The sequence below is a fragment of the Lactuca serriola genome, chromosome 6 (assembly GCF_051521515.1).
Source record: "Lactuca serriola cultivar US96UC23 chromosome 6, Lser_US96UC23_V15, whole genome shotgun sequence".
Classification (NCBI taxonomy): Eukaryota; Viridiplantae; Streptophyta; class Magnoliopsida; order Asterales; family Asteraceae; genus Lactuca; species Lactuca serriola.
Genome location: NC_136413.1, coordinates 65,029,675 through 65,101,763, shown reverse-complemented (window position 1 = coordinate 65,101,763; position 72,089 = coordinate 65,029,675). Strand labels below are relative to the sequence as shown.

Genomic DNA, 72,089 nt, shown 5'->3' with positions numbered 1-72,089 from the left:
CTGCCTTTTATAGTGGGTGTAAGGAGAGAGAAAAATTTGTTCAAATCTTCTATGGAAATCCGAAAAGGTTTTCCGGAATGACAGATGCGTGACAGTTAAGGCATGCGATGATCACGTGGGAGAGAGAGTGTCAGATTCCTAGGAACACGCCGCCCAACAAGCGCCGTTTCAGAAGAAACCGTTTCAATTCCACACACGCCTTTAAGTGCCAGAGAGGAGTCGCTTGAAATTCGCACACGCGTCCAGGATGTCAGTAAAAGAATGGGCGTTTCAAATTCACACACGTCCCCGTTTTAACCGTCGTTTGAAATTTAATCCTTTGATCTCCTGCCTGAGTCAGCAACCCTTCATCTTATCTTTGAAATGACATCTTTTGAATTAATTGCCCACGTGGATGATTTTTGACCACAACTTGATAATTAACCACCAAAGCAATAATACAGCCTATAATTATTAGTAACGGAATTTTGGAAAATCAAAGATTTTCGTGCTAAGAGTGTAAAAAAGAAAAGAAATAAAGCAACTCTTTTTAGGAATAAATGTGATGTCAATAATGACACGAAACAAATGATCCCGGGCACGAATCTCTTCCTTCAAGATCAAGAGAGACCTTAAAGTGTTTATGTGGATTCCCGTTGAATGACGATCAAACACTTATTAATAAATGTTGAAAGGCTTCTTTTAATTAGGCTAAGTAAGGGTGGGTTTCGCTTTGATTCAACAATTCTAATCTTGAAATAAGAAAGAAAGTGAACAAAGTACTTGTGAGACCAGTGTAGTCTGTTGAACAAGTAGGTAGGAATTAATTTTAAATAGCTTGGAAAATATAAAATCTCAAAAAAAAATAAAAACTGGATCCCAAGGGAAGAAATGTTATGGTGTTTAACAATTTCATAGGAATCACACAAAAATAAAAATATGAGATTTCAGTAAGATACATCCGTCAATTGGGTTTCACTCAGCTCGTAGTGGCACGAAACTAAGATCATAAACACAGTTGTTATGTAACCATAAACCTCAGTGGTAATTTCTGAGAGTCTCAAGGGTTACGTTGATGAAACGAATGTAATGGAGATGGTGTAAGAAATTGAAGTACCTCTGCTGCGAAAATAAGGACCAAGCAGAAAACTCTTATCTCATGTGAGAAGAGAGTGAGGTAGCTCACGATTAGAATAAATGTGATAGCCTACTTGGGAAGACAAGGTTTGTTTATACCAAGTCATTAAGGCTATTATTCAGAATCTTATGAGGCTTGGGACACATACAGCAGCATGCTTCTAGGGACACTTAAGAAATCCAACAATTATATCCACATAAACGAACGACCATAAAAAAATAAGAAAATATTTTTGGAGTTTTTGATATATGTAAAAAAATAAAAGAGAAGAAAATAATAATAATAATAAAATAAGCAAGAAAAAAAATAAGACTTGGAAAGAATAAAAAAAACTTTGGAAAAAAAATTTAGAAAACCGAACCCGAACGTTCGGTTGGTCTCGGTTGAGAAAAGTTTGAAAAACCGAACCCGAGCGTTCGGTTGGTTTCGGTTGCAGAAAATTTTGAAAAACCGAACCCGAGCGTTCGGTTGGTTTCGGTTTAAGAAAATTTTGAAAAACCGAACCCGAGCGTTTGGTTGGTTTCGGTTTAAGAAAATTTTGAAAAACCGAACCCGAGCGTTCGGTTGGTTTCGGTTAAAGAAAATTTTGAAAAACCGAACCCGAACCTTCGGTAGGTTTCGGTTTTGGAAAATTTGGAGAAACCGAACCCGAACCTTCGGTAGGTTTCGGTTTTGGGAAATTTGGAGAAACCGAACCCGAACCTTCGGTTTCGGTTTTGGAAAATTTTAGAAAACCAAGGAATTGAGGCATGCAATAAGAAAATAGTTTAGACAATAAGAAAAACAACTTTGTACAAGAAATATACAACCAAGAAAACTACCTTTGTGGTGATGAGCGAGTCAAATTATTTAACCGAACCTAAACGTTCGGTCAATTTCGCTTCTTACGTTTGAGGTTGAGAGGTAGTTTGAGGTACTGACTCTGATTCCATCATACCTAGCCCTTGTAAAATTCTGTTGAATGATGCTTCAGGAAGAGCTTTGGTAAAGACGTCAGCCAGTTGATCAGCGGTTCTTACAAAGTGTACTTCGACGTTTCCATCTTCCACATGATCTTTGATGAAGTGATACCTCAGTGCTATGTGTTTGGTTTTAGAGTGTTGCACTGGGTTATGACAGATCCTAATTGCACTTTCAGAGTCACAATATAGTGGGATCTTCTTCATATTGAGTCCATAGTCGCGAAGTTGACTCTGGATCCAAATCACTTGAGAGGTGCAGGATGCAGCAGCTATGCATTCAGCTTCGGCAGTAGACAACGACACACACGTTTGTTTCTTTGATTGCCAGCTAACCAACTTCCCGTCAAGGAATTGACAGCCGCCAGTGGTGCTTTTTCTGTCGAGTCCACATCCTCCAAGGTCTGCATCTGAGTAGGCTTGAACGAAGAAGCCTGAGTTGGAAGGATACCATAGACCTAAGGAGGCAGTTCGCTTAAGATATCGTAGAATGTTCTTCACTGCAAGCATGTGAGGTTCGCGTGGGTTGGCCTGAAATCTAGCACAGTAACACACAGAAAACATGATGTCAGGCCTGCTAGCAGTAAGATACATTAGTGAGCCTATCATTTGGCGATAGAGCGTGATATCGACAGCCGGTTTGTCTAGGGATGGAGTTAGTTTGGTGTCGAATGCCATTGGGACTTTGACTTTGGAGTCTCCCATCATACCAAACTTTGCTAGAAGAGTCTTCGTGTAAGCTTCCTGATTGATAAAGATGCCTTCGGGTCCCTGTCTAATATTTAAACCAAGGAAAAAGTTAATAGGACCCATTGAGCTCATTTCAAATTTAGTCTCCATCAGCTTTCTGAATTCAGCTGTTAGGTTGGGATTCATTGAGCCAAAGATGATATCATCGACGTAAATTTGAACGATCATAAGGTGGTTACCTTCCTTTTTGCGAAAGAAGGTTGGGTCAACCGAACCTTGTTTGAATTTGGACATCTTTAAGAATTTAGTTAGCGTTTCATACCAGGCTCTCGGAGCTTGTTTGAGTCCATACACAGCTTTATCCAGAATGTAGCAATGATTTGGATATTTTTCATTCACGAACCCAGGAGGTTGCTCCACATACACTGTTTCTTTGAGTTCTCCATTAAGAAAGGCACACTTGACATCCATTTGGAAAACTTCAAAGTTTTTGTGGGCAGCCTAAGCAAGAAATATTCTTACAGATTCCAGCCTAGCTACAGGAGCGAAAGTCTCTTCATAATCAATCCCTTCCTCCTGACAATATCCTTTTACAACCAGACGAGCTTTGTTCCTTATTATGTTCCCTTCCTTGTCCATTTTATTCCTAAAGACCCATTTGAGACCAACAACCGAGGCATCCGGAGGAGTTGGAATGAGGCGCCAGACTTTGTTCCTTTCAAATTCGTTCAGTTCGTCTTGCATCGCTTGAAACCAATCGGAGTGATCAAGAGCAGTGTTAACTGTCTTCGGTTCAACTTTTGATACGAATGAGTTAAACATACAAAACTCAACTTTGGAAAATAAGGATGTATGTTTTGCCTTGAGTTGTGATCGGGTCAGAACCTTTTCAGAGACATCACCAACAACTTGAGAGATAGGATGATCTCTGGTCCATTTGGTAAGGGGAGGGTAGTTTGGATCAAAGGTGGGGTCCAGTTCAGCATTGATCATTTCTTCTGGTTCGGATTGGCTTTCGTAGTCGAGAGACATATCAGCTTGCTCCCCCTCGATAGATGAGCTTTCTGGAATGCTTTGAGAAACTTGAGGTTCAAAGGTTTCTTGTGGTGCTTGGTATTCAGGCGTTGATGCACCTTCAGTTGGTGAAGCACTTTCGGTTGGAGAAGTACTTTCGGTTGGAGTTGGACTTTCGGGAGCAGTTGGAGAGCTTGGCTCCCCCTCCACATGTGAGCTTGGCTCCCCCTCGACTGAAGCGTCGTTGGATGGAGGTTCATCAGTATTCAATCCTCCTTCGTTCATTCTCCTGGCAGCTTCTTCGACAATTTGCTTCATATGGTCTACCTTGTTGTCTGCTGCGCCTGCTTCTGAGAGAGTAGCTTTCTCTGGTTCGTCAAATAGCTCCATAAACTTCTCGAATAGATTAGCGATTGAGACTGTGACTTGGCCAGTTTGAGGAAAGATTTCCCCAGCTGTGTCTTCTTTGGCCTGGAGCTTTTTGACATAGCTATCGTCGAAAGTTACGTAGTAAGTCTCTTCGATTTTTCTCGAACGCTTGTTTAGAACTCTGTATGCTTTGGAAGTGAGAGAGTAGCCCAGAAAGATTCCCTCGTCGGCTTTGACATCAAACTTGTTGCGGTGTTCTTTAGAGTTAAAGATGAAACACCGTGAGCCGAACACGTGGAAAAATTTCACATTGGGCTTCCTGTTGTTGAGAATCTCATAAGGTGTGAGCGTGAATCGCTTGTTGAGATATGACTTGTTCTGTGTAAAACAAGCAGCAGAAATAGCATCAGCCCAAAAATAAAGAGGTAAGGAAGCGAAACTTAGCATTGTTCGGGCAGCTTCACACAAAGATCGGTTTCGTCTTTCGACAATTCCGTTCTGTTGAGGTGTGTAGGGAGCTGAGAAGTTGTGACTTATTCCCTTTTCTGCTAGAAATTCTTCAAATTCTCGGTTTTTGAATTCCAGACCATTGTCGCTCCTGATGTTGCGAACGACCTTCTTGAGCTGTACTTCAATTTGCTTGATGAACACTTTCAGCTTATGAGTCGCTTCAGATTTGAGCTTTAGAAAGAACACCCATGTAAATCGCGAGAAGTCATCAACAATAACAAGAATATACTTGCTACCACCGATGCTTTCGATAGATGATGGACCACACAAATCAATATGAAGTAATTCGAGTGGTTCAACAACTTTCGTGTTGATTATAGATGGATGACTTTGACGACTCTGCTTCCCCATTTCGCATGCAGCACACAAATGATCTCTGTCGAACTTGAGCAGTGGAAGACCTCGAACATGACCTCCAGTGACAAGTTTGTTGATATCTTTAAAGTTGAGATGAGAGAGTCTTCGGTGCCACAACCAGCTTTCGTCAGATTGTGCTTTTGATAACAGACATATAGCTGGGTTTCCTTTGATGGGTTTAAGGTTTAGAGGAAACATTTCACCCTTACGCTCTGATTTGAGAATTACTTTCTTCGTCTTCTTCTCAATAATTTCAAAACCTTCATCGTCGAATGAGACTTTGAGACCTGTACCTCCAACAAGCTGAGATACACTGATGAGGTTGTGTTGTAGTCCTTCCACATATGCCACCTTCCTTATAGTGAAATCACCATTGGTAATCATTCTGTATCCCTTTATGGTGCCGAAAGAGTTGTTTCCAAACTTGACGTTGCCACCATTTGTAAGAGACGTGTATTCCCTGAGCTCTTCTTTCCTCCCTGTCATGTGACGCGAGCAGCCACTATCGATGTACCATTCTTCGTCAAACTGCTCGTCACTTATAACCTGCAAAAATCAAGCAGATTTAGGAACCCAAAGTTTCTTGGGTCCACGTGAGCCTTTCACAGGTACAGGAATAGTAAGAGAGATGTCAATAAGATATGTTCGTTTTATTAGTGTTGTTTCATCTTTCTTTTTGATGGTAAAAACTTTGATTTTGTTAGGATTAGGTGCGTTCGGTTTAAACTCTGGTTTGGATGCATTAACCTTCTGTTTGCCTTTTTGTTCAGCTGACGAATGAGATTTTTGAGAATCAAGTGAGTGAACTTTAGAGCAAGATGGAGATGAATTGGAAGAATTAGAAGAATTAGATGAATTGGATGAGTGAGAAGGAGTGGGCTTAGATTGAGATGACTTCTTGGCTGGAGACTCTAGGTGACCCTTTTGCTTTTGATCATTGGTGGGACTGACCTTAGAGTTTTGATCTCTTTTGATTTCAGAACTGAACCTTTGCTTTCGGTTGGAGTCGTTCTTTGAACCGAACCTTTGCTTTCGGTTGGAGTCATCCTCAGAACCGAACCTTTGCTTTCGGTTGGAGTCATCCTCAAAACCGAACCTTTGCTTTCGGTTGGTATTGTTTTCCGAACCGAACCTTGGCTTTCGGTTGTTGTGGTTCTCGTGCTTTTTGACAGGATTATTCTCAAACTTTAGATTCTTGTCTTGATGTGAGAAATATGCATTCTGGGATTGCCAGAATTGTTTCCTTTCAGAGAGATTCTTCCTGTATCTCTGGTTCCTTTGACGTTTCTGATTCCTCATCTGCTTCAGTTGATGATGGATATTGGCTTTCATTTTCGGCTTCTCTTTGGCTGTTTCACTTTGAACTGTGGAAGTTTCACTTTGAACTGAGGAACTAGAAGGAACGTCTTCTTTTGTCGAACTTCCATTTTCTTGAGGAATGTCTTTCGTACCACTGGTACTTGGCATATCAAAATTATCTGGCTTGTTCAAGGGTTCTGGTATGTATCTCCCTTTACTTATCCATGAGGTCCTTTCGGATAAGCCTACCGTTTCATCTGCATTATCGATTGGCTGACCAGAAGAACTCATCACAACCATCAGCATTGTCTTCGTTTACAATTGCTGTGAGTTCAGCAGTCTGATGTTCGGTTACTCCTGTGACCTTGTACACTTGATTTGGAGTGGTCCTGACCTTTTGATATACAACCGCTTTCTCTGCTAAGATCGGGGACTTTTGTTGGGACAATTGAGCGAACTCCACTGAATTTTCTGAAATTAGATTCTTGTGGTTTTCGGGTTCGCTTTTCACAAATTCTGAGCAGTCAACCGTGTCCTCTACAGATATTTCACTCATATTGTCATCCTCATTAAGCTCAGATGCATTTTCAACATCAATTTTGTTTTCTGAGCTCAAGTTGGCGTTTAAAGAGTCAAATTTTTGTATGGTTTCGGTTCTCAGTTTAAGTCTATCATTTTCATCCAAAAGGTTTTTAAGCATGTCCTTATGGTCCTTGGATTTAATGAAAGATTCTATTTTGTCCAGTCCATACATATAGGTCGGATTGACGTCATCAGATGATATTACACTCTCACAATTATAAGCTTCAGCATCAATTTCATCCTCCTTAAACTCAAGGAAGGGCAAAATCATGCGATGAATCTTTTGTCCTATTTCACAATCCAAGTGAAGCTGAGTAATATTAGTGTAAAGACGTTTTGCAATCAAACAAAAAACATTTCGTTGTTTTAACAGCTTTAAATTGTCTCTTTGTAAATAAATGTTTTCATCTTTTATTTTAACTAATTCTGAATCCTTCAACTCGATCCACATGCGCCGCTCCTCACTCTTCGAAGACACCCTGCTTAATTGATCAGTTAGGTTAGAATTGGTGACTCGAGTTTGAGTTAAACTACTATCTAGATGAGAGATTCGTGAATTAACACTTTTTAGTTCTTTTTCATATGAGCTTTGTGGTACTTTGAATGAAATAAAAACCGATTGTACCTTCTTGATCAGTTCATCGAGTTCGTTGAATTGCACGCTGAGCGATTTGGCTGTAAAGCACATATCCAGCTGCTCCTTCGGTTCATAGCTTCCACCATCAGTGTTGTATCCCCTCATCTGAGATACTTCGGACACCATAAAGCACCTTCCTCCACTTCTCTCCTCTTTTGCCACACAAGCCTTTCCATGAGAAGGCTTCATCACTTCATCATCTTCAGAGTCGGTTGACCAAACTTCCACGCCACCGAATTCGTCATCAGCAACCGAACCCTGCACAATTAGAGCATTCATGGAAGGGTTAGCGGTAGATTTCTTCTTCCTCATCTCATCAAGCTTTTTCTGCAGCAAAGCTTCCTCATCCTTTTCCTCATCCTTTTCAGCCATCTTTTTGAGAACACAATCCTTAGCATAGTGGTTTTTCCCTCCACAGTAGTAACAGCTTACTCCTGAATCACCCTCTGCCTTCGGTTCCTTCTTAGACTCATCAACCTTCGGTTCATCTTTAACCTTTTCTGAACTATAACTCCCCTGCCAGTTTCGGTTTTTGTTGCTGGGGAATCTCTTCTTAATGAACCTCTTGGGGTTAGACACCATCATAGCATAATCCTCAGTCGTGAGGTCATACTCCTCCAAGTTGAGATCTTCGTCCTCCATTACAGCTTTACTTTTTGACAGGAGGGCCAGCGAACCTAGGCTTGAGACAACATTCTTTTCCTGCAGCACAGTTTTCTCTTGAGACTTGAGAATACCCACCAGTTTCGCCAAGGAATATGATTTAAACTGCTCATGGGCTTTAACTGTAGACACCACGGCTCTCCACTCTGATCTTAGACCATTTAAAAACGTAACCTTCTGCTCGATAAGCTTCCTTTCGATGTCATGTTTGATCATCCTGCTGAGAAGATGATTGAAGCGATCGAACGTTTGGGTCACAGTTTCTTCGGCTCCTTGCCTGAATTCTCCAAACTCAGATAAGAGCAATGTTTGGATAGAGTGTTCAAGATCCTCGTCTGTAGAGTACAATTCACGTAGCCTATCCCAAGCTTCCTTTGCCGTCGTGCAAGAACTTACCAACCTGAAAGTGTCAGACTGAAGGGTGAATCTGATCAATCTTAACGCCTTGATATTGCACTGGAATTTATCTTTTTCATCTTGCGCAATATCTTTTACATCCTTCAGTAGATCATTATACTCCTTTTGAGTTTTAATAATCCTTGACGTTGCAGAGTGAGAAAACGGTCCATTAATAATTGCTTCCCAGATGAGGTATCCATTATCCTCAGATCCTATAACATAGTCTTCAAAGTGATGCGCCCAGACTTCATAATCATGGGTGTATAGGATGGGAATCTTGGTGGTTGATCCAATGTTGTTGGAAATATTGATGGGATTCGATTGCGACTCGTCCATAATGATTGAATACCCTGTTTAAAGATCAGACTTGTAATAAATCAGATTAGGGCAAAACAATAAATATCAAGATACGTCAATAATGAGATGACGGCTCAATAAATATCAGTAATTGCGGAAAACCCTAATTGAAACCTTTTCACAGAAAAGAAGTGTATTGATTACACAGCCTCCTACTCTGATACCAATTGATGAGATTAAAACTTAATCTTGAAGATCGATTAGATCTTAAACAGGTAAATAAAGAATAAACAGCAAGAACGTAAAAGTAATGAACAACTCAAGAATGAATCAAACGAGTCGAATGATTATAAAATAACCCTCAGAAGAGCTCGACAAAGAACATCAACTGTAGAGGGTTGGAGGTTTACAAGAACGATAAAGAAATCTGCAAAGCTATCGTAATTATCGTTATCTTCTTAATCGTTAACCTAATATGCATGCAAGCATATACTTATATAGTAAACCTAGCAAGATCACGGTTGGACAGGCCCAAAACCGGAGCACAAAACAAATGGACTAACAGCCGAGCCCAATGACGCAATCCTTAAACGAATTTTCAACCCAACACGTTGTTAAAGAAGTTGGTAGCTAGAAATGCCAAATGTTAAAGTGTGATTACATCACATTAGAATATGAAGGAAGGCATAGTCTGTTTTAGAATTTAACTCTAAGAGACCTAAGTCTAAGTGTTGCAACATACGATGATAGGTCATTAGAATATGACACATCGATCCATAGTAGTAATAAAAGAAATCATCTCAAGTTCGTATCCAGTAAGGATCGATATTGTGACTTGAAGGTCATAATTTGGATTCTAGACTGAGGTAGAGAGCAAGTGCACGATCGAGTACTCTTACAGCCAATGAGTTTAAGAGATAGACTTGAAGGAATGTAGAAGTGATAATTATTACCTAGGATGAAGAGATGACGTATAGAGTCATGATACGACCCTGTTTCCTTGATGATTCCAGGACGTAATCATCCTCAGGGGGAGATAATTGTAACGCCCGCAAATCCGAGCTAGTCAATTAGAGGCAATAGGGGTCGAAAATGACTTTTCGACAAAAGATTATTTAGAACAAATAATCTTAACCAAGTTGTAGAATATGTCGCAAGGTTTCCGTACATATAAAGAACGCCGAAATCCGAGTTATAACGAAGAAGTTATGACCCGACGAAGTTTCGCGACGGAACCGGCACGGCACCGAGAAGCGTAAATAGTGAATTTATGATAGAGCGAGATTTAGCCTTAGCGATTTAAACGAAAGTCGTAGAATATGTTAAACTAAGAACATCGACAAAAAGAACGCCCAAATCTGACTTCGTATGAAGAAGTTATGATTTTTCAAAGTTTCGGATTAGCAGTATACAGCCTGAAATTCGAATGTTAGATCGAGCGGTTTTTGGCCGACACGAGCTAAACGAGAATTGAAGATCTCGTTAAAAGTAGCGTAACGAGAAAAAGATGGGCGAAAACGGATGTCGGATGAAGAAGTTATGAGGATTTAACAGACCAATCCTATCCCGGCCCGTTAATAATATAAAATTTAAAATCGAGCCAAAATTAGCCGACGGAGTCTAAACGAAAGTTGTAGAGTACGTTCCCACCTTCGTGTGGATATAAAGAACGTCGAAAACGGAGTTCATACGCGAAAGTTACGAATTTTTAAATATTGTACTCGATTTTGCGAGATCTAATACAAATTCGCTGACGTGGCGCTTTCCCAGCCTTTCGATGATGATCGCTGAAGTCGCCTCGGATGAGTGACGCGTCGCCCCTCGCTACGCCGAGCGTTCGGTCTCGTACACGCCGCGTTCGCTTAGCCATTCTCGGTCCAGAAGAAGCCACATCGCACCACTGAGCCTTCGCCACCTGGAGGTCTGATCCGAAGCTACGCCCCGCGTAAGGTCCTCGGTACGCCCAGCGTACTCCGAGGCTGCGGTCTATAAAAGGGAGGTGAAGCCTCTCGGATTTCTCACACCTTCCACCATAAGTTTCTCTCTCTACTTTCTCTCACTAACCCCCAAACCCCCCCTAAACCCTAGGAAAACCCCCTAGCTCCCGAGGGAAGCCCCGAGGCTCCCGGAGTCCCGAGAAAAAAGAGTTTTTCGGTTTCGAAACGCTGTTCCAATTAAGTCCCGGTTTTCGATAAAATTCGCTGTAAGTGTGCTACGCTTACGCAATTTTTAATATAGCTTTCAAATAATTATAGGAATGTTATTAGGTCCTTAAAATAATTATTTGGGCTATTATTATGAGTTATATTGAGCGTTATTAACGCTTAATAATAGTCAGACTAATTAATTTGTCGCGGTTATCGTTAGACTAAACCCTAGTGGTACTGGTACTAGGTTTTATCGAAGGAATATCGTTTTGAGAGTATCGAAGCGCTGTCCGAGTACTGAGTCACCACCTAATCAGGTGAGTGCATAGTTACTTTCAGCTTACACATAGATATGAAGTATTTTATATAAATTATGTGTTGTGTGTGTATATTGTTTGTATACTTGCTATCTATGTTGGATGAACGTTTTATACATGTTTTCAAAGATTTAAACTGTATATGTATTTTATATCTACAAAATGTGTTTGGTAAAACATGGGTAGATGTAATAGTTGTTGTGTGACAAAATAAAATAATGAGAGGCCTCGTTATAGCTGTTCTTGATGATCTAGTCATCTAGCGGAGTATAGATGACGACCACGGACTATTCTAGACAGTCCAGTGGAACACTAGCAGGCTTGCAACCTGTAGGTGTTTATTCGAACTGTGTGTTTATTTGAACTGTGTGTTTATTCGAACTGTGTGTTCATTCGAACTGTGTGAACTGTGTGCTCACCGGGTACACTCCATCCCAATGATAGTCCTTTGACTAAGTCCCTTGTGTTAGATGTTTTAGGGACGTAATGTGAGGATAACGGGAATGGGTAATTGGGTTGATTGCTTGATGTTTAAAAATAATAACTATATTATTGTGGGTTGAAAACTCTATGTGCTCACCAGGTTTCCCAACCTGACCCACTCAGTTTATTTATATCACAGGTGTTGATATGAAGTGACATTACACTGAGAGATTTAAAGAGATGTAGATCACTAGTGTAAATAATTGTAAGTTCTGTTTATGCTTATGTTTCTGTATTAATGATGACATCCCAAACGTTTTAAAATGAAATAAATACGTTTCTTCGAAAATGTTTTAATAACGTATTTACCATGTTATTCTGGGAACAAATTCCGCAACATTTTTATAAAATGAAGTACTCTGATTTTTATAAAGCATAAACAAAATCGGTCTTTTCTGGCCGTGAAAATGGGGATGTCACAGTCCAGACGTGTCGAAGGCTCAGAAAACAGTCCATATAGAATGAAGGCCTGTGAGGCGGTCCAGTTAGGCTGACGACTTATTATGCATGTTGTTCTGTATTGGTTATATGATATGGTTATGTTTGTATGGTGTTGGTATTTTGGGGAAACCCACTAAGCTTCGGGCTTACAGTTGTTGATTTTGTATCAGGCACTTCGTATGATTGCGGGAATGCGAAGGCGTGATCGTGCACCTCCTCATTCGAACTGTGTGAACTGTGTGCTCACCGGGTACACTCCATCCCAATGATAGTCCTTTGACTAAGTCCCTTGTGTTAGATGTTTTAGGGACGTAATGTGAGGATAACGGGAATGGGTAATTGGGTTGATTGCTTGATGTTTAAAAATAATAACTATATTATTGTGGGTTGAAAACTCTATGTGCTCACCAGGTTTCCCAACCTGACCCACTCAGTTTATTTATATCACAGGTGTTGATATGAAGTGACATTACACTGAGAGATTTAAAGAGATGTAGATCACTAGTGTAAATAATTGTAAGTTCTGTTTATGCTTATGTTTCTGTATTAATGATGACATCCCAAACGTTTTAAAATGAAATAAATACGTTTCTTCGAAAATGTTTTAATAACGTATTTACCATGTTATTCTGGGAACAAATTCCGCAACATTTTTATAAAATGAAGTACTCTGATTTTTATAAAGCATAAACAAAATCGGTCTTTTCTGGCCGTGAAAATGGGGATGTCACAGTCCAGACGTGTCGAAGGCTCAGAAAACAGTCCATATAGAATGAAGGCCTGTGAGGCGGTCCAGTTAGGCTGACGACTTATTATGCATGTTGTTCTGTATTGGTTATATGATATGGTTATGTTTGTATGGTGTTGGTATTTTGGGGAAACCCACTAAGCTTCGGGCTTACAGTTGTTGATTTTGTATCAGGCACTTCGTATGATTGCGGGAATGCGAAGGCGTGATCGTGCACCTCCTCATATTTTTCATGACTGATTTTGGGAATACTCTGATGTCTAAACTATTTTGAAAACGACCTGTAATAACTTAACTGTTTTAAAATGTGTTAAAAAGTTTAAATTTGGCTTGAATTTTATGGGTGTTACAATAAAAGGTATATTCTTTGTTCTTTGGAAATGTTTGATGTGAACCTGCCCTAAGCCTACAACCAAATAAGGGACAAGAAGTAAGGTGGAAGTCACACATTCCACCGTCTATTGGATATTATTTATATATAACTTTGAGGTATAAAGTAAGGAATTAGAGAATTAACCACTAAAAGTCCTTTATGTTATACTATTTTGTTAACAAGTGTTGAACCTTGGTAGAAAGATCCTTAATTCCATGTAAAACGTGGTTTCCGGAATTATTGATATTGTTTTCGAAAAGTTCTAATGAAAGCTGGTTACCTTTGAAATAACGATGTTTACCATAGAAAATCCTAGATTTTCTATAAAACTAATTTTTAGTATTACTCGTTCCAATATCGAAAAGCACAAGCATAATTACTATACTCACTTTAATGAGATCTAGTTTTGTTGATAAGTTAAACTGGCTGAAGACGTGGTTGTTCTAGAAAAAGTATATTACTACGTAAATATATCGTTTGTCATCTACTTGTGAGTTTTATGGCCATACTAATAGATACGACGTGTAACGGACGCCGATATCATTTATGACGTTGTCACCCGCAGACATGCGGGTCCAACTATAGCTAACAGTAGAGGTGTGATATTTTTGGTTCCATATAGATCTATACACAAACTCACGCTCTCCCTCAAGGAGACTCTGGACCATAAGGGTAGTCTTTCACTTGTATATATGTAAGTACCCAAAGACGGGTCTTACAAACTAGATTAACGACTTTACAAGTAATAATGCAAAAAACCCTTTTTTTTTATAAATAACAGGTAAGTTTATAAAAAGATCCTTTTGTTCCATAGACTATACTGATTGTAGTTTATAAGCTGATTTCCATGTTCTATTAAGTGTCATGTTTTAAATACATATTATTGGTAAGAAAGACATATAATAAGCAAATTATATTTTAGATCACAACATTTCTTGTGTTTTACTTGTATTCCCCCCTACCCCCCCCCCCACCCCCTAAAACATCAAAAAACTTTAAAAATATGAGGGTATGAACTCACCTTATGTTGGAGATTCAATTGAAGATACGATATAGGATGATAAGTTTCATGAGTGAAGTCCCGAAGCACAAAAGAGTCCTAAATAACTTATAATGATACATATAGGCATGAAATTAGTGAATCTAACCACAAAGGTGTTTAGCAAACAACCTAGGATGAAGGAATAACTCACCAAAGGAGTGTTAGAAGTAAGTTAGGAGGCTGAAAGGGAGTTCACGGCTGGGCTAGATGTGTTAGCGATCGTGAAGGCTTCACGGCCCTTGGATGTTTGAAGGGTTCACGGCCAAAATGATGTGAAGAACAGTTGGAGATCTTGATGATTGGTTAGTGTTTGAAGGCCTTTCATGGTATACCAAAGAGATGCAAAAGAAAAGGAGTGTTTAAGGGAAGAAAAGGGTGTTCTTGAGTATGATACTTGAGAGAGAATGGGGGTGGTTCAGGGCCAAGAAAGAAGAAATGAAGGATAAATGACTCAAACACATACACACACACACACACACACACACACATATATATATATATATATATATATATATATATATATATATATATATATACACCCTATAGTTCACGATCTAAGGAGGATTCATGGCCGTGAACATGGTTTGTGCCCGTGAACCTCACTTGATGAGGTTTATGATCCGAATGCAATACTCCTAACTCGTTTCCTTAGTGGTTCGCTTCCTAACATACAACCCTGACTTATACTAGGCTGAGAAACCCATAAATTTGACCTTCGGTTGCTATGTTAGACTTTACAGGACATAAATTTCGGGTTGTGACATCATCCCCCCGTTAGATGGAATTTCGTCCCAAAATTAGCTTTCTAAGCACGACTTCATGGGTTGAGGAAAGATGTTTATACTTCTGTTCCATTTGGTCTCCTCGATCTCCAGTGAATTCTAATCCTCGTTTAGCATTCTTGCGAATATTCACTATTGTATCTGATGTGCTAATCCACAGGGAGCGTATGGGTTTAGTTTACTTGTCTAAGTTCTCCCGAATGGTAGAATGTCAAATTGTAGTCTTGGGCAGCTTTATCTCGAAGTTCATGCTAAGATTCATACCCGGTTCATCTATCATTACCTCGTGTATACAACTCGTACATAATTATGATTGGTAAGATAGTCGGATGTGCAATTCAGCCCCAGGTCCACAACCAAACAAGGAACAGGAGATAGGGTAGAAACACACTTACAAAATCCGCATAATCATAATTATATACAATCCTCGCGTATACACTTAATAGTGATAGGTGAGCCATATTCATCCCTAGCCTCTGTGCTAAAACTTGACTTACGGCGCGAGCGGTATTTTTGAATGGTCTAATGAGGATGCTTCGGGAGGTTTCGGAGGGTAAAGTGCTCTTTGCCTGGTTACTTCGGAGTTTAGAATACGAGAGACGATTCTGAGGTCAATGTCGGGTTTTTCGTTATGAATGACGAGGGTTACGTTAGTCGGTCGGTTACGACGAAAGATTTTCAGAGCACATGAAATTGGTATGGTGAGGACCACACTAGTCCACGATGAATGACAATGTCGGAACTCTTTAGAGAAACAAATGTTAGGCCGATTTGAAAGAAACAGTTGTTAGAGCGACAGTGCATTCTACGGGTATTCGATAGTGCGTTCTACGTGTGCTTTCTAGTGCCTTCTGTTTTAACCCTTGCTATTACTACTGCGAAAAATACGTACAGCACTAGGCGAGTACTAGCAGTAAGAGTGTTTCGATAATTTATATTATGATCCTTCTCGGTACTTCTATGATCTCTTGGTATATACAAGTTATGTATAATTAAAAGGAATAAGACGGTCGACTGAGTGAGTCTGCCCTAAATCCATAACCAAACAAGGAACAGGAAATGAGGCGGAATCACTCACTCTAATCCTGCAAAATCTTATTTATACATTACTCTTATGTACATACTAAGCCATCATAGCTCACCTGTACGGATCTTTAGTTCTCTTATGAATAATGTGACCTTTTCGGACGAGTGTGTTATTTATAACTACTTTTTAATTTCCCCAAATTTTAAATTTTTAATGAAAATTAAATATTTAAAGTAAATTAATTTAGAAGACGTACCAAAATCTCAAAAGGGGGTTCCTTGTTGCTCCTTTATGTCATGTCTTTAAATTCCTCCTTGTCCTCCATCGTTTCTCTCTGTCGGACAGTCTCTCTTGAAATGTCCCATTTCACCACATGCATGGCATACTGGAATTATACTAGCATCGGTGGTTGAAGTGATGTTTGATTCGGGGTCCTACAAAAGCGAGCTTCTTCATCATTTCTCATCTTCGGACAATTTCTTTTGAAATGTCCAGATTCGCCTCACCTACAGCAGACCTGGCTTATTCTAATGTCGAGGACTTGGGTGGTTGGTCGTGTCGGTATCCTGCAGAAATGAGTGGTGTGTCCTTCTCTATTGTTGTTCTTACAATGTATTTTGCGACACCTTCCTGTTGCATTTCTTGCAATCTGGTAGGTTTCCAACATATTGACTAGTTGGAATTTGAGTGACAGATGTTGTGGCTATAGGGGTTGCCACAGGTTGTCGTCTCTTGGCAAGTCTTTGAGATAACTTTCGCTCCTTTTTGCTCTAAAACTTTCGTTTGTGGTTCTTAGGTTTATGAGCTGGAGTATCATTATGTCTAAACCCATGTTTGTTTCCTTGTGTGTTACTACGGTTTGAATTGTTGAAATTGTTTCCATTCTTGTTTGGGTTGTTAGTATTGAATTGCGCCATGACAGCTATCATGGCGGCTGTGACCGCGGCCTGAAATGTAGCGGAGTCTAGCTGCATAATTTGTGTCTCGCCCATTGGTTGGTTACCTCCTTGTGAAGACATGGTTATGTGGCATGACGAGAAACGATCTTGTGAGTAACGATGATCTTTGGTAGTTGTATTTCACCAATTTATATATACTTATAAATTCTACCCCTTGATGGACTATCCTGAATGTCTCTGGCAACATTCCTAAAGTGTATTCTATGGAAATGGGTATTGCACGAGTGTTATTTAAGCTAAGTTATACTGGTTTCCGAGAGTATCATGACCCGACTCCTATAGTGTTATCATAACCATCCATAAAGGAAGTCTATATAAATTAGACTTTTGAATTTGTAGCGACTACTCTTGAATGAATTTATGTGACATGGTTTACTGATACTAGTTGCAATAAAAGAGGCAATAAGCCTAACACATAGAGCGAGTAGTGCAATCACTAACTCACTAAGTTAAACTATTTTATTAGGTATTAGTGTGACGTATAAGGTGTTCTGTTTCTTCACTTGAATCGGGAGTGGTTTTCTTTGTGCTCTGCCCTTCCTACGTTCGCTCTAGTTCATTCTTGTGAAGATATGTTGCCTCTGGACACCCCTATGGTGTTCCGGTTCTCCGTAGGTGTATTGAGTCTTCGCTTCTTCTTGGTCCGGGATTTGTCACTGGTCTCAGTCACTTCATGATGGAGAGTCTGACTCTGAATGTCTAAGCGGACCCCACACACCTTCTCATGAGAGGGTAAGGTTCATCTATGATCACTCCGGTGCCTTCTTCTTCGGCTGATCTCTTCTCGGAATCCTTCTCATGAACCTCTTCTTGTTCCAGCTTGACTCCTTTGTCGACTGCTAACAATGAGTGGTTCCCTCTATCTATGTGGGTTGCGTGAAAATAGGAGTGTCTAAAGAATCTATGAGATTAATATAACATTTTTATCTTACGGGGTGATCCTTGCTGGTTCCTTCTATGATCCCGCAGTATATACAAATGTTATATAATTTAAGATTAAATAGACCTTCGAATAGGTGATCCTACTCTAAAACCACAACCAGACAAGGGATAGTAAGTAGAGCATAGATCAGAAATTCTAAGTCTATAAAGTCTCAATTATATAAAACCTTGGGAGTATACACTCCGAAATTATAGACCTACCAGTAGGGGTCTTTTAATTTTCACATAAGTTATTTATAGTGCCTAAAATACTCATATAGTATTTTAAATTTACATTCTATTCTAGAAATCATTTGTATATAGAGTTAGGCAAGTTTTAAGTCTGTTCCAACACCATACCACTCCCAAACACAATTTGGCCGTATCTTAAATAAATATAGTTGATCAGACTATAATGATCCCATATATGATTACATAACTGTCCAGCTTTGACCGTAGCGTCTAACATTTAAATATTATTGTTTCGTTCTTCTTGTGATACTTGTCCTAATATGTGTGTGTGTGGGTGTATATATATATATATATATATGTACATATATATATATATATATATATATATACAGGTATGTATGCTTTTATAAAAATATTGTTATATTTTAAAAATATACTTTTACTCAGAGCACTTCGGCCCTATTGTATTTATAGTTGTATATCTTTTATAGGTTGATATACTTAGTTCACTATAAACAATGCTCTAGTACCAATCTGTCACACTCCCAAACCGGACCGGCGGAAACGTTCGGGGGCGGGGGACGTCATGTTCAGTATTACACCACATGCATCATAGTCATCAAAGTAACAACAACCATTGCATTAATATATAAAATGTTTATATTGTATTCGATTCACAAAAGATTGACTCCAAAAGTAAATAACAAAACAAAGACATGAAGCTACTATGCTCTATCTTCTGAATCTCTGAGCGTGTACCTGACTACTAGTTTCCTGAGAATACAAGTGATTTTGAAAGTGTATCAACATTTAAGTTGGTGAGTTCATAATTATTTTGTTATAAAAGTTATATTCTTTGTTCTTTGGAAAAGTTCGCCTGTTCCTCCAGAAAATCTGATATTCTCCTATGTAAAAATAGAAACCACAATAGTTCATTCTACACTTATTTAGTTTATACTACCTATATATAATCTAATGTCGAACGGATGGTTAAATGTGTGAATCTGCCCTAAGCCCACAACCAAATAAGGGACAGGAAGTAAGGCGAAAGTCGCACATTCCACCGTCTATCAGATATTATTTATATATAACTTTGAGGTATAAAGTAAGGAATTAGAGAATTAACCACTAAAGGTCCTTTATGTTATACTAGTTTGTTAACAAGTGTTGAACCTTGTGTAAAAAGATTATTAATTCCATGTAAAACGTTGTTTCCGGAATAATTGATATTGTTTTCGGAAAGTTCTAACGAAAGCTGGTTACCTTTAAAATAACGATGTTTACCATAGAAAATCCTAGTTTTTCTATAAAATTGATTTGTAGCATTACTCGTTCCAATATCTAAAAGAAAAAGCATAATTACTATACTCACATTAATGATATCTAGTTCTGTTGATAAGTTAAATTGGCTGAAGATGTGGTTGTTCTGGAAAAAGTATATTACTACGTAAATATATCATTTGTTATCGACTTGTGAGTTTTATGGTTATACTAATAGATACGACGTGTAACGGACGCCAATATCATTTATGACTTTGTCACCCGCAGACCTGCCGGTCCAACTGTAGCTAACAGTAAGGTGTGGGATTTTTGGTCCCATATAGATCTATACACAAACTCACTCTCTCCCTCAAGGAGACTCCGGACCATAAGGGTAGTCTTCGACTAATACATATGTAAGTACCCAAAGACGTGTCTCACAAACTAGATTAACGACTTTACAAGTAATAATGCAAAAAAACCCTTTTTATAAATAACAGGTAAGTTTATAAAAAGATCCTTTTGTTCCATAGACTATACTTATTGTAGTTTATAAGTTAATTTCCATGTTCTATTAAGTTTCATGTTTTAAATACATATTAATGGTAAGAAAGATATATAATAAGCAACTTATTTTAAATCACAACATTTCTTATGTTTTACTTGTATTCCCCCTAAAACATCAAAAATCTTGGAAAATTTGGGGTTATGAACTCACCTTATGTTAGAGATTCGATTGAAGATCTGATATAGGATGATAAGTTTCACGAGTGAAGTCCCAAAGCACAAACGAGTCCTAAATAACATATAATGATACATATAGGTATGAAATTAGTGAATCTAACCACAAAGGTGTTTAACAAACAACCTAGGATGAAGGAATAACTCACCAAAGGAGTGTTATAAGCAAGTTAGGAGGCTGAAAGGGAGTTCACAACTGGGCTAGATGTGTTCGCAAGCGTGAAGGGTTCACGACCCTTGAATGTTTGAAGGGTTCACAGCCAAAAAGATGTGAAGAACACTTGGAGATCTTGATGATTAGTGAGTGTTTAAAGGCCTTTCGTGGTATACCAGAGAGATGCAAAAGAAAAGGAGTTTTAAGGGAAGAAAAGGGTGTTCTTGAGTATGATACTTGAGAGAGAATGGGGGTGGTTCACGGCTAAGAAAGAAGAAATGAAGGATAAATGACTCAAACATATATATATATATATATATATATATATATACACACACACACACACACATAGGGTGAGTTAACGGCCTAAGGAGGGTTCACGGCCGTGAAGCTCACTTGATGAGGTTTATGGCCCAAATGCAATACTCCTAACTCGTTTCCTTAGTGGTTCACTTCCTAACACACAACCCGGACTTATACTAGGCTTAGAAACCCATAAATTTGACCTTCGGTTGTTGTGTTTGACTTTACAGGACAGAAATTTCAGGTTTTGACATAAAGAGATCGCCCTAAATCCCAGAATACACTAGCGAGTTTCATTTTTCGTAAAATTCTCCAAGATATGGTAGTGCATCTCAACATGACGAGTCGGCAGAAAGCGTTTTTCCGTTGCTTACATGCACCACATGCCAAAGATTTTCCCATAGCTATCTCTATAGATGGGTTTGGCCAACATATGTCTCCTGTGGAGTATCGTATTATCCTCAAATATCGTCTCATGATTCCAATATTCCCAATTCACGAGATATGTCATGTGTGTCGCAAGGCATGTTTGGACTCTTTTGGAGAGCTTGCAGTTCACTGTAAAGAACTCTCGGGGTTTAAATGCAGGCACGATATGGTTAAGGATGTTTTGTTTGGCATATTTAAGCATGACGGGGTGTCTGTTAAGAAATAGGCACCTGTTAATTTTTTGACCAACCCGACAGAAGGAAGGTTAACCCTCAGACCGGCTGACATTTTGATTTTTGGATGGGTCAGAGGGAAACACGCATGTGTGGACCTTACTGTGGTATCCCCAGCGAGAACCCGAAATCTTTTCTGTAATCAAATTCATCCAATAAAAGTCAGACTCGTTTGCGTTATCACTTCATTGTATTCAAGGTCGGTTTGAGAGTCTTTAAGCCTACTACACTCAAGGGTTGAATGTTGGGAAGCGTTATCTTGGAATCTGTAGTTTGGAATCGATCCTGGACCACCTTCAAAGGGAGTTCACGGGTGCAAACTAGGTTCACGGCCGTGAACCCATGCTTGGGCCGTGAAATACCCCCTATATATATGTGGTTCACACATTTTTCTCCTCGTTTCTTCAAGCTCTAGCTGTGAACATCCCCATTCTCTCTCAACTATCTTCAACTGTGAACACTCTTTAAGGCCTCAAAACGTAAGTATTCCATCCCTTACTTGTTCATACTTAGAAACCCCCCTGATTCTAGCCTTAATTCATCACTTTTCATCACCTTCAAGAGTTCACGGCCATGAATCCTTCTTCATGGGCCGTGAACCCTTCATAATGGGCCGAAAACCCTTCAAGTATTCATGTGTTCTTGGGCCGTGAACACATCTTGGGCCATGAACCCTTCATGTGTTCATGGGCCGTGAACAACTCTTGGGTCGTGAACCCATGGAGGTTTGGCCGTGAACACTTCCTTGTCCCTCATTCTTGATCCTAACACTTCATTGTGGGTGTTTCCTACATCCTAAGGGTGTTTCCTATGATTGTTAGTGGTTTTAGACACTAATTGTAGGCCTATACATGTTAATATATGCTTAAAAGGACCGTATTGTGCCCGGGATTTCTCTTACCATACCAAGCATCTCGTTGTTGTTATTCATCCAATCCACTCCTAATCAAGTGAGTTCATACCCCTATTTCTTTACAGTTTTAACGTTTTCAGGGGGGATACAAGCCAAACATCATTTATTTCGTGAAATTATACAAAACAGATTTCAAAACAATTAGAACTGATACAATTGACACATCCATAAAGTTTTCATACTTTTATCAAATATTCAGATTTTTTCATCCCTTTTGTATATTGCTGAGCATAAGGGAGGGTTTCAACACAAAACATAGAGGATTTCAATGTTTAACATGAATATATTATCAAACATATAAGCTATAATAGGTATAGTTTATGGAACAATGGACGTATCAACGTACAAACATAGATTCAATGTGATCAAACATATAACCTATATAAAGTATAGTTTATGAGACATATATTCAGCTAGTTATATTCAAGACTTCATTTTATTCTACATGTAATCATTAGTATAGCATTTTATGACTGAGCATTCTTCGCGTACTTACTAAGTACTAACAAAAGTACTGAGATTATAACCACAGTCTCCTCGCGGGAGAACGTGAGTTTGTGTATAGATCTATACGGGATTGATAATCCTGCACCATAATTGTTAGCTACAGTTAGGCCGGCAAGCCTGGGTGACAAAGTCATTTCGATTCCGACCCATGAAGAACGTCGTTCAGGCAATTCAATGGTCAAGTATAGTTATAACAACTCATAAATTTGGTACTAAAAATATACGATTAATGTATGAATGGTAATAACTTCACTTAATTTTATTATAAAGTAATAGAACTACCATACATATTAGAATTTTCATAGTTTTTCCGAACTCACTATACATACTGGTAATAGCCAGGGTTTTTCATGAAAAAGGAGATTTCACATTCAAAACAATAATGCACAACACATTTAATGGTAACTAGACATATGAATTAATACATTATGAGATTCAGTAACAAAATACACATGTTAGAAAATAATGGGTTTTCTTGGAAACATACAGATACATTCATTGATTCATTAACCAATTTTCCTATAAAAACATGCTTATGAACTCACCAGCTTTATGCTAATACTCTTTCAAAATTGATTGTATTCTCAGGAAATCAGTAGGCAGGTACCTCATACAGATTTTTGAGAAGACGGAGTGTATAGAGTCACGTCTTTTACTATTGTTATACTTTTGATGTATATAAATATGAAACAAACAGATGTAAATGTTTTTACTTAATCAATGTAATGGTTGTGTTTACTTTGATTATTATGATGCAATTATTGTGATACTACATATGACGTCCTCCACCCCCGAACGTTTCTGCCATTTCGGTTTGGGGGTGTAACATCCCCTCTTGTGGGCGTGAGGGCTGGGAGTTTCATGGTGGGACATGCTGCTTTAAAAGTTGCTACAGGAAAAATCACCAAACATGAGAAATCGTGTATGGAAAATCAACATGTGTTCATACCATTTGCATTTGATACGTTTGTTTTCCTCGCGTCGGATGCAGTAGAGCTCCTTAACAGAGTACAACGGATCATGCATAACAATGTTATATCCCCTAGATCTATGGATGTAGTCTCTAAAAGAATTAGCTTGTTACAAAAAGGCTTAACGGCACAACTTGTTGCCCGTTTGTCATCTCACTTGTTGTACGATGATAATTAAATTAATGAAGATATCCAGACACATACACACACACACACACACACACACACATATATATATATATATATATATATATATATATATATAGGGTTAGGTTATTTTATTTTCATTATCTATTGTGTGCATGTATGATTGATTTTGGACCTATCATTTTAATTATTTTAAGAAAGTAATTAATGTATATTACATTTTGAAGATATAATGAATATTAATTACATCTTTAGCATTTAATATGCATTAATTACTTTCTTAAAATAACTAAAATGATTGGTCCAGAATCAATTATACATACACACAATAGATAGTGAAAACATATAAACCTAACTCTTTCTCTCTCTCTCTCTCTCTCTCTATATATATATATATATATAGAGTTAGGTTCAAATGTTTTCACTATCTATTGTGTGCCCGTATGATTGATTCTGGACCAATCATTTTAGTTATTTTAAGAAAGTAATTAATGCATATTAAATGCTGAAGATGTAATTAATACCTATTATATCTTCAACATGTAATATGCATTAATTACTTTCTTAAAATAACTAAAATGATTGGTGCAGAATCAGTCATACGGGCACACAATAAATAATGAAAACAAAATAACCTAACCCTATATATATATATATATATATATATATATATATATATATATTTGTGTGTATGTATGTTGATACATGTCATTCTACATATAAAACATAAAATTTAAAATTTAATGATAAATTTACATACAAAGTTATATAAAACATTTTTAAGCATATACTCCATTAGGTTAAACCCTTGATTCCTCAGGCATCGAAAATTTGTGCCAAAAAAAAAAAAAAAAAAAAAAAAAAGCTTTAACAACAACCAACTACGAAGTGTCAAACGCCAAAATTGATCAATATTCCATTATTCCAAACGCCAAAATTGATCAATATTCCATTATTCCACGATAACTTCCCAAACCACAAACCACCTCGAATGTGGAAACATATCTTTTAGCTATCTTTTTATATTTAAATTATCACTAATAATCACTTTAATGTTGATGTATCGAAGTCACATCACGACCAATATATCATTTTATGAAACGCATATCCAAATCGTATTCTTGATAAGAATGTATTTATTGTTAACTGATTTGTCGGCCACATCTTCGTAATATAACTTGTGGTCATATATAGTATTAGCTTATGGTGCATAACATGGTAGGGTCTTATTTACCTTTTTTCCCAAATAAATCGTTGTGTTTCGCACATTGCACATGAATCATAAGTCATAGCCATATGGTTCGATAATCGATATACAACATCAAATTAGAGAGTAGTTGTTTCAATACCAATTTCAACACGCACCCACCCACCCACCTCAATCAATTGTTGCTTTAAAGGTGCAACCACCTTAAGGTAACCATATCACCTTTTTTTCATTTTTTTTTTTGTAAACAACTCCAATAATACATCTTATAAATATAAAAACTCTATGGTGTTAACGTTAATCAATAGCTGATAGATGCTTTTTTAATCATTGGAAATTAAATATAGCATTTAAAGATTTTAATTTAAACGATTTTATAAAAGGATGCATTTATATTTTCTAGGTAAAATTTAAAAAGTGTTTTAAAAACATATCAAAAGTTGATCGATATTAATTTGTTTATTAAAGGAGATTCTGAATTAACAACAATTAAATGTGATTAAACTAATTTTATTGGCAGATAGTTCATCGAATATCTATTGGTATGTGTGTGTCTACCCCTTTGTCCTCTTCGTCATGCCTATCTCTTAGCTTTTGTGACTTCTCTGAAGTATTTCTAAAAAAAAAAAAAAAAAAAAGTCGGTGTTCACACACATACACATACATACATATATGTGATATAATGTTTTTATTTTTTTTGTTTCCCATGATTTTATTCCGAGTATATCAATAATTCATTATTGAACTTAAATAATGATTCCAATGTCTGGGTATGGTTTTTCCTTTTGTATATAATATTCTCTATACAAATATCATATTTAATTTGATAAATTTCAATAAAAATATCAACCAAAAGTAAAGAACTTAATAAAGTTAATATTAAACCAGAATCAATTTCATAAATATCTACATGACAAGTACTACGTAAAATTTTAATTTTAATTTCTATAACCAAAAGAGTATGTTTATTAAAACCAAAGTAAATTACATTTTTGGTCACTGAAGCTAACCATCTTCTGAAATTTTAATAATCTTAATTTCTATAACCATATGAGTATGTTTATTAAAACTAAAGTAAATTACATTTTTGGTCACTGAAACTAACCATCATTGAAACTTTTAATCATAGTTTAAAGTTTTTCTAAAACTACAGGGATATAAATCGTTCACTAATCAAAGATTAGGGGGTTGAACATCATTTTAACAAAAAAATAGTGATCTTTTTGTAAATTCCAAAACAACGTTGTCTGCAGAGTCTGTATAATCTGTAATCTGTATAACGTTTCCGTGATTGCCACACTTTGTCCTTGTTCTCCGATCCTTATCGTATATTTCATCTCCCAAACAAAACCCTCCCAATCGTTGAAATGCGACGAATTTGTAGTCGCATTTTATAAAAATTTAAATATTTTTTTAATATATTTTTATTCAATTAATCAATTATATAATGTGGCGTCTCTCTTGCTTACTGACTAACAAACTGAGTTGTGTTTTCATCGAAGAAAATGACGATGACACGTGACTCATCGTAAAACGGTGGCGTGTCGTCTCCGACGAAAACCTTCAGTCTCTGTCTTTCTTCAATTTCATCTTTCACTTCACATTTCGCTTTGATTCTTTACTTAATATTGTATTTCCAGCAAAAGTAAGCCAAATGCTTTAAGAAAAAGAGCTTTTTGATGATGATTTAACCTAAAAAATTCACAAGAGTTTGATTAATTTGGGTTACGAAAAGGGAACGATGAGGAGAGTTTCCACAGAGTTTTTGATTGTTTCGTTTCTGGTGGTGGCGGCGGCGGCGGCGACGGTGGCGTCTGGTGTCAATGTGACGTATGATCACCGGGCATTGGTGATCGACGGCAAACGGCGGGTGTTGGTTTCCGGTTCTATTCATTACCCTCGAAGCACCCCTGACGTAATACTCCGTACACTCCACCGACACTTTCACACACACACACACACACATTCTCTGTTTCTCTTACTAAAAAATTTCAACTTTTTCTTTTTATTAAATTGCAGATGTGGCCAGGGTTAATTCAGAAATCGAAAGAAGGAGGACTTGATGTAATCGAAACCTACGTTTTCTGGAATTTGCATGAACCTGTTAAAAACCAGGTTATTTTTTGATCTTTACAAGAATCTTGGAACATGAATTCAAATCTTTCACATTTTTTGGAGGGGAATTTTTCTTGATGTTAAAGTGTTTATAACTCTAATTCAAGAAAGAAACTTCCTTTTTCGGGTTGAAGTTTCAAGATTTTCTTGAATCAGCCTATTTTGGATCAGAATCTAATCAAGATTATGCATTTATGTTGATGAAATTAAATGTATTTATATATAAAAAAGACCCAATTTCCATATTAATCCTGACAAAATTATGAACTTCAACAGTATGAATTTGAAGGAAGAAAAGATTTGGTTAAATTTGTGAAATTGGTGGCTGATGCTGGTCTTTATGTTCATCTTCGAATTGGTCCTTACGTTTGTGCAGAATGGAATTATGGGTTAGTTTTAATTTCCTTTTTTTTTTCAATATTTAATGATAAAAATAATCCAAATCTTGATGTTTATACTTTATACTCATTAATTTCTTTTTGCAAACAGTGGCTTTCCACTCTGGTTACATTTCATACCCGGAATTGTGCTTCGAACTGATAATGAGCCTTATAAGGTTTATTATTTACTTTCATTTTATATCAAAAGTTTTCGAATTTTTTCAACACGTTTTTGACTAAATTGAGTAAATTCACAAATGTTTTAGGCCGAAATGAAGCGATTTACAGCCAAAATAGTCAGCATGATGAAGGAGGAGAATCTTTATGCATCTCAAGGCGGGCCCATAATCTTATCTCAGGTTAGTTTACCTCAGCACGCTTAACTACAGAGTTCTGTCAGTCTGGTTTTTAGGCTGACACTTAACTACAGAGTTCTGTCAGTCTGGTTTTTAAGCTGACACATTCGACCCGTCCATTGGCTCTGATATTTCTCACAATTTTAAATACTCCAACATGAGTTTAATATTAATATTAAACTTTTTTTATTATAGATTGAGAATGAATATGGCAATATTGATAAAGACTATGGTCCGGCTGCACAAACTTATATCAAATGGGCCGCGAGTATGGCTACGTCTTTAGACACAGGAGTGCCATGGGTGATGTGTCAACAAAAAGATGCTCCGGATCCAATTGTAATACCATAAAAAAAATCTCTAATTATTAACTTAATGACTTTTGTTAATCAAGATTAACATGTGGTGTCACTTTCTTTTTTATGAACATAGATAGACACATGCAATGGGTTTTATTGTGATGGATACACTCCAAATTCTAATAATAAACCAACAATGTGGACCGAAAATTGGACCGGATGGTTTCTTTCGTTTGGTGGGGCCGTGCCTTATAGACCCGTGGAAGATATTGCTTTTTCGGTTGCACGATTTTACCAAAGAGGTGGAACGTTTCAAAATTATTACATGGTTAGTTTTATAAGTTTTTATACATTGGTTTTCACTTTTTGATTTTTTTTGTGTAGTTATTTTTATATATATGTCTATGTGTAGTACCATGGTGGAACGAATTTTGGGCGTTCTACTGGCGGACCGTTTATCGCAACAAGTTATGATTATGATGCTCCACTTGATGAATATGGTATGATGATTATTTCTTGATTTGTTAAAGGTTGTTTAATTGATTAAAAGTTGTTTTTTGATTTTTGTATTATGGTGTAGGAGCACCTAGACAACCTAAATGGGGTCATTTAAAAGAGTTACATAAGGCGATTAAGCTTTGTGAAGACGCGATGGTGGCAACCGATCCAACTACTACTTCTCTTGGCAACAATCTAGAGGTAAGTCCACTTTTCTTAGACCTCGTTTGTTACATATGACAAGACAGAACAGAACATTACAGTCTTATACATCTTTTGGCATGTATTTGACCGGAACTGGTACCAGTCATTTTTGATGTTTTGTACGTGCAAAAGATGTAAATGTTGTAAATGTTATCTAACAGTATACTACTTAGAAAGTATATCTAGTGTAAGAAATGCAACTTTATTGAACTAATGATGTGGTGGGACCCGTTGTACCTTTACTAACATAATTTTTTTTTGAACTTTAGGCTAGTGTGTATAAAACATCATCAACATGTGCTGCTTTTTTGGCAAATGTTGACACGAAAAATGATGCAACGGTGACCTTCAATGGCAATTCTTATCGCCTACCCGCTTGGTCTGTCAGCATCTTGCCCGATTGCAAGAATGTAGCGTTCAATACTGCAAAGGTTCGTATTCGTTTGACTTTTATAGTCAACCCTATCGTATATGAAATATCAAATTCATTTTTCATATGGGTTTTTTAATAAATTAGAAACCTAATACGATACAAATTTGTAGCATTTGTTACTATCTTTTATATAACTTACCAAATTCCCACAAAAATTCTAGAATTCATTAGAGTTTTGAAATTGAAATTGAAATTGAAGTTGGTCTATTTTGGCAGATAAACTCCATGGCTACAATACGAAGATTTGTAGCTAAAAAAAACGGAAACGAATTAATTGCTTCAGAAGAAATTTCGTCTGATTGGAGTTATGTTAGTGAGCCTATTGGGATTTCGAGTAATAATGCATTTAAAAAACCGGGATTAGTGGAGCAAATCAACACAACAGCGGATCAAAGTGATTATTTGTGGTATTCAATAAGGTATAAATCAACACAACTTTTTATTTTTTTTAAAAAGTTAAATATTATTTTTATTATTAGAATCTAAATTATTTTCTATGGTTATCTTGTAGTGCTGAAAGTGAAGGTGACGAGTCTCAAACAGTTCTACATGTGAAATCACTCGGCCATGTTCTTCATTTGTTCGTTAACGGTCAACTCGCAGGTTTGACCAAGTAACAAAAAAAAAAAAAAAAAAAAATCGGTTATTTTTCTTGATGATTTTTTTTATATTGTAGGTAGTGCAATTGGTAATGCTAATAACCCTACTGTTTCCAAGGATATTCCTATTACACTCAAACCAGGAATAAACAAACTCGATCTGCTTAGTTTGACCGTGGGACTCAAGGTTTGACTTTTGTAAATTTCATTGATTTTGATTAGTAACAATGACATACAAGAAGGGTATTTATGTAATTTCAATTACAGAACTACGGTGCGTTTTTTGATACAACGGGTGCGGGTATAACCGGTCCGGTTGAGCTTGAAGGGTTAAAGAACGGTTCAACTATTGACCTTTCATCAATGCGGTGGACATATCAGGTAGACATAAAATGACGATTTTACCCTTTTGACTATAGTTTCTAACATATTGACATTTAGGTTGGACTTAAAGGAGAAGGACTAGGGCTACACACGGGTGGTTCGTCACTTTGGGTGTCCGGGGTGCCTAAAAGTCAACCTTTGACTTGGTACAAGGTAATATCATAGTTTTTATAGAACAACCATTTAATTTATCTTCATACTCAATAGTTAATATCATATGTGAAAACAGACAAGCTTTGATGCTCCTTCGGGTGATGATCCAATTGCAATAGATTTAAGTGGAATGGGGAAAGGTGAATTGTGGGTGAATGGAGAAAGTATCGGGCGCTATTGGCCAGCTTATATTGCTCCAAATAGTGGTTGTTCGGATTGTAGTTATAAAGGGTCGTATAATTCAAATAAATGCCTCAAAGGTTGTGGAAAACCCTCGCAAAAGCTGTAAGTGAAGTTTCTTTTTAGGTTAATTACAAAAATGACCAAAATCCTACTTTGTATTTTAACAAAAATGATTTTTTATCTCATTGGTATAATCTTGTAGGTATCATGTCCCTCGATCATGGTTAAAATCAAGTGGGAATGTTATGGTGTTATTTGAAGAAATCAGTGGTGACCCTACAAAAATATCTTTCACAACACAAGTGTTACAAAGTTTATGTTCCCATGTGTCCGAATCACACCCATCTTCTATCGAATCATGGAGTCAAGAAAAGTCAAGGAGAAAACGGAAACAAGAACCAAAAGTTTCCCTAGAATGCCCTCACCCTAATCAAGTCATCTCCTCTATAAAGTTTGCTAGCTTTGGAACACCTCAAGGGCAATGTGGTAATTTTAGACATGGCGAATGCAAGAGTGATAATGCACTTTCGATCCTACAAAATGCTTGCCTTGGGTTCAAGACTTGTAGTGTTGGAGTTTCGACTGTTACTTTTGGTGATCCTTGTGTAAATGTAGTTAAAAGTTTAGCTGTAGAAGCATCGTGTGAATGAAAAACACGAATATAATTATAATTATAAAATTATAAATCATAGAATAAAACCGTTTTTATTTTGTATTATAATAAAATTCAAGGAGTCGAGAGCCTTAATTTATGACCATTATTGATATATTACAAGGAATTACGATAATTGATTAGTATTGAGATATTCCGGTGGCGGGAGGGGCAGATTCGTAATTTGACTGAAACATGCAGAGTTTGCAACGGGGTGAAGTTAAAGACGGAGTTTCGTATTTGTCTTCTCCACCCATTAATGGCATCGCGATCCCTCTCTTCACTGGGCTAACATACCCTGGTCTGTAGGTTTTTCCCAAAATGCCCTCGACGTTGTCTGAGAGATTTGAGAATCGGAACTGTGTCTCGAAATGGGCAAAAGTGTCATTTGATGGTAACTGGTAGTTGTGAGCTTTTTCGTCTTCTTTGGTCACCGGAACAGCTTTCATGTCGATTTCAACCAGCCCGCCGACTGTAACTCTAACAGTGTTGGTGTCGTCGGTTCTTTCCACCGCCACTCCTCTTACTCCGGTGTTGGTTTTCCATTCTGCGTCTCCGGTGAAGGGGATGTTGACTTGTTGACCGTTGAATTTTACGAGAAGTACGTCGACGGAGTCGTCCCATTGTTGTACTTTCTTAGCTGAGAGGACGAGGGTGTCGGTGTCGAACATGATGGAGACGGACTGGACCCATGTGTAGTCACGTTTCCGGCCATTTGGGCGGTTTCCGATGAAGTGGGCGTTGATTTGGAGGTTGGTGTCGGAGACAAGAGCGAAATCGCGTCCTTTTCCGCCATGGAAGTAGAACATGACTCCGTCACCTCCGACGAACCTTGGATCGTAGCATAGAGAGCCATACCCGTTACATTGTGGCCTCCTCCCTGTTATTCAATTGCAAATTAGTTAAAAAGAAGAGTGTAGATGATTAAGAATTCAAAGAAGCATTTTGTCAAACAGGTGGAGTACATACATTTGCAAGTAGCTTCACACTTGCTACCACAATGGATGAAGCAACCTTTGTTCTTCTTGTTCTTCTTGGGCTTCCTCTCCGGGCACTCGGCCGGACAGGTTAGTGTCTTCTTATTACAAGCTCCTTTCGATTTACATTTCGCCCGTTCGCATCCTGTTTTTGGGTCTGGTGTCTCGTCGTCGTAGTTCGTGGTATCGTCGTCGACAGGAGAAGGCTTTGGTTTCTGCTCCTTGGGTGCCGGTGCTGGTTTTGGTTTCTCCTCCTCCTTCGGCGGTTCCGGCTTTGATTTCTCCTCCGTAGGGACCGGGGCTGCCGCTGGTTTCTGGTCTTTAGGTGCAGGTACCGGTGCCGGAGTCTTCTTATTGTCTTCAGGCTTGTTGTGATCATCGGCTCGGACCGAGGTAGCTCCGATGGAGACGAGTACGAGTAGGAAAGCCACCAGAATTAGCGCCTTCCCCATATTCAAACCTCTCTGTGTTTTTCCTTTCTAGTTTTTGTGGTGTTATCTTTCTTCGAAAGGATGGTGATTGAGATGGTTTGGGGAAGAGGAAGGGAAGCCATTTTTATAGGCGGATAAAGCAGCCGGTGAAAGCCATAGCCATGGAGTTCGCACCAATTCATGTCAACTGGATTTCCTTCGCTCCGAAAAAAAACTTACAGCCATGAGGACGACGAGATGCTTCCATTGTCGAAGAAACCTTTTGACTTTTTGGTTACTTTCTATTCATATCTCAAATGACTTTTTGATAGTATACACAAAGGAATCATTTCTATTTCGGATAAAAAAATCCAACAAGTTTCTTAATTTAGGGTTAATTGAATAAATACTAGATACTTCCATTTTTCTTCATCAATTCATTAAGTGATTACAAAATTGTTGCATAATTTGATAAAGTCTATGTTTGTTTGTACATTGTTAGCTGAAATTGATTTTATATGAAAAACTTTTTGAATATTGAAAAGCAAAATGACGTTTTAGCTGAAGATATAAAAATAACATAAAAACATCTTTAGAAAATTATATTTTTTTATAATTAATTAAGTGTTAATTTGGAAAAAAAAAATTAAAAATATTTTGAAAAACTAATCTAAGTAGTTTTTAAAAAGGTAGTTTGTTAACTATGATTCTCCGCAAACAACCAAAAAAGAATATGTTGATCATAACGTGAATGAAAATAAAAGCATATTTGAGTGGGTTCACATCGGTTGGCATCTAAGGAGTAAGGAGTTTTGCTTAACCATGCATTCATGCACTTCTTTTGGGCGGTTCGTTAGGACTCTAGGTTTTAAAATATAGTTGCTCTTTTAATTACCTTCCTGAATAAATAATATAATAAGATATTATTATTACATATTACCTAATTAACAAAATACAATAAAATGGAGGGATATTTAAAATCATTAGGAATGAAGTAATAACACGAAATGACCAACTTTTTAATTCATAAAAATGACTACAAAGTCTGAAACAGTGCTCCTGGAAAACTATTGAGACATGACATAAAGTCATTCAAAATATGATATGTTTGAGTAAAATGTACATTTCGGATCGATTCTTCGTAATGCCGGTATGTCTTTCATTATGGATTCGTATTTCAGATAAGAATTCAAAGATTTATTTTCTCTTTTTATAGGTTTAGGGTTTTACTATCAATTCATGTACACCATTTTGTTTGTAACACCTCAAATTTCAAACAACTTTTTTTTTTTCATTTTTAATTCACCAAACATTATTCATAAATCCAAACATATCATAGTATCCCAAAATCCACAAGACATCATAAGCCGACGAATGTGTACAATCATGTCTCCACCTTCTCGAAATCTACATAAGTACCCGAAACACATTTAAATCAACACTGTAAACACGAATTTAGTGAGTTCCCCAAAATACCACATACACAAATAATTAGCCTCTCATGACTATATCTCGATAATGACCCTCTGGTCACGTATCTCGGTGAAGACCCTCCGGTCTCACGTCTCGGTATGGACCATCTGGTCATAACTCATTATGTACACTGAATAAAATAAACAACATAAGTCACAAAGACAGAATGCATAATAACACATATCTCAATATAAGCAAATAAGACCATCTGGTCAATAATACGAATAAGACCCTCCAGTCAATAACACGACTAAGACCCTATGGTCACACATATGACTAGGTGTCTAGTAAGTAGCAAGGAGTGATTTCAAGGACGAAATCCAGTTTAAGTGGGGGGGAGTTGTAACATTTGGTTTCAAGAAGCTTCTAATTTTGAGAATTATGGACATTAATGGATTAAGTTAGGCCCTGGACTTCAAAGGGTTGGGTTCTAGGCCCATTTAGGAGTTAATTATATATATATATATATATATATATATATATATATATATATATATATATATAGGTTGTGCGAGTTGATCTTTCGATTTGTACTTTAAAGCCTAAGGGTATAATGGTAAAAGTGATGGTGCGGGCCTTTTATCGAATCAAGGATTCTAGTTCGGAAGGTTTTGAGTCAAAGAGACTTTATAGGATTATAGGGTTTCTCATTACCTTTCCGAGCATATAAAGAACACCAAAAACGGATTGGGACATGGGAGTTATGACCATTAGAAGTTAGGAGGGTTTTGGGTTTAAGCTAGTATGTTGGGCGTACTAGGCTTAAGTTATCGCAAAGTTTCTTCCTCGTACATAGAGCGTACATGGAGTACGTTGGGCGTACGTCAATCAGGGTTAAACCCTAATTTTTTGGGTATTGGACCCTATTTAAAGACCTTATCTTATTGCAAACCATTCTTACCTTCAGCCTCCATCTTCTCTAACCCAAAATTCGAAACCCTAGCCCCATTTAAAAGATTATTGAGCCTTTGAGTGATTTTGGTGTCTTTTTGGTGCATTTGGGAGAAGAAGAACTCATTAGAGGAGTGTTGGTTAGCTAGGAGGTTGAAGATCCAGAACTCTCTTCTACTTTGCAAGCTTTTGGAGGTATAAAGTTTCGACCTTGATGGTTCTTTCATGTAGATCTATTTTTGGGTTATGATTTGTCACCTTTTGGTCCCATGATTTTGGTTCTTTTGAGTAAAAGCTATTGCAGAGCTTAAGGGTGTCATTTCTTGTTTGATTCGAGGTTTATGTAGCATAAAAGTTAGATCTTGATGGTTGTGGTACAACCATGCATGATTTTTTAGCCATTAAGTGTTAGTAAGAAGTTAGGGTTTGGTTTTGGACACCATTAAACCATGCAAAGTCATAAAGTTGGAAATTTATGACTTAAGATGCCCCTTAGAGTTAGATATGTGAATTGGATGTTTTGGTCTTTAAGCATTAAGAGCTTAAAGTTGAGTTTGGGTAGCTGGGTAGTACATCGGGCATACCCTCCTGGTATGCTGCGGATAACGGGTTTCAACGCGTTACTTTCTCTTCGATTAAGCAATACGTTGGGCGTATTGGGGTGGTACGCGGGGTGTACTCATCAGAATCAATATGGGCCATTTTTGGGCCTTGGGTCCTTTGGGTTTTGGGCCATGGATTGTTGGGTTGGATATGGGTAGGGTAAAATGGTCTTTTACCATTAGTATGATATATTAAGAGTTGGAACTTGATTTTGGGTTATTACCCTAATTTTTTAGTAGGGGTGATTTTGGATATGTTTAGTGTGAAGAGCCCAGTAGCAGCAGCGAGTGTGTGTTTCAGTTATCTCGGATTTGAGGTGAGTCTCCTCACTGTACCTGTAGGTCAAAGGCACCAGTGTCGGACCACTAGGATATGTTATGTAGGATGCTAGTTGTTTTTGTGATTTTTGCATTGTATGATGTGTTGGGGCTAATGGCATGCATGTAGGACTGGGGCCAACTGCATGAGAGGTTTGGGCCCATTGTATGTTGGGTTGTGCCCATTGTATGATGGGATAGGCCCAATTTTATGTTAGGGTGGCCCCTTAACTAGGAAGGGCTACGCCCATTATTATGGGTTGGGCCAAATGACCCCATGATATGTATGGTATGTGGTATTTTGAGGAACTCACTAAGCTTTGTGCTTACGGTTTCATGTTTATGGTTTCAGGTACTTCCAGTATGAAAAGGAAGGGCCCGATGTGACTGCACAACATCCCCCAGAGTTTATTTCGCATTTGATTAGTCATGATTTTTGCTCTGATGTTTAAATACTATTTTTCATCTTGAATGATTTTGGGAACAGAATGTGGTATGAATTAATGTTTTAAAATTGAAAAAATTTCCTAGGATTTTACAGATGTTACAGACGTACATGGCGAACATAGGGGAATTATACGACCGAGTTGGACACCACAATATTCGCATTGATTTGGTGGAACACATCTTGAATGCTCAATTGAATCCCATTGTTGTTGATTTTGAATATAAGTTTTTCGACAATACAAATGAGGAAGCAGACATGTTTGCAGATGATTCGGGTGAGGATTATGATGACGTTGCGAGCGACGATGATTAGACGTAACATACTATTCTACTATTTTTCAATTATGTTTCTAATTTGGTATGCATTTTTTTAATTAATGAAGTACTTTCCTTTTATTAATTTTATATAATTATATTTATTAAAATACATTTTATTTAATAAATAAAAGAAAATGAAAAGTGTGGTAAGGTGTGGTACTACACCTACCAATTTTGTAGGTTAAGGGTAAATGATGTGATGCTGACATTACATGCGAAAAGTATGGTAATATGTGGTATAACACCTACCAATTTAATTGGTATAATCTTGTAAGTACCTGTACCTCGATCACGCTGACAACCTAGTGGAAATCTAATTGTGTTGTTTGAAGAAATTGGTGGTGTCCCTACAAAAATATCTTTCATAACACAAATGTTTCAAAGTTTATGTTTACATATAGGATTGTAAACGAACTGAAAGTTCAACAAACTATTTATGAACCATTCGTCGGGAAGTTCGTTTATGTTTGTTTTTTTAAAATAAATGAATGAACATGAACATAAATTCTTGTTCATTTAGTTAAATGAACGAACATGAACAATTGTCCCTTTTTGTTCATTTATGTTCGTAAACATTTGTTTATATTGTTAGTTTAAGTTTATTTATGTTAATGTATATTCAATTGTAATTAATATATTATATGTTTGTTTATGTTCATATATGTCCAATCGTGTTTGTTTATCTTTGTTCGTTAATATTCGTCTAGCATGTTCACGAATATAAACAAGCGAACACGAACAAAGTAATTTGTTAAATGAACGAACCTAAACAAGATAACTCGTTCGTCTATCTATTTGTGTTCATTTATTTGTTTGGCTAACTTAAACGAACGGACATAAACAAGTTCTACTTCATGTTCGTTCGGTTCGTTTACAACCCTACTCACATGTGTCCGAATCACACCCATTGTCCATCAAAGCATGGAGTCAGGATAAGTCAACAAGAAAACGGAAACAAGAAACAAAGTTTTCTTAGAATGCCCTCACCCTAATCAAGTCATCTCTTCTATAAAGTTTTGCTAGCTTTGGAACACCGCAATGTAGTAATTTTACACATGGCGAATGCAAGAGTGCTAATGCCCTTCCAATGCTACAAAATGCTTGCCTTGGGTTCAAGACTTGTAGTTTTGGAGTTTCGACTGTTACTTTTGGTGATCCTTGTGTAAATGTAGTTAAAAGTTTAGCTGTAGAAGCATCGTGTGAATGAAAAACACGAATATAATTATAATTATAAATCATACAATAAAAGTTTAAAACCATTTTATTTTGGTAATAAAGAAATTCAAGAGCCATAATTTTATGACCTTTATTTGACAAATTTCAAGAAATTACAACAATTGATTTGTAATTTAGTATTGGAATAAACCGGTAGCAGGAGGGGCAGACTCGTAATTTGACTGAAACATGCAGAGTTTGCAACGAGGTGAAGTTAAAGACGAAGTTTCGTATTTGTCTTCTCCACCCATTAATGGCATCGCGATCCCTCTCTTCACTGGGCTAACATACCCTGGTCTGTAGGTTTTTCCCAAAATGCCCTCGACGTTGTCTGAGAGATTTGAGAATCTGAACTGTGTCTCAAAATGGGCAAAAGCGTCATTTGATGGTAACTGGTAGTTGTGAGCTTTGTCGTCTTCTTTGGTCACCGGAACAGCTTTCATGTCGATTTCAACCAGTCCGCCGACTGTAACTCTAACAGTGTTGGTGTCGTCGGTTCTTTCCACAGCCACTTCTCTTACTCCGGTGTTGATTTTCCATTCTGCGTCTCCGGTGAACGGGATGTTGACTTGTTGACCGTTCCATTTTACGAGAAGCACATCGACGGAGTCGTCCCATTGTTGTACTTTCTTGGCGGAGAGGACGAGGTTGTCGGTGTCGAACATGATGGAGATCGACTGGACCCATGTGTAGTCACGTTTCCGGCCATTCGGTCGGTTTCCGATGAAGTGGGCGTTGATTTGGAGGTTGGTGTCGGAGACGAGAGCGAAATCACGTCCTTTGCCGCCATGGAAGTAGAACATGACTCCATCGCCACCGACGAACCTTGGATCGTAACACAGAGAGCCATATCCGTTACATTGTGGCCTCCTCCCTGTTATTCAATTGCAAATTAGTTAAAAAGAAAGAGTGTAGATGATTAGGAATTCAAAGAAGCATTTTGTCGAACAGGTGGAGTACATACATTTGCAAATAGCTTCACACTTGCTACCACAATTTATGAAGCACCCTTTGTTCTTCTTGTTCTTTTTTGGCTTCCTCTCCGGGCACTCGGCCGGACAAGTTAGTGTCTTCTTTTTACAAGCCCCGTTCGATTTACACTTAGCCCGTTCGCATCCTGTTTTTGGGTCTGGTGCCTCGTCGTCGTAGTTCGTGGTATCGTCGTCGACAGGAGAAGGCTTTGGTTTCTCCTCCTTGGGAGCCGGTGCTGGTTTTGGTTTCTCCTCCTTGGGGGCCGGAGCCGGCGCTGGTTTCTCCTCCTTGGGGGCCGGGGCTGGCGCTGGTTTCTGGTATTTGGTTTCCGGTGCCGGTGCAGCCGGAGTCTTCTTAGTGTCGTCAGGCTTGTTATCATCAGCTCCAACCGTGGTTGCTCCGATAGAGACGAGTATGAGTAGGAAAGCCACCAAAATGAATGACTTCCCCATGTTCAAACGATATGGATGATCTTCCTTTCTAGTTTTTTTGGTCGAAGATGGAAAGGATGATTGAGATGGTTTAGGGAAATGGAAGGGAAGCCATTTTTATAGGCGGATAAAGCAGTCGTTGAAAGCCATAGCCATGGAGTTCGCACCAATTCATGTCAACTGGAGTAAACTGGATTTCCTTCGCTCCGAAAAAGAGACATACAAGCATGACGACGATGAGACGCTTCCTCTTCAATTGTCATACAGACATACCTTTTGACTTTGTGATTACTTTCTATTTATAAACACAATGGAATCAATTTGGTTTCGAGTAAAAAGACCAATAAGTTTCTAGTTTTTTATTTTTCTTTTTAGAGAAAATAAAAATAAATATAAATAAATAATAATAAAGCCCAAATAAAATAGTTGGAACAGGGAAAATAACTTAGGAGGGTAACTACCTCTTATCTGTGTTCACATATTGACAACTTCTTCTTTTTTGTACATAATAAAGCAAATAACTTGTTTTAACTGTTTAAATTACACCAATATTACCGGCTAATACATGTTTTAACTGGTAACTCAAAGCGAAAATGACTTAGGATGCTAATTACCTCTTATCCGTGTTCACATATTGACAATTTCTTATTTTTTGTACATAAGAAAGCAACTAACTTGTTTTAACTGTGTAACATCCCAAAAATCATGACCAAAAATTTCGTTTTTAATTTAATACTAAAACCATAAATGTCAAACCATTAATTTAATACTCCGGCATCGGGCCCCGCTCGGTATACAGATCTGTCTCTCTTAGGCCCCGCCTGTCTCCGGGCCCCGCCTGCTAAATACATACAATCATATAACATGTTAACACATAAAGAAACATACTCTACTGTATCCTTGTCCTAAGAAACATACTCTGTTAATAATGAGATACAGAACTTCGTCCGTACTCAGCTAGTTCTAGCCAGGGCTTCAGCAGTGCAAGGTGAGTCTCCTCACTGTGTGAATGGGTTTAAGGCCACAATGCCAGCCCATGTAGTCTATGAGTAGGAAGACCCAGGGGTTAGCCCTAGGCATTGTATGCTAGTATGTTATTCCAGACCAAGGTCTGATGTCGGGCCGGTGCCCGAGTAATGTTTACATGTTAGATTATACTTGTTGTCTGTATGATACTTGTATGTGCCTGGTAGGGAGGTGAGTGTGGGCGAGGTCCCGTATCTCATCACTAGCTGAGTACGGACGATGTTCCATATCTCATTATTAGCAGAGTATGTTTCTTAGGACAGAGATACAATATAGTATGTTTCTTTATGTGTTAGCATGTTATATGATTGTATGTGTTTAGCGGGCGGGGCCCGGAGACAGGCAGGGCCTAAGAGAGACAAATATGTATACCGAGTGGGGCTCGATGCCAAGCGGGGCCCGATGCCGGAGTATTAAATTAATGGTTTGACAATTATGGTTTTAGTATTAAATTCAAAACGAAATTTTTGGTCATGATTTTTGGGATGTTACACAGTTAAAACAAGTTAGTTGCTTTCTTATGTACAAAAAATAAGAAGTTATCAATATGTGAACACGGATAAGAGGTAGTTACCCTCCTAAGTTATTTTCCCTTTGAATTACCGGTTAAAACAGGTATTAGCTGGTAATATTGGTGTAATTTAAATAGTTAAAACATGTTAGTTGCTTTATTATGTACAAAAAGAAGAAGTTGCCAATATGTGAGCACGGATAAGAGGTAGCTACCCTTCTAAGTCATTTTCCCTTAGACCAGTGCAATGGGTATCCGGTATCATGACGGGTCTCATTGTTGACGTGGTCGGTTGCGGTCGTGGACCACTATGGTGCGATCAACGAGTAACAACGGCCAATAAGGTGCCGTTTTATGCATTTGACCTTTGACCATCTTTTACTAGCTTTTCAACGGTAGTTTTTTACTTTTTTTTTAAATAATCATTTTTTAAAATAAAAAACAACTATTTACTTATATAAACCAGAGTACACAACCTTATTTTTTACATAATCTTTTCTTTCTCTATTTACATTACATACATAACTTTCTTTGCAATGAAAACCATGGATCTCAATCAAATTACCCCCCCCCCCCTACCCACACACACACAAAATAGCAAACTATTGAAACCGTAAACTGAATAATGTTTTTGAGTTAGATACAACTCTCCGCCACATGTAATAACCTCAAGATGGTTTTATGAATATGCTCCAAACCGGTTCCCCTATCCAATAAACACAACTTTTTTCAATAACAATACCAACCTTTTCTGCCATATCAACAACAATCTCAACCCGGTTTCATATACCAACAACCTTCACAATCCCCTCATTTTCTAGATTTTGTTTCGGAAACACAACCTTCACCACCATCCCAACCAAAAAAAGGAAAAAAAAACTCGTTTGAACCAATACAACCGATAGGATGCAATGGAAAAAAGAGGAAGAATAGAGGTTAGCAGAGGTGTGAGTATCGGCTTCATAAGACCCAATTAAAGAGATAAACAAACCTTTAATTGTTTTGGGGAGAATGTCTGAACCGTGTTCTACGATTTTGTTACATCCCCAGTAGGCGGCGGAAATGTCGGTTGTGCGACGTAGGAATAATTGAATCGCAGTCATTGAACAATACAAAACAATATAAAACATAAATATCACTTCCATTATGGATAAATTTATTTACATCAAATCGTACTTCTAAAACACTAGAAGTTCTAATACATAAGGTGCCTTAACAGGTAGACATAATTATAATGATAATAAGTTTTCGGTAGCTTCATCGATCAACCATTGCTTTTGAAGGTGCAATCTTCAATCTCGCAGTTTCCTAGGAATACATACAGTTTTGAAAACGTCAACATAATTTTAGTGAGTTCATAGGTTTGAGTGTTATATCTGTTAAAATACTTTTGTTTATAACCTTGTTAAGTTGTAAACGTATTTTGATTGACATTGTTAAGGTATCTCCTAATAGTTATTTTACTATTTATAGATACTAAAATTTCGATGCTTCTTTTTATCACATATTATCATTCTTTTTAGGTTTTCCCCTATTAAATGGAGTATAATATAATCTTATCGATAATATTAGTTTCTTATAGATACATACTACATATACTTTATATTCCAGAAGTATGTTTTTGATACTTCTATTTTTAGAGTAATTATACATTTTATCCCATAAGCATGCTCGTGTAAAACAATGTTTCTATTTAGAGTGATTATACTTTTATTCTTAAAGTGTGCTTGAAAAGAGCAATGCTTCTATTTACAGAGAGAAAGATCTTTCCTATGCAAGATTAAATTGGGAATACCATCCAATCTTAATCGCCATAATCGTTTTGCTTTATTGATTAATTTACTATTTAATTTTACTAAATATATATTTTTTATTAAAGTAAAATTGGTGGAATTGCAACATAATGTCGACCCAATATACGTGAGGAGTTATTACATAACATAAATTCCTTGATATAATTTATTTCTATAATTATCCCTATATATACTTAATCTAATATATATATATATATATATATATATATATATATATATATATATATATATATATATATATATATATATATATAATTGCATTTGTTTTGATGTCTTTGATAGGTTATGGTACAGTTAAGTACATTGCATATATATATATATATATATATATATATATATATATATATATAATATGAGTGATTATTCTATAATTATTCCTATATTTATTTATATAATAATTATAATTTTCCATTAAAGCTTAATATGATACTAGTATTAGGACAGAGTAACAACTAGGTAATGTGTCTTATCTTAAATTTGGCAAGCGTTACGACTAGGTACAAAGTTGCCCTAGAGGTTCTGCCAAAGTAACGACGACGTATATGTTAGGAAAATATAACCCAAAATTGTACGAAAGAACAAAAGCATAAACTTCTTGACTGAGGCTTGTGTTTAACACAGTTTCCTTAAAACAAATTCGCCCTATATGGGTGTTTGTTTCCCAGGATACAACAGTGGAAAGCAATTCTTCTAGATTGTCCGAACCCTCACTTGGCCGGATTATACCTTGGTTGCAGCAAGAGTGAAAAGATGAAGCAGAAGCGTAAGAGAGGAAGAGTTCGGTGTGTTTAACCAGTCACATAGGGATTGTATATATACTACCCAATGTAACCGATGCCATTAAAACGAAATCGTAACTGTCGAAATTAAATAAGAAAATTAATCAAAGAATCAAAACTGAAATCTATGATTAATGGCTCTTAATTCATTTTGTAACAGTTAACCAAATAGGAAAAAAAGGTCCTTGAACTTTTCTGGTCGACCGGTAGTGCATTCGTGTCCGCAGGACGCGCACTTGCACACAAGTTCAGTGGCCCGAAGCCAATTTGGCTCGCATTTGCACCCCCCTGCGTGCGTGCGCAAGAGAGAGCCTTGGTTCTAATTAGTCTTACAATGGTAGCTAGTCTTTGTAGTTATAAACCAATTTTCTTTTCCTTCTTCCACCAATGTGGGATGAGTTTTAAAAACCCACTTGACTCCTTTTATCTTCTCTTCAATTGCCTTACTTTGACAAGTAATTTCTCATTCATTTTAAATCCGTTTTGGACGTGTGATATATCGAAACGTAGATATCACGGAGGAGAACACAAATATATAATCAATAACTCGTTTTGATTATATTTAGAGTATTAAATTTGTGCTCAAAAATGGAGAAAACCCATTTTTGGAAATTAATAAAATTAATTTTCGAACAATCCCCCACATGAATGAAAATTGCTTCAGCATCCGCAATTCCAAGCTGCTTTAGATAAAATCCAACAGTTGAATCATGCATGGGATAGGTAGGTATTACCCTTTGAACCTTCCCTTAAGATCCATATTTATTTTACTAGCAGATCAGTAGACTCGATGTCCTTGAACTGTTCTACCATTTGTGTAAATAATCAATACATGTCTCACATGATTCTCCCTGACCTAGTTAAGTTCTCATGGATGTGTCTGTTTTGGTCGTGGACACTTGCCTGGTTCTGTAAGAGCTCTTAGGAACTTGCCCATTCAATTCCCTTTGAAGCGACCCCACTTCTCTCTCACATAGGTGATTATATCCTAATCATTAAAAACTAAAGCTTGATGATTTCCAACTTATCACCAACTACTATAAGCTTAACCTGCATCATTGTTATTTATAGGAATGGGTTGGGGTTGACCCCCACAGTGATCCACATATGTTATATGCAAGTAGGTTGTCCCATTGAACCTAGATCTTGGGATCTCCAGTCAACTAGGTTGGGTTTTCCTTCGCAATAACTTATTCGTTCATGGGTTTTAATCCCATTCCTTTTGACGATTTTGCAACTAACTCCCTGTTTAACCCTTTGGTTAGCGGATCCGCAATGTTATCCTTGGACCTTATGTAGTCAATTGAGATAACTTCTGTTGAGAGTAGTTGTCGAATGGTGTTGTGTCTTCGACGAATGTGTTGAGACTTACCATTATACATAGTACTTTGCGCTCGTCCAATTGCCGATTGACTATCGCAATGGATTGAGATTGCAGAAACTGGTTTAGGCCAACCTGGTATATCTTCCAAAAATTGTCGTAGCCATTCAGCTTCTTCTCCACTTTTATCAGGTGCTATAAATTCAGATTCCATGGTGGATCTAGCTATAACTGTTTGTTTTGAAGATTTCCATGATATAGCTCCACCTCCAAGTGTGAACAAAAACCCGCTGATTGACTTGGAGTCTTTAATGTCAGATATCCAATTTGCATCACTATACCCTTCTATGACCTCGGGATATCTTGTATAGTGCAACCCATAATTGCGAGTGTACCTTAAGTATTGTAATACTCTTTTAATACTCTTCCAGTGTTCAGCACTTGGATTACTGGTATATCAACTTAGTCTACTTATTGCAAAAGCTAAGTTGGGTCTGGTACAACTCATAAGGTACATCAAACTACCAATGATTCTTGCATATTCGACTTGTACAAGCCCTTCACCTCTATTTTTACTTAGATGATGACTTGTACCAATTGGTGTCCTAGCTATAGTAGTATCACCAGAGTTGAACTCCTCAAGAATTTTATCCACATAATGGGTTTGATTCAAAGTAAGTCCATTTTCAGTCTTTGTGATTTTCACACCAAGGATGACGTCTGCCAGACCCATATCTTTCATGTCGAATCTTGCCTTTAGCATGCTCTTTGTTGATTGAACCATTTTATCGTTGCTACCAACAATAAGCATATCATCAACATAAAGGCAAAAGATAACATAACCCTCACTTGTGTTTTTAACATAAACACACTTGTCATATTCATTAATCTTGTATCCATTTTCCAACATCACATGGTCAAACTTTTGATGCCATTGTTTTGGGGCTTGGTTCAACCCATATAATGACTTCACTAGTTTGCAAACCTTTGATTCTTTTCCTGGGGCAACATCCCCTTCTGGTTGTTCCATGTAGATTTCTTCTTCTAAATCCCCATTTTAAAAAGCTGTTTTAACATGCATTTGATGTACTTCAAGATTTCTTATAGAAGCGATTGCAAGTACCAATATAATGGATGTAATACGTGTGACAGGAGAGTACGTATCGAAATAATCAAGGCCAGTTTTCTGTCTATAGCCTTTAATTACTAGTCTTGCCTTGTACTTGTCAATGGTTCCATCCGCTTTCATTTTCTTCTTGAAAATCCATTTATAGCCTAGTGGTTTGCAACCTTGAGGTAAATCCACTAGCTCCCATGTATGGTTTTGCAAGATTGAATCCATTTCGCTTTTAATTGCCTCTTTCCATCGAGGTCCTTCTGAGGAGGTGACTACCTCTTTGAAAGTTTGAGGCTCTCTTTCAACCATGTATGTGTAGAAATCATCTCCGAATGACTTCTCCACTCGTGCCCTTTTACTTCTACGGGGATCTGTTTCTTCCTCTATTTCTTCTTCATAAGAGGATTTACTGTGCTCAATTAACTTTGAAGCATTTGTCTCAACCTTATGAAGACATGGAAACACATTCTCAAAGAACGATGCATTTCTTGACTCCATTATTGTGCCTTTGTGAATTTCAGAAATTTTTGAGTCATGTACAAGAAATTGATACACACTACTGTTTTGTGCGTATCCAACAAATATGCAATCAATAGTTTTGGGTCCTATCTTAACCACCTTGGGTGCAGGTACCACGACCTTTGCAAGGCACCCCCACACTCGACGGTATTTGTAGGATGGTTTTATACATGCCCATAACTCGTATGGTGTTTTATCCGATTTCTTTCGTGGGACCTTATTTAAAAGGTAGTTAGCTGAAAGTATAGCTTCCCCCCACATTGAGGGTGGCAGCCCATAACTTAACAACATGACGTTCATTATTTCCTTTAAGGTCTGATTTTTCCTTTCTGCCATACCATTTTGTTGTGGTGAATAAGGTGCAGTAAGCTCATGTATGATACCATGAGTTGCACATAATTCCTGAAACGGTGATACATATTCACTTCCATGGTCACTTCTTAGTACTTTAATTTTCTTATTAAGTTGATTCTCAACTTCATTTTTATACACTTTAAACTTCTCTATAGCCTCATCTGTACTTTTAAGTAAATAGACATAACATAATTTAGTGACATCATCAATAAAAGTAATAAAGTACTTATTTCCACCTTTAGATGGAATTGATTTCATGTCACACACATCGGTGTGAATAAATCCAAGTGGTTCAATTGTCCTTTGAATGGACTTGAAAGATTGTCGTGTTAATTTCGATTCAACACAAGTGTTGCATTTATATTTTGAGTCAATGTGAAAGTGTGGTATGTGATTGAGTTTAATTAAACGACGAAGAGTATCAAAATTAACATGTCCTAATCTAGCATGCCATATATTTGAAGACTCAAGCAAGTAAATAGAAGAGTTATTCATTTCATTATCATTGTCACTTGGCTTAAGAGACGTTACACAAAGTTTGAACATACCCCTATCAGCATACCCCTTACCCACATACACACCATTTTTGGTTAACACAAATTTATCTGACTCAAACACCAAGCGAAAACCATGCTTGTTCAACAACCAACCCGACACAAGATTCTTACGAATTTCGGGTACATACAACACATCATTCAGCGTCAGCTCTCTTCCCGACGTCATCTTCAACATGATCTTTCCAACACCTTGGATATCAGAAGTGGCTGAGTTTCCCATGAACAGCTTGTCACCATTATCCACAACCTTGAAGTTTCTGAACCATTCTCTATTTGAGCAAACATGACGGGTAGCTCCCGTATCAATCCACCACTCCCTTGGATTGGACTCCACAAGATTAACTTCATAAATAACCGCTGCAAGATCGATGTCAGACATATCTTTGGTTATCTTCTCCATAACATTTGCCTCCTTAGCCTTCTTAGGAAGCTTGCAATTTGCAGCCCGATGACCCCGTTGGTCACAGTTATGGCAGTTTCCTTGAAACTTTTTCTTAAAACTTCCACCTTTGGCTCCAAAGTTTGAACCCTTGCCTTTCTTTTGGAATTTGCCCTTTCTAGATTTATTCTTCCCAGAAGTTTGACCATTCTCCACCACATTAGCTTTCTCAGAAGTAGGGGTATAACTACTCTTTTGAGCTATCTTATTGTCCTCTTCAATTCGAAGACGAACAATAAGGTCCTCAATGGACATTTCCTTTCTCTTATGTTTCAAGTAGTTCTTGAAATCAACCCAACTAAGGGGTAACTTCTCAATCATGGAAGCAATAGAAAAAGGCTCATTCAACCCCATACCCTCAGCATGTATGCATGCAGGAGGACTTGTAGTTCTTGGACTTGGGACATAACAGTTTTGCCATCCACCATTTTGTAGTCAAGAAATCGGGCAACCACAAATTTCTTTGTCCCGGCATCTTCAGTTTTATACTTTTTATCCAATGAGTCCCATAGTTCTTTGGTTGTCTTTGTTACACAATACACATTATAAAGTGAATCAACAAGACCATTAAGAACATAATTCCTACACAAGAAATCAGAATCTTTCCAAGCATCAATAGCAGTTAAAGCTTGCACATCTCCTTCTCCTTCGGACATCTGAGGAGCCTCTTCAGTTAAGAATCTAGCAAGATTCAATGTGGTAAGATAGAAGAGCATCTTATGCTGCCACCTCTTAAAGTTCAGTCCAAAGAACTTCTCAGGTTTCTCAGCATGATTGACCGGCATGGTCATCATTGGAGCTCCTTGAACATTAGGAGTTCCATTAGGCTTTGGTGGGTGGGAGCCTTCACCAGTAGTCATGATATAGAAGAAGCAAATATAAAATTGTTAAAGATTAAAATTCAGTAACCACTAAACTGTTTAATATTTTCTGTTTCCAGAAAGCAGGTTCTGAAAGACTGTGAAACAAAAGAAAGAATCTGAAAACAGATGATGGATGCAATAAACTTAAACAAAAAACAAAAGAAGCAGAAAATATCTTAGAAAACGATTTCTGAAAACAGATTCTGCAAATGTTATTCGTTTTTATAAACACTTAAAGAGGAATCAGAAACAAATTTTTTTTTTCCAAGTTCGTTTCGCACAAACGATTTGTTTTAAGACTGTTAGGAAAATACAACCCAAAATTGTACGAAAGAACAAAAGCATAAACTTCTTGACTGAGGCCTGTGTTTAACACAGTTTCCTTAAAATAAATTCGCCCTATATGGGTGTTTGTTTCCCAGGATACAACAGTGGAAAGCAATTCTTCTAGATTGCCCGAACCCTCACTTGGCTGGATTATACCTTGGTTGCAGCAAGAGAGAAAAGATGAAGCAGAAGTGTAAGAGAGGAAGAGGATGATTTCGTTTCATTCGGTGTGTTTAACCAGTCACATAGGGATTGTATATATACTACCCAATGTAACCGATGCCATTAAAACGGAATCGTAACTGTCGCAATTAAATAAGAAAATTAATCAAAGAATCAAAACCGAAATCTATGATTAATGGCTCTTAATTCGTTTTGTAACAGTTAACCAAAAATGAAAAAAAGGTCCTTGAACTTTTCTAGTCGACCGGTGGTGCATTCGTGTCCGCAGGACGCACGCAAGTTCAGTGCCCCGAAGTCAATTTGGCTCGCATTTGCACCCCCCCTGCGTGCGTGCGCAAGAGAGAGCCTTGGTTCTAATTAGTCTTACAATGGTAGCTAGTCTTTGTAGTTATAAACCAATTTTCTTTTCCTTCTTCCACCAATGTGGGATGAGTTTTAAAAACCCACTTGACTCCTTTTATCTTCTCTTCAATTGCCTTACTTTGACAAGTAATTTCTCATTCATTTTAAATCCGTTTTGGACGTGTGATATATCGAAACGTAGATATCACGGAGGAGAACACAAATATATAATCAATAACTCGTTTTGATTATATTTAGAGTATTAAATTTGTGCTCAAAAATGGAGAAAACCCATTTTTGGAAATTAATAAAATTAATTTTCGAACAATTCCCGACATGAATGAAAATTGCTTTAGCATCCGCAATTCCAAGCTGCTTTAGATAAAATCCAACAGTTGAATCATGCATGGGATAGGTAGGTATTACCCTTTGAACCTTCCCTTAAGATCCATATTTATTTTACTAGCAGATCAGTAGACTCGATGTCCTTGAACTGTTCTACCATTTGTGTAAATAATCAATACATGTCTCACATGATTCTCCCTGACCTAGTTAAGTTCTCATGGATGTGTCCGTTTTGGTCGTGGACACTTGCCTGGTTCTGTAAGAGCTCTTAGGAACTTGCCCATTCAATTCCCTTTGAAGCGACCCCACTTCTCTCTCACATAGGTGATTATATCCTAATCATTAAAAACTAAAGCTTGATGATTTCCAACTTATCACCAACTACTATAAGCTTAACCTGCATCATTGTTATTTATAGGAATGGGTTGGGGTTGACCCCCACAGTGATCCACATATGTTATATGCAAGTAGGTTGTCCCATTGAACCTAGATCTTGGGATCTCCAGTCAACTAGGTTGGGTTTTCCTTCGCAATAACTTATTCGTTCATGGGTTTTAATCCCATTCCTTTTGACGATTTTGCAACTAACTCCCTGTTTAACCCTTTGGTTAGCGGATCCGCAATGTTATCCTTGGACCTTATGTAGTCAATTGAGATAACTTCTGTTGAGAGTAGTTGTCGAATGGTGTTGTGTCTTCGACGAATGTGTTGAGACTTACCATTATACATAGTACTTTGCGCTCGTCCAATTGCCGATTGACTATCGCAATGGATTGAGATTGCAGAAACTGGTTTAGGCCAACCTGGTATATCTTCCAAAAATTGTCGTAGCCATTCAGCTTCTTCTCCACTTTTATCAGGTGCTATAAATTCAGATTCCATGGTGGATCTAGCTATAACTGTTTGTTTTGAAGATTTCCATGATATAGCTCCACCTCCAAGTGTGAACAAAAACCCGCTGATTGACTTGGAGTCTTTAATGTCAGATATCCAATTTGCATCACTATACCCTTCTATGACCTCGGGATATCTTGTATAGTGCAACCCATAATTGCGAGTGTACCTTAAGTATTGTAATACTCTTTTAATACTCTTCCAGTGTTCAGCACTTGGATTACTGGTATATCAACTTAGTCTACTTATTGCAAAAGCTAAGTTGGGTCTGGTACAACTCATAAGGTACATCAAACTACCAATGATTCTTGCATATTCGACTTGTACAAGCCCTTCACCTCTATTTTTACTTAGATGATGACTTGTACCAATTGGTGTCCTAGCTATAGTAGTATCACCAGAGTTGAACTCCTCAAGAATTTTATCCACATAATGGGTTTGATTCAAAGTAAGTCCATTTTCAGTCTTTGTGATTTTCACACCAAGGATGACGTCTGCCAGACCCATATCTTTCATGTCGAATCTTGCCTTTAGCATGCTCTTTGTTGATTGAACCATTTTATCGTTGCTACCAACAATAAGCATATCATCAACATAAAGGCAAAAGATAACATAACCCTCACTTGTGTTTTTAACATAAACACACTTGTCATATTCATTAATCTTGTATCCATTTTCCAACATCACATGGTCAAACTTTTGATGCCATTGTTTTGGGGCTTGGTTCAACCCATATAATGACTTCACTAGTTTGCAAACCTTTGATTCTTTTCCTGGGGCAACATCCCCTTCTGGTTGTTCCATGTAGATTTCTTCTTCTAAATCCCCATTTAAAAAAGCTGTTTTAACATGCATTTGATGTACTTCAAGATTTCTTATAGAAGCGATTGCAAGTACCAATATAATGGATGTAATACGTGTGACAGGAGAGTACGTATTGAAATAATCAAGGCCAGTTTTCTGTCTATAGCCTTTAATTACTAGTCTTGCCTTGTACTTTTCAATGGTTCCATCCGCTTTCATTTTCTTCTTGAAAATCCATTTATAGCCTAGTGGTTTGCAACCTTGAGGTAAATCCACTAGCTCCCATGTATGGTTTTGCAAGATTGAATCCATTTCGCTTTTAATTGCCTCTTTCCATCGAGGTCCTTCTGAGGAGGTGACTACCTCTTTGAAAGTTTGAGGCTCTCTTTCAACCATGTATGTGTAGAAATCATCTCCGAATGACTTCTCCACTCGTGCCCTTTTACTTCTACGGGGATATGTTTCTTCCTCTATTTCTTCTTCATAAGAGGATTTACTGTGCTCAATTAACTTTGAAGCATTTGTCTCAACCTTATGAAGACATGGAAACACATTCTCAAAGAACGATGCATTTCTTGACTCCATTATTGTGCCTTTGTGAATTTCAGAAATTTTTGAGTCATGTACAAGAAATTGATACACACTACTGTTTTGTGTGTATCCAACAAATATGCAATCAATAGTTTTGGGTCCTATCTTAACCACCTTGGGTGCAGGTACCACGACCTTTGCAAGGCACCCCCACACTCGACGGTATTTGTAGGATGGTTTTATACATGCCCATAACTCGTATGGTGTTTTATCCGATTTCTTTCGTGGGACCTTATTTAAAAGGTAGTTAGCTGAAAGTATAGCTTCCCCCCACATTGAGGGTGGCAGCCCATAACTTAACAACATGACGTTCATTATTTCCTTTAAGGTCTGATTTTTCCTTTCTACCATACCATTTTGTTGTGGTGAATAAGGTGCAGTAAGCTCATGTATGATACCATGAGTTGCACATAATTCCTGAAACGGTGATACATATTCACTTCCATGGTCACTTCTTAGTATTTTAATTTTCTTATTAAGTTGATTCTCAACTTCATTTTTATACACTTTAAACTTCTCTATAGCCTCATCTTTACTTTTAAGTAAATAGACATAACATAATTTAGTGACATCATCAATAAAAGTAATAAAGTACTTATTTCCACCTTTAGATGGAATTGATTTCATGTCACACACATCGGTGTGAATAAATCCAAGTGGTTCAATTGTCCTTTGAATGGACTTGAAAGATTGTCGTGTTAATTTCGATTCAACACAAGTGTTGCATTTATATTTTGAGTCAATGTGAAAGTGTGGTATGTGATTGAGTTTAATTAAACGACGAAGAGTATCAAAATTAACATGTCCTAATCTAGCATGCCATATATTTGAAGACTCAAGCAAGTAAATAGAAGAGTTATTCATTTCATTATCATTGTCACTTGGCTTAAGAGACGTTACACAAAGTTTGAACATACCCCTATCAGCATACCCCTTACCCACATACACACCATTTTTGGTTAACACAAATTTATCTGACTCAAACACCAAGCGAAAACCATGCTTTTTCAACAACCAACCCGACACAAGATTCTTACGAATTTCGGGTACATACAACACATCATTCAGCGTCAGCTCTCTTCCCGACGTCATCTTCAACATGATCTTTCCAACACCTTGGATATCAGAAGTGGCTGAGTTTCCCATGAACAGCTTGTCACCATTATCCACAACCTTGAAGTTTCTGAACCATTCTCTATTTGAGCAAACATGACGGGTAGCTCCCGTATCAATCCACCACTCCCTTGGATTGGACTCCACAAGATTAACTTCATAAATAACCGCTGCAAGATCGATGTCAGACATATCTTTGGTTATCTTCTCCATAACATTTGCCTCCTTAGCCTTCTTAGGAAGCTTGCAATTTGCAGCCCGATGACCCCGTTGGTCACAGTTATGGCAGTTTCCTTGAAACTTTTTCTTAAAACTTCCACCTTTGGCTCCAAAGTTTGAACCCTTTCCTTTCTTTTGGAATTTTCCCTTTCTAGATTTATTCTTCCCAGAAGTTTGACCATTCTCCACCACATTAGCTTTCTCAGAAGTAGGGGTATAACTACTCTTTTGAGCTATCTTATTGTCCTCTTCAATTCGAAGACGAACAATAAGGTCCTCAATGGACATTTCCTTTCTCTTATGTTTCAAGTAGTTCTTGAAATCAACCCAACTAGGGGGTAACTTCTCAATCATGGAAGCAATAGAAAAAGGCTCATTCAACCCCATACCCTCAGCATGTATGCATGCAGGAGGACTTGTAGTTCTTGGACTTGGGACATAACAGTTTTGCCATCCACCATTTTGTAGTCAAGAAATCGGGCAACCACAAATTTCTTTGTCCCGGCATCTTCAGTTTTATACTTTTTATCCAATGAGTCCTATAGTTCTTTGGTTGTCTTTGTTACACAATACACATTATAAAGTGAATCAACAAGACCATTAAGAACATAATTCCTACACAAGAAATCAGAATCTTTCCAAGCATCAATAGCAGTTAAAGCTTGCACATCTCCTTCTCCTTCGGACATCTGAGGAGCCTCTTCAGTTAAGAATCTAGCAAGATTCAATGTGGTAAGATAGAAGAGCATCTTATGCTGCCGCCTCTTAAAGTTCAGTCCAAAGAACTTCTCAGGTTTCTCAGCATGATTGACCGGCATGGTCATCATTGGAGCTCCTTGAACATTAGGAGTTCCATTAGGCTTTGGTGGTTGGGAGCCTTCACCAGTAGTCATGATATAGAAGAAGCAAATATAAAATTGTTAAAGATTAAAATTCAGTAACCACTAAACTGTTTAATATTTTCTGTTTCCAGAAAGCAGGTTCTGAAAGACTGTGAAACAAAAGAAAGAATCTGAAAACAGATGATGGATGCAATAAACTTAAACAAAAAACAAAAGAAGCAGAAAATATCTTAGAAAACGATTTCTGAAAACAGATTCTGCAAATGTTATTCGTTTTTATAAACACTTAAAGAGGAATCAGAAACAAATTTTTTTTCCAAGTTCGTTTCGCACAAACGATTTGTTTTAAGACTGTTAGGAAAATACAACCCAAAATTGTACGAAAGAACAAAAGCATAAACTTCTTGACTGAGGCCTGTGTTTAACACAGTTTCCTTAAAATAAATTCGCCCTATATGGGTGTTTGTTTCCCAGGATACAACAGTGGAAAGCAATTCTTCTAGATTGCCCGAACCCTCACTTGGCTGGATTATACCTTGGTTGCAGCAAGAGAGAAAAGATGAAGCAGAAGTGTAAGAGAGGAAGAGGATGATTTTGTTTCATTCGGTGTGTTTAACCAGTCACATAGGGATTGTATATATACTACCCAATGTAACCGATGCCATTAAAACGGAATCGTAACTGTCGCAATTAAATAAGAAAATTAATCAAAGAATCAAAACCGAAATCTATGATTAATGGCTCTTAATTCGTTTTGTAACAGTTAACCAAAAATGAAAAAAAAGGTCCTTGAACTTTTCTAGTCGACCGGTGGTGCATTCGTGTCCGCAGGACGCACGCAAGTTCAGTGCCCCGAAGTCAATTTGGCTCGCATTTGCACCCCCCCTGCGTGTGCGCGCAAGAGAGAGCCTTGGTTCTAATTAGTCTTACAAAGGTAGATAGTCTTTGTAGTTATAAACCAATTTTATTTTCCTTCTTCCACCAATGTGGGATGAGTTTTAAAAACCCACTTGACTCCTTTATATTCTCTTCAATTGCCTTACTTTGACAAGTAATTTCTCATTCATTTTAAATCTGTTTTGGACGTGTGATATATCGAAACGTAGATATCACGGAGGAGAACACAAATATATAATCAATAAACTCGTTTTGATTATATTTAGAGTATTAAATTTGTGCTAAAAAATGAAGAAAATCCATTTTTGGAAATTAATAAAATTAATTTTCCAACAATATAGATATTTATACGGAAACACCAGGCCATGTAACTTCATTTTTTGTATCACAGTTATCAAACATACATAGAACAATACAAAAGAATTTAATAAACTACATACATTTATTGATGATAGAAAGGTATATTATTCTTGTTTCCTAGTGATTATTACATAGTGTCCGAATTATCGCACACATCTTAACATATAAATGTTCCATATAAACAGAAAGGATAATAGTAAAACTTCCCCTGTTCAATTAACATTCCAGCTTATCAAGTTCTTGAAAACACATGCGTTTTGAAAATACGTCAACATAAAGTTAGTGAATCCACAGGTTTTGACTCTTAGTAAAATAGTACTTTTTGCAAGTTTCAAAAGTATAAATCATAGTTTTAAAAATGTCCTTCTGACTCTTACTTGTCTTCAACATATAGTATATATCCTAGGTATAATGGTTTACTTACTAAATAAGTGATATACCTACAATCTCCATATACCTAAATCAAGTAAGGTTACTTCGTATAAATTTTATTTCAGTTCTATACGAGTATATATGTTAGGTAGAATTATTTACTTAATGAATAAGTAGAATACCTACAAATTCCTTGTACCTAGAGTATAAGTGTTTGAGAAACTTATACTTCACATTAATACTTGTATATCGACAAAGTATAATGTTTCTAAAATTGTGCTACCATGAGTCCATAACCGCTGCTATATGACATACAAGACCTCTGATTAAAAGATCTCACCAATGGTTCCACGAAGGATTCTACCCTTGATGCCATAAAAGACTTTTCTTGTGGTACCACGAAAGATTCCACAATATGAATACTCCGCGTGCTTCATCGATGTCGCACTACAATAAAACAAATAAAAGGATAGTTCGTTACTCGCCAAATGTTGGGTTGTAGCTAGCAACCATGAGTGGGGTTGTCAACCCATATAGTTTCATACACAACTTCCTCGCTCACAAGGGATTACCAGATACAGGTCAGAGGATTTCTACTAAGATTTCCAATCTTAGTTGATGAATAAAATAGCTCATGTAGACTTTTTCGAGTTCCTATAGTTCTAACAGTGAAATCATATTCGTGCCTAAAACCCTAAGTTACTAGACTATGTTTTAAACATTACTCCTAATTTTTATAATATTTAGGCAGTATAACAACTTTAACTATAAGTAAAACCAGGTTTTAACTAACATAAAACCCATATTAATAACATACTTAACAAATAATATATAGAACTCCCGAGTATAGCTTTGGGGCTATAACACAACATAATAAGAAGGGTTAGGGTCGGACTTGCTATTTATAGGTTGTCCAAGGCCCTCTCACGTCGTGGGAAATCAATGCTCACGTCATGAGGCCTGGCTGCATCATCTTGTAGACTTGCCATTTGTGATTCTAGCTTTAGAAGGTGTTCGGTTGACATCTCACGTCGTGAGCCCTAAACTTATCACTCTGAAGACTTGCCATCTGCATTCTAGCCTTGAGAAGTGTCCTGGAGCAATATCACATCGTGAGAATACATGCTGACATCGTGAGTTATGATATATTAGGGTTTCTGCCACGTGTCATTCCCTCGGACAGCTACATCTTCGGAAGGTTATAACTTTTGCATACGAGCTCCGTTTTTTACGTTCTTTATATCCATACGTAGGTATTTCTAAGTACTACAACTTTATTTTAGATTCCTATAGCTAATTTGCTCTATATTTAAATTTATTCTTATTATAGAGATTTATAGTGTTAGAGTTTATCATAACTTCTTCATGCGAAGTTAGACTGAGATTTGTTAAAATCTTTTGGAATTGTATGGACGTGTACTTTGATTTATACCATAAGGTATGTATGAAAGTAAATACTTGTATTATAATTTGCCATGAACTACAAAGTAAGTTTATTATATTACTTGTTTGACATAATAACATGTGATTATTGTTGACCTGTTTTGACTGGTGTTACACAAAGTAACGACGATGTATAATAACTATCGATATTTATATAGATAGAGTAACGACAACGTATAATAATTGTTTATATTTATACATGCAAAGTAACAACGACGTATAATAATTATCACTATTTATATGGGCAGAGTAACGACGACTTATAATAATTATCACTATTTATGCGACCAGAGTAACAACGACGTATAATAATTATTGATATTTAGTAACGGCGAAAAATAATAATTTTTTATATTTATACGAGCAGAGTAGAGGCGACGTATAATAATTATCATTATTTGTACGGGCAAAGTAACGGCGACGTATAATAATTACTGATATTTATACAGGCAGAGTAATGGCGTCGCATAATAATTATTAATATCTATACTCGCAGATTAATGACGATGCATAATAATTATCGATATTTATAAGGTCACGATGTATAATAATTATTGATATTTATACGGTCAAAGTAACGACAACATACAATAATTATACGGGCATAGTAACGACAACATATAATAATTATTAATATTTATACGGACATAGTTACGACATAGTAAAATAATTATCTATCTATGCGGATAGAGTAACGACATAAATATGTTTTTTGTAAAAATAATATTTTTAACATAACGATAATAACGATATATAAGAATTGGTAAATAATTAATATGTACCCTCGGGTCTACATTTTAAGATTAACCGGTCTCGTGGGAAAGGTTTAAATGCTAAAAATAAAATAAAATATTTAAATGATGAGAACTTTCTTAAAGAAACCAAGGAAGAGGGGAATGTCAGCGAGAGTTGATCTTTAGGGTGTGTCACAAATGAGGCAGGGGTCATTTATAGGTTAAAAAATTCTACATGTCGTATAAAGGGTGTAATCGTGCTGCACAAAACGTAATTTTTGTAAAATTCGTATTTTCCTCATATGAGATCTGTTTTAGACATTGTATATATCTACAGGTAGCTATCGACGATTACTACAATTTTTTTTAGGTTGCATTGAGCAATTCTGACTTTATTTTTAACCCTTATTTTTATATAATTTAATGATTTTACAAAAATCATAAATCTCTTGTACGGACTTTGAATATGTGGTTCCTTTTACCCAAATTTCTATATTCAAGAGTCCTATGATTTTTCTTTTAACGACTTTACCCAAAAGTCAATAATTCTCTTTGTAGATTTGACGATAATAATTTTAAATTATAGGATTGATTTTTATATCTCATAAAATTCATACATTGTTCATATAAACTCAGATTTTTATATCTCATAAAATTCGCCTTGCCACGATCTCCTGAAGCACCTGAAACAATAAACCACAACTGTAAGCCCGAAAGCTTAATGAGTTCCCCCAAAGTACCCATACACACATACGCCTTTCCAGGCCATCACTTTGTGGGACCTTCCGGTCCATAACATACATAGCATACATAACACAAACATAAACATACGCCTACAGCAAAGAACAACATACTACGGGTCCAATCAACCTTCCGGTTGGAATACCCCCGGCCCTCAACCATCGGGTTGGAATGCCTACATAATACGAGCCCAATCATCCTACCGGGATGGAATACTCTCGGCCCACAACCATCGGGTTGGAATGCCCAAACCCCTATATGTACAACAATAGCTACTATGGGTCCAATCATCCCTTAGGATGGAATACCCCAGGCCCTTCAACCATCGGGTTGGAATGCCAACATACTATGAGTCCAATCATCCTACCGGGATGGAATACTCCTGGCCCACAACCATCAGGTTGGAATGCCCCACTTCCTATACATACAGTAACTACTTCTACTACTACTAGTACTATGGGTCCAATCATCTCTCGGGATGGAATACCCCAGGCCCCTTAACCATCGGGTCGGAATGCCAAACTACTGTGAGTCCAATCATCCCACCTATATGGAATACTCGTGGCCCACAACCATCGGGTTGGAATGCCAACAAACTCTAGCAGACATGAACACATAACAAGCATACATAAAACACTCTAAAAAATCAACACACTAGGTCCCTATCATCCTACCGAGATGGAATACCCTCTACTAATGTTCAACATGCCTAACCCGCACGTACCTCATAGTGCAAGACCAACCACCAGGCTATGAATAATCACTACCCAGCTACCAGGGTGCTGACCCAACAGAACTAGCCATCAAACTACTATCCATTTCTCTAGGATACTGAGATAACAAGCATATTCTCATACCGCTATCCTATCTACAAGGATACTAGCAAGCATATCATCACATAACATAACAAGTTCTATCAACAATCCAAAGGGCTGGCCTTAGTGCCTTAGACCATTCAGTACAGTGAGGAAAACACACCTTGCAACTGTCGGAATCCTGCAAATATCTGACTGCTGACTCGCCGGAAAAATCCCAACTACCATATGAAAATCACTACATAAGAAACCATCACAACTTGCTAGACCAAGGGCCCATAATATTCATTAAGTCCATCATCTTCTCATTGGGCCAAGACCCAAAGTCAAATCCTCTTGCAAAGCCCAATATTGGCCCAATTTACTAAATTGGGCCCACCTCACCAAATGGGCCTCGATCCAAGGTCTATAATAATTATTGAGCCAAAATACTCCATCCATAATATTCAGTCATGACCCAAGTCCTATAAGCCCAATAACAGCCCAAACACTTAAGGCCCAAAGTCACAACCCAACAGAGGGAGTACGCGGGGTGTACCCTTCTTGGTACGCTGGGCGTACACCAATGATCGCGGGTTGGAATCGGGACACAGACCCACTACGCTGGGTGTACTACCATTTACGCGGGGCGTAACCTCGCTGAACTACAATCCTTCATAAGTTCTTAATGGCTTAAGCTCTTAAGCCCAAACTTCATATCCATAGACCAAATATGCCTAGGATTCATAAAGTCTCAAACTTTATTACTTGGGACGCCCATAAAGTCCTTAACCCAAGGTCTTAACTCATTCACACCCTCCTACTTCTTACATGGGACAACCAAAACCATTGGGACCTCATTTTTCTCACTCAAGACCTCTCCTAAGGTCTGGAAGGACAGCTAAACTCGACCAAATCGCATCATGCATCAAGATGAGGTTTTTGGGACAAGAATGGTGTCAAAACTCTACAACACATAGATCTACACAATATGATTGCCAAGCAAGAGACTTTATACCTCAAAAGGGCTCCAAAAGATGACGCCTTTCCAGATCTACGAGCTCCATCCATCCCACTCCTTCCTTGACAACTTCCTCTTTCTTCTTCTAGGCTCTCCTTTGCCAAGCCAAGCTTTCCAAGGCCAAATACCCACAACAATGGAGGAAGAACGGCTTCTTAGGGCTTTCTGAGGGTAAGAGGGCATATATGGAGGCTGGGGTTGGAACCATAAGGTTCCTTATATAGTGGCTGGCCCTAAAATTAGGGTTTCTGGATACTGGACGTATGCTGGGTGTATGCCCCCAACACCCGCGTTCATTTAATCCCTCTACGCTGGGCATAACCCAGCCTTACGCTGGGCGTACCCATGCGTGTCCCTTGCATGCATGGCATTTCCTTGCCAACTCTTTCTAATAAGTGCCATAAGTGACAATACCTTCAAAGTGCCATAGCTCCTTTATTCTAAGTCCGTTTCCGACGAACTTTATATCCACGAAAAGGTGGCGAGAAGCCGTACGTTTCTAGCAACACACCCCGACCCGAAATCTTCTCGACTAAAACCTATTGCCCAAAAAAGATCGAAACGCCCTTACTCTTTTGATCTCGGGGAACCATAATTAAATACTCTTAGAACGGGGCGTTACAATTCTCCCCCACTTAATATGATTTCGCCCTCGAAATCGCCAATTGCCAACTCTGGCTATCCATAACCTGAAAAGCACATTCACGCCCCTAAAGCGTGACGACCACCAGGTGAGACTAGTCCCGCTGGAACTCCCTCTCGAAGAGGTACCTACTCCTTCTCATGCAAACTCAATGCTTACCTCTCTGGAAGCCCTGAACCCGGAAAGTTAAATTGGATCCGTCTCCCAGACGGGCCGTCCAAACTAACCATCCCCTTACCTCTTCCAATTACTGTGGAAAGGAACTACTCAACCGTGGGAACCCGAATTCCCATCCTGAAAACAGGACCACGAGTCCTGCTCTGCTGCCGACCACACTTGATCTCTCTCTTAACTCATATCCAACCGAACATACATCGATACTCTTACCAAACCAATACTCACGCCCGGACCAATCAGCCTCGGGCTGGAATACCAGGTATGCTTACGACGGGTCCGCTTATCCCCAGGATGGAATACCCTTGCATCCCTACACATGTTTGGTCCAATCAACCCTCGGGTTGGAATACCAAACACATCAGGTCCAATCAATCATAGGGTCTGGTCATCCTCATGATGGAATACCCCAGATTGGAATACCTCCATATACAAAACTCAACCTATAACCATACTTGGAACCAAGGACCCTGTCTTTGCATCCCCCCCCCCCCCTTCGAACCCATTGGTTCGCCACATCTGAGTGTAACTCCACTCATACCTCTCTAACACGATCTCTAGGTCCTTGACCTCCTACTGCAATCTCTTACACAATTCTTGTTACCAGTCCAGACTACTCCCAAGTCTATTACCTGCTATCCCACTTTCCTCTAATCAAACCTCCAATCTGGAGTCACTATCCCTCTCCTCTTCCAAGGAGACTGCAAACATGCCTACGCGTCAGGCAACATTGCCATCACGACAGATCCTCTCTATACATTACCCCTTAGCGGTGCTCACGCTATACCATATCATGCATACATACTTAGAGGATGGTCGCATACCAAGAGACCCACACATAACCTGCCACATTTCCTCGTTACGTGCAAGCCCTCACTTGAACCGCCTCCTCGCATCATCCCCACGACCGATGCTCAAACCGCTCCAGGCAACCTTCTACAACCAGCGGTTTATTCGAGAATTTCCAATTCTCCCCCACTTAGAGCACTAACAACTATCCGTTGTGGTGAAGCTAACACGCATGCTCAATCGAACCCACTGACACACCGAACTTCGAGGAAACTGAGTTCTTGCATAAAGTTCTCAAATTCTCGAACCACAACCTTCCTTTCTCACGAATTCCACACTGGATGATAACCCACTAAGAATCCTCAATGCTCGCTCACCTCTAATACATACAACCCTAACATCTCATGCAAGAAACGACAACCCACAATCACAACATAAACAAGATAAAGCAGAAAAACATACCGACTGACACCTGTGGCTCAGCTCTGATCTCCTCGGTCACAAGCTGATAAGCACGCCTGGGAGCCTTCGGAGGCTCTGATCGACCCTGACCTCCGTCAGTAAGTCTCAAAGTGGATGGCGTTGGGGCTTGCACTGACTTGGCAGCCGGTAGAGGACACTGGGCCTTCATATGGCCCACCTGATCACAATGATAACAAAGTCGGACCCCTGCCGCTGGAGTTAACTGCCTGCAATCCATGGCTATGTGGCCCTCATTGCCACACTTATGGCACCCGGAAGAAGAACGACAACCACCCTCGTGCACCTTGTCGCACTTCCCGCAAGTGCGACTCCTCTGACCTCCCTGTCGATAATCAGGGGGCCTCATCCGCTTCGGTGCAGGTTGCGACTGCAACGGGGCATGGCTCTGCTCTCTCAACTAGAGCTCAATCTCTAACTCGCGCCGCCTAGTGGCTTCCTACAACTCCAACAAGGTACTACACCTTTACGTGGATATAAACTGCCTGATGTCCCTCTTGAGCATACTCAGATATCAAGACATATGAGCCTGCTCCGAGGCAAACTCTGGGCAAAATATCGTCCTCTCAGTGAACATCCCGGTGATCTCCGTCACCGACTCTGAACCCTGCTTCAGTTCCAGGAACTCCTGAGCCAACCTCTCTCTCTTAACCTGCAGAACATAACGACTACTGAACATCTCCCGGAACTGATCCCACGAAACCGCAGCCTGTTGCACATCAGAATAAGATCCCGTGGTCAACCTCCACCAATCCTTTGCCCCGAGCCTTAGAAGGTTCAGAGCACACCTCACCCTCTGATCCGCAGGGCATGAACACGTGAAGAAGCAACCCTCCACGTCTGACAACCACCTCATAGCGAGGATCGGATCCTGAACTCCATCAAAAGTAGGGGGCTTTGTATTATCGAAATCCCGATACTGAAAAATCCGACTGGCTCCTCCCCCTGCCGCTGCGGTTGCCGCGGCCGCGGCCGTTGTCTCTGCAAGAGCCGCATAACGCTCATCAAAATACTCAACCATGGCGGTCTTGATCGACCCAAACAGTTCCGACAACTCAGCTCGGAACATAGCAGCAACCTCCTCATGTAGTATACCACGAATCCTAGCATCCAACTCATCCGTACTCATCTGGCCAATGACTTCGGGTGATACGGGTCCATCCCGGCGACCCTCTCCTAATCCCGATCCCGAACCGGATCCTGCCTCAAAACGTCTCGTATCCACCATACTGGAATGAACCATAAAAATATCAGATTCCACGCATAACCACCGAGAACAAACCTCAAATCAACAACCTAGGGGTTGTGACTTCCTTGACACGCATATGGGTCCTGTGCTTTCAGTAGTACGGGCCCATACTACCTTCCACACCTACCCATATTTGTCTCAAGTATCACCACAATGCCCTAAGCACAAACACACACAGCTAGCACGCAATCCTCACCACTAGAGGAACACTAAATAGCTCATAACAAGGAAACCCTAGGCTACCAGGCATCATAAATTAGGCAATTCTATCATGCAATTCCTGAAGATTCCTAGCCTAGTACTAGCATGTTGTTCTAACATATCTCAAAACAAATAACTTGTATGGTATTTTGGGGTAACTTACTGGCTCCGGCTGATCATACCCTTTGCGTCCTCCTTTACTTATTTTGAAAACCATTTTTGAAAACCTCTCCTTGATTTGAGACTGGATTCACACGAATGTTCCTCCAATTCGCTCAAACCAAGGCTCTAATACCAACTTGTAACGACCAAAAATTTCAACCAAATTAAAACATTTTAATTCATTAAAAAACCGATCATACATCTTGTTTTCAAAATAGTTTAAACATCAGAGTATTTTCCCCAGAATCATATCACATAAAGCATAAACATGAGGAGCGGTACGATCACGCCTTCGCCTTGCCACGATCTCCTGAAGCACATGGAACAATAAACCACAACTGTAAGCCCGAAAGCTTAATGAGTTCCCCCAAAGTACCCATACACACATACGCCTTTCCAGGCCATCACTTTGTGGGACCTTCCGGTCCATAACATACATAGCATACATAACACAAACATAAACATACGCCTACAGCAAAGAACAACATACTACGGGTCCAATCAACCTTCCGGTTGGAATACCCCCGGCCCTCAACCATCGGGTTGGAATGCCTACATAATACGAGCCCAATCATCCTACCGGGATGGAATACTCTCGGCCCACAACCATCGGGTTGGAATGCCCAAACCCCTATATGTGCAACAATAGCTACTATGGGTCCAATCATCCCTTAGGATGGAATACCCCAGGCCCTTCAACTATCGGGTTGGAATGCCAACATACTATGAGTCCAATCATCCTACCGGGATGGAATACTCCTGGCCCACAACCATCAGGTTGGAATGCCCCACTTCCTATACATACAGTAACTACTTCTACTACTACTAGTACTATGGGTCCAATCATCCCTCGGGATGGAATACCCCATGCCCCTTAACCATCGGGTCGGAATGCCAAACTACTGTGAGTCCAATCATCCCACCTGTATGGAATACTCTTGGCCCACAACCATCAGGTTGGAATGCAACATACTCTAGCAGACATGCACACATAACAAGCATACATAAAACACTCTACAAAATCATCGCACTAGGGCCTATCATCCTACCAGGATGGAATATCCTCTACTACTGTTCAACATACCTAACCCGTACGTACCTCATAGTGCAAGACCAACCACCAGGCTATGAATAATCACTACCCAGCTACCAGGGTGCTGACCCAACAGAACTAGCCATCAAACGACTATCCATTTCTTTAGGATACTAAGCTAACAAGCATATTCTCATACCGCAATCCTATCTACCAAGATACTAGCAAGCATATCATCACATAACATAACAAGCTCTATCAAAAATCCAAAGGGCCGGCCTTGGTGCCTTAGACCATTGAGTACAATGAGGAAAACTCACCTTGCAACTGTCGGAATCCTGCAAATCTCTGACTGCTGATTCGTCGGAAAAATCCCAACTACCATATGAAAATCACCACATAAGAAACCATCACAACTTTCTAGACCAAGGGCCCACAATATTCATTAATTCGATCATCTTCTCATTGGGCCAAGACCCAAAGTCAAATCCTCTTGCAAAGCCCAATATTGGCCCAATTTACTAAATTGGGCCCACCTCACCAAATGGGCCTAGATCCAAGGTCCATAATAATTATTGAGCCCAAAATACTCCATACATAATATTCAGTCACGGCCCAAGCCTTATAAGCCCAATAACAACCCAAACACTTAAGGCCCAAAGTCACAACCCAACAGAGGGAGTACGCGGGGCGTACCCCTCTTGGTATGCTGGGCGTACACCAATGATCGCGGGTTGGAATCGGGACACAGACCCACTATGCTGGGCGTACTACCATTTACGCAGGGCGTAACCTCGCTGAACTACAATCCTTCATAAGTTCTTAATAACTTAAGCTCTTAAGCCCAAACTTCATATCCATAGACCAAATATGCCTAGGAGTCATAAAGTCTCAAACTTTATTACTTGGGACGCCCATAAAGTCCTTAACCCAAGGTCTTAACTCAATGAGACCCTCCTACTTCTTACATGGGACAACCAAAACCATTGGGACCTTATTTTTCTCACTCAATACCTCTCATATGGTTTGGAAGGACAGCTAAACTCGACCAACTCGCATCATGCATCAAGATGAGGTTTTTGGGACAAGAATGGTGTCAAAACTCTACAACACATAGATCTACACAATATGATTGCCAAGCAAGAGACTTTATACCTCAAAAGGGCTCCAAAAGATGATGCCTTTCCAGATCTATGAGCTCCAGCCACCCCACTCCTTCCTTGACAACTTCATCTTTCTTCTTCTAGGCTCTCCTTTACCAAACCAAGCTTGCCAAGGCCAAATACCCACAATAATGGAGGAAGGACGGCTTCTTAGGGCTTTTTGAGGGTAAGAGGGCAGATATGGAGGCTGGGGTTGGAACCATAAGGTTCCTTATATAGTAGTTGGCCCTAAAATTAAGGTTTCTGGATACTGGACATACGCCCCCAACACCCGCGTTCATTTAATCCCTCTACGCTCAGCGTAACCCAACTCTTTCTAATAAGTGTCATAAGTGACAATACCTTCAAAGTGCCATAGCTCCTTTATTCTAAGTCCGTTTTCGACGAACTTTATATCCACGAAAAGGTGGCGAGAAGCCGTACGCTTCTAGCAACACACCCCGACCCGAAATCTTCTCGAATAAAACCCATCGCCCAAAAAAGACAGAAATGCCCTTACTCTTTTGATCTCGGGGAACCATAATTAACTACTCTTAGAATGGGGCGTTACAAAAATAGTCGTGATTAATACTTACTTTATATAGAATCACATATCATTTACGATAGTCGTGATTAATACTTTTATTTTATATACATTCACCTATCATTTATGATAGTCGTGATTAATACTTTTATTTTATATACAATTATCTATCATTTATGATAGTCGTGATTAATATTTTATTTGGCAATCACCTATCTTTACGATAGTCGTGATTAATATTTTATTTGACAATCACCTATCTTTACGATAGTCGTGATTAATATTTTATTTGACAATCACCTATCTTTAAGATATTCGTGACCAATACTTTATTTTATATACAATCACCTATCATGAATGATAGTCGTGGATAATACTTTTATTTTATATATAATCACCTATCATTTAAGATACTCGTTATTATTAACCCACGAGTCAATTATTTACTGATGAATTGATGTCTAGAAGCGGAGTGATCCCTCAGTCAACTACTTATTGATATCAAGAGTGAGATTGAGAGTGATCCCTTAATTAAGTACTTACTGATACCAAGTGTGAGAGTGAGAGTGACCCTTAGTCAAGTACTTATTGAGACTTTAGAGTGTCAGTAATAACTGAAAGGTTTCTTAATAATTATTTTCAAAATTTTTAAAGGGCCCTGGTATTACTATAAGGACACCTTCATGCTTCATTATCATTTGTATAATGTTATCTAACTATTCGGTGAATACTATCACATTATGCTAAAATTAAATAGTTTTTCGACAGTATGGTTCCTCCTTATTACAATTAGACTTAGACGTGAGTTGTGCAATAGAGTCGAATCACACTTTCTAATAATTTTTTATATTTATATGGCCAGAGTAACCGTGACCTATAATAATTATTGATATTTTGTGACGGCGACGAATAATAATTTTTGATGTTTGCACGAGCACAATAGAGGCGACATATAATAATTATCATTATTTATACGGGTAAAATAACGGAGACGCATAATAATTATTATATTTATACGGGCGGATTAATGGCGATGCATAATAATTATTTCTAATTATACGGTCAGAGTAACGACGACGTATAATAATTGTACATGCAGAGTAACGGCGACGAATAATAATTATTGATATTTATACGGGCAGAGTAACAACAACGTATAATAATTATTAATATTTATATGGACAGAGTTATGCCATAGTAAAATAATTATCTATTTATGCGGATAGAGTAACGGCATAAATATGTTTTTGTAAAAATAATATTTTTACCATAATGATAATAACGATATATAAGAATTGGTAAATAATTAATATGTAGCCCCCCCCCCCCCCCCCACCAGGTCTACATTTTAGAGAATGTTGAAAAAAGAGGTCGTGAACTCACTATCTTAATGTGGTTACTAGACACTAGGAATGCGGTTTGGTAGCGTAGGGCCCAAGATTAACCGGTCTCGTGGGAAAGGTTTAAATGCTAAAAATAAAATAAAATATTTAAATGATGGGAACTTTCTTAAAGAAACTAAGGGAGAGGGGAATGTCAGCGAGAGTTGATCTTTAGGGTGTGTCACAAATGAGGCAGGGGTCATTTATAGGTTAAAAAGTTCTACACGTCGTGTAAAGGGTGTAAGTGTGCTGCACAAAACGTAATTTTTGTAAAATTCGTATTTTCCTCATATGAGATCTGTTTTCGACATTGTCTATATCTACAAGTAGTTATCGACAAGTACTACAAATTTCTTTTAGGTTGCTGTTAGGCGTGTCAGATCCAACAAATAATAGGGGTACGACATACTCCAAAAGAATCCCACTATATTGCACTAAAAGGTAGTACAAGGCAAGTAGAGTCGATCCATAGAGACACGAGATAATTAGTCTATATCTCTTTGCGCAAGGTACTATGGTCACCAATAGTAAAAAGGGGGTTTTAGAGTGCAATGAATAAACAAAAAAATTAAAAACACACGTAGTCAGCTAAATGAGTGAATTCAATTCAGATTTTATAAGGACTCCAACCTCATGTATGACAACTTAGCAAAGTGACTCAAAGATGGCACAATATTCGTTCAGTTCTATCTAAGTTGGTACTTGAAAGTGTTAATAAGCTCTAACACTTCCCATTCACCACATTAATTAACCAAAACAAGCTCTTTGATTAACGCTAACCTTACTAACCTAATCTAAACAAGCTCTTAGAATTAGATTAAAAGATTGCATGAAGCTTTATGTGAATGTTCCCAACAACACCAAATACTTCTCACAAGCCCGGGAGTGTAAAAGTGTGTGAATAAGATTTACACTAAATTCATTCAATAGAGATCAATTTAATTCTTGTTACTTGTTCAATTTCACAAAACAATTACGGATTTTGTAAAAGAGATAACTTGAATGACCTAACCCTAATTCAAATGGCCAATAAGAATCACAATTAGAATCAAACATTCGATTAAAGAAAAATCAAATTCACTAGATAGAAATTAAGAACAAACATCATGTCATATGATTGAAGTCACTACCAAGAAGTCAAAACATGAAATTGGAGAAACTAGGGTTCTAGCCACACATGGCTAGAACAAGATCATAAGAATAAAAGATGGAATTAAAGTGCAATTACAACTTACAAATACTAGAAATAATGTTTCCAAATGATTTCTAATCAAACCCTTGCAAAAACCTTTGAAAATCCTTCTCAAAATGTGCTATGATATGTTGTGTTTGTGTAAAAATGACCCTCAACCCGTAATATGAAAGATAGGAAAATCTGCCAAAAGTTAGTTTTTGGGTCGAACACGGCCCGTGTTAAAATAAGCTAAACTGACATGGGTCGTGTTCAGCAGCCAACACGCCCCGTGTTGATTTTCACTAAACTGACACGCCCCGTGTTCAGCATGGTCAACAGCTCCCATTTTGGTCAAACACGCCCCGTGCCCACTTTTCAGTGTAAATTCAACACGCCCCGTGTACCACTCTGACTCCAATTCCAAACTTGATTTTTCCAACTTTTTTGTTCTTCGCCCGATCATCCCAAAATCTTCACCGATGCTTCCCGGCACTTCCCAAAGCGCGTTCCAACCTCCGGTTTACCTAAAAAAGACATAAAAGTGTGCAAATAAGGTTGTTCTAGAGATTAACATGAATATGATGAAATGCAAGAAAAAGGAAGAACAATTGTGCTAAATAGATGCATGAAATGGGACTAAAAGGTGTGCAAAAAGGTGTACAAATAGCACGTAACAAATCTCCCCAAGCTTAGACCTTTCTTGTCCTCAAGAAAGAACAAGAACCGGACAAACAGGACAATTTCTAGATGGGAAAAAGAAACATAGAAAAAATGTGGACAGAACGATCCTAAAAGCTAAGAATGAATGCATGTGATGAAAACCATGAAAATGAAACATATGTACAAAACATACTTAAGGAAAAAAAATTGAACCAACGAAAGATTTAAGAACACAAGTAATCTTTTTATTTATTTTTATAAATATGGACATATACGATCAAACCTTACATCAATGGGGCTCCAATCATTAATACCTAGGTGACCATCCTGCTTCCTTCCATGTATCACAGACTCCCAAGGTGAGGAAGACCCGAAACGGTGTAACCCAATAATCCAACCCTAGTTTTATTAAAACTTTATACCTCACTAAGCTTTATGGGTGAAAATAACATAATTCGGATCTCATGTCCTTAAGACTAGATGACCAAGAATCAGGATCGACGCATCCTTAAGAACCCATCACGACGAATCAGATTTTGCTGAAACAGTGAGCCCACCCGAAGGGCCCCAACTCCTATGCTTTCACTTTTTCGAGAGCCACAAGTATCATATCACACAGTTCTTCATTCGCCATATTTGACTTTGAATTGGATTTTGATTTGATTGAACTTTGATTTGTACTTCGTTTTGAACTTGGATTCTTCAATCTTGATTTTTGGAATTTCTTGAGATTTCTTTGTTTTGGCACTTGAAATTCTGATTTGGGTACTAGATATGACAATTGTACCCTTCCTTCTTTCTTGACTGTGTGGATCTGATACTTAAGTTCTCTGTTACCACGGGGGTAACGCGTGTCAACAAATAGGTCCATGTTCTGTGGGTCCAGAGTTGTCGATAAAGATTTTTTTCACACATTCAGAAGCAAATCATCCTAAAGCTATTATTACCGCCCAAAAAAACGTTTCAATATAAATTTTGTTTATTATCTAAGGCTAGAGTCTCGAATTACGGTGTTTGGATCCCCTAGTTAAGATAGCTGATTCTACACTTCCGGTAACTATTCGGTTGCTTCAGTATATATATATATATATATATATATATATATATATATATATATATATATATATATTCATTTTGATTTTTCGTTTTCCCACTTCATGGAGCACTTGTATGTAAAGAGTGTCATCATCTCGTACTTTTTTTTAATATGCATGCAATTGATGAAATGCAAAAAACTTAAAATAAAAATAAAAATAAAAATGTTTTTGGTTTTTATAAATGCAGAATGAAAAGAAAGAGAAATATTTTTTTTTTATGATGATGCATGGATTCATGAACCTAATGTACAACTCTACCCCTCCCCAAGCTTGAATATAAGCATCGTCCCCGATGCTTGGAGAGGGCGGAACAACCTATCTAATCACTGGAAGGTGGTGGGGGATGGTAGTCGGGTTGGGTAAGAGTCTAAAACAGTCACACGTGCACACACATTGAATTTTAAAGCAAAATATGAACGATTAAAGATATGGAAAGAATTTACCGAATCGTTCTTGGTGCCTTGCAGTTGGTGGTGAGAACCTCCTCTTCAACCTCCCCAAGCTATCCCCGAAATATTTTTGGAGCCCGAGAGTCAT

General features: G+C 38.0%; 3 protein-coding genes across 3 annotated transcripts; 1 reads left to right on the top strand and 2 right to left on the bottom strand.

Moving 5' to 3' along the window:
* Window positions 1-26,670: 26,670 nt before the first annotated feature.
* Window positions 26,671-31,552, top strand: BGAL8 (beta-galactosidase 8). Its single transcript, XM_079006704.1, has 17 exons — window positions 26,671-27,105; window positions 27,210-27,305; window positions 27,582-27,694; window positions 27,795-27,861; window positions 27,952-28,044; window positions 28,237-28,380; window positions 28,474-28,668; window positions 28,753-28,840; window positions 28,921-29,039; window positions 29,312-29,473; window positions 29,692-29,894; window positions 29,987-30,078; window positions 30,152-30,261; window positions 30,342-30,455; window positions 30,516-30,611; window positions 30,688-30,896; window positions 30,997-31,552. The coding sequence occupies exons 1-17, from the start codon at window positions 26,932-26,934 to the stop codon at window positions 31,442-31,444; spliced, it is 2,523 nt and encodes an 840-aa protein (XP_078862830.1). The 5' UTR covers window positions 26,671-26,931; the 3' UTR covers window positions 31,445-31,552.
* On the bottom strand, window positions 31,484-33,001 carry LOC145058818 (uncharacterized). The gene is made up of 2 exons (XM_079006705.1): window positions 32,416-33,001; window positions 31,484-32,326 (listed from the first exon to the last, which is right to left on the bottom strand). Exons 1-2 carry the CDS (start codon window positions 32,873-32,875, stop codon window positions 31,587-31,589), a joined length of 1,200 nt encoding a protein of 399 aa, XP_078862831.1. The 5' UTR covers window positions 32,876-33,001; the 3' UTR covers window positions 31,484-31,586.
* Window positions 33,002-38,082: 5,081 nt separating this feature from the next.
* Window positions 38,083-39,719, bottom strand: LOC145059015 (uncharacterized). The gene is made up of 2 exons (XM_079006884.1): window positions 39,062-39,719; window positions 38,083-38,971 (listed from the first exon to the last, which is right to left on the bottom strand). The coding sequence occupies exons 1-2, from the start codon at window positions 39,519-39,521 to the stop codon at window positions 38,232-38,234; spliced, it is 1,200 nt and encodes a 399-aa protein (XP_078863010.1). The 5' UTR covers window positions 39,522-39,719; the 3' UTR covers window positions 38,083-38,231.
* Between the last annotated feature and the right edge of the window lie 32,370 nt (window positions 39,720-72,089).

Coding starts and splice junctions, on each gene's coding strand:
- BGAL8 (XM_079006704.1), top strand. CDS start 26,932: ATGAGGAGAGTTTCCACAGAGTTTTTGATTGTTTCGTTTCTGGTGGTG. Junction 29,474..29,691: donor TAGCGTTCAATACTGCAAAG/GTTCGTATTCGT, acceptor CTATTTTGGCAG/ATAAACTCCATGGCTACAAT. Junction 30,612..30,687: donor AACCTTTGACTTGGTACAAG/GTAATATCATAG, acceptor ATGTGAAAACAG/ACAAGCTTTGATGCTCCTTC.
- LOC145058818 (XM_079006705.1), bottom strand. CDS start 32,875: ATGGGGAAGGCGCTAATTCTGGTGGCTTTCCTACTCGTACTCGTCTCC. Junction 32,327..32,415: donor GTGTGAAGCTACTTGCAAAT/GTATGTACTCCA, acceptor ATTGAATAACAG/GGAGGAGGCCACAATGTAAC.
- LOC145059015 (XM_079006884.1), bottom strand. CDS start 39,521: ATGGGGAAGTCATTCATTTTGGTGGCTTTCCTACTCATACTCGTCTCT. Junction 38,972..39,061: donor GTGTGAAGCTATTTGCAAAT/GTATGTACTCCA, acceptor ATTGAATAACAG/GGAGGAGGCCACAATGTAAC.